The sequence below is a fragment of the Erigeron canadensis genome, chromosome 1 (assembly GCF_010389155.1).
Source record: "Erigeron canadensis isolate Cc75 chromosome 1, C_canadensis_v1, whole genome shotgun sequence".
Taxonomy (NCBI): Eukaryota; Viridiplantae; Streptophyta; class Magnoliopsida; order Asterales; family Asteraceae; genus Erigeron; species Erigeron canadensis.
Window position 1 is genome coordinate 48,576,446 of NC_057761.1, and position 69,500 is coordinate 48,645,945.

A 69,500-nucleotide genomic window follows, 5' to 3' on the forward strand; every position below is an offset into this window, starting at 1 on the left:
AACAAACACAATTTTCACATTATAATGGTCCATTCCATTTCGACATCCATTACTGCATACCCAAACACGACATTGGTATTGAGCATCACATTTCTGGACCAGGTATATAGATTCAGATCAGATCAGATCACACCCTCAATTCCTCAACAACTATGAACTATTTAGCCATATCTTTTTGCATCTGTTTAGGTAAGTACCATATACAGTTCAAGCTTCAAAAACTCAAAGAACAAGGTAAAGTACCAAATAATTGATGCGAAAAGGAAGATAAATTATTCTCTTACTTCTTCTTTTCGTAGATTCTTGCGTTTGGGCAACATCGTTGTTCCAATTTCATAGAAAAATCAGTTTTACAAAGTCGCAAACCATGTGTTCGACAAAATGCCTCAATGAAAACCACTTTGTTTTCAAGGCTGAATTTAAGCAAAGATTCCAGGCTTCCAGCAGTTTGATATAAAACTGTTATTAGATCATTCTTGGTATGATGATTTTATGATTGGATGATTGTGTTAGATATAGTATTAGGCTAGGATATATCCTAGTCTAATATATAGATATTAGATAGAGAACGTACGGATCCTTGTAGGGTTGTAATGGGGAAGAATGAGTGTGTTGATTATACCCTCACGTGGTATGCACGTGAGGTGTTTAACAACTTAAACTAACAGAAGTTAGTGTCAGAGATTCCTGACAATGAAAATGGAAAATTCAAGGACCAATTGCAACTAAAAAAAGCACAATCGTCAAAATGCGAATATGACAAATCACATAGACGATCTGTGACATTTTCTCTATTTTTAAATAAGTTTAAAAATAACCTTTTGTTTTCAATCTATTATATCGTCACATATCATCTAATCAATCATGTGACATTTTGATGCAGGGCAGATCCAGAGGTCGACGTACTCTTTCATGGATCATTGAAAAAGAGAGCAATTATTATAAGATGAAATTAACAATTTCAATGAAGATAACTTCCTGCCCTATAATGAGTTACAATACCTTTTCTATTACGAGTAATATATAAATAAAAAGCTACAAAGACATGAGTGATGTGGAATTGTGGAAAAACCTCTGAAGACAATTGAGATGACTAAATAATCTAATTTCAAATGTGTTGGTAGGTAGTTGTATTTAATTGTGTGCTGTTTTGCTTGTTATTGCAAACAGACTTTATGCAAAATTGGAAAAAGGAAAGGAAAAATGTGTGTTTTGGTATCATAGAATTGTATAAGACTAAATCCGCAGTGGTCTAAAAGAATCAATTACATAAATAGAACATTTTTGAACTTGAGAAGTACACGTATGAACCAACTCGTTAAATCTTTGGGCTTGTAATATTGTAGTAGGCATTCCTCAAAAAAAATTTCAACTCGGGTCAGCCTTGCTTCACTTATCTGGACTCTAGACCTATGCCGTATATTGTTTGATTATTAATCCTCCTTTTAATTTAAAGTTTCGATATCTATATATAATCCAAAGATGTATCATCAATTCTTCATAGAACATGTACTATTATCATTTGGATTAGATTATATTTATACGAGTATATAAAAAGAAAAAAAGACACAAAACTGGCCCGTCCATGCTAACTTATTTATTTCCTAGGACTAGGATCTCTATCCAGTGATGTGCTAATTGCTTTACAATGCACTAATCTACATTCTACACGTAGGATGTACATCGGTAGATAACTTCAAAATTTCGATCAAGACACCAACTAGAGGTTGTGGCAGGCTGGCAGCCAGCTTCGTTGACCGCCACATCACGATTATGGTCGACGATTTTGGTGTAATAGACTGTCTACGTTGATGGTCCTTTTTAAATAAACACGAGAGAAAGTACCCGTGTGTTGCGGTGGTTAGATGTTGGGGGTAATAGGTCATATAGTGTGATAGGTCATAAGAGATGATAGGTCATAGAGTGTGATAGCCAAAATCCTTAGTCGTATGGGCTCCGTCCTCAGATTTAAAAGTTCGTCGAAAGTATATCGAATGACATCTCTAATGAAAGAGCATGAAATTTTAAGAACACTCATATAATTTTTATAATTTATCGATGTACGGTTTTTGAGATAAAAGATTTTAAATGAATTAGAAAAATAAAATGATTTATGGAGGAGATAGAAAAAATGAGTGGTTGAGATTTGAGGAGGGAGATAAAAATGAAAGTTGAAAGTTGTGGGGCATTGATGTATGACACATCATGCATTATCATGTGTATATTATTGAAATTGAAATTTGAAACCTTATTTGCTTTATAATATAACATAGATATAGATATAGGCAAAACATTAGACCACTCCCAATTAGGAATGACAATGGGTCAAGTTCGGAGCAGGTAGTACTAAATCCGAACCCAAACCCGATAAGGACTAATGCGACCCGAACCCGACCCGATACCCATCGGGTACCTTATCGGGGTCTCCATCGGGGATAAAATCATGCCCAAAACCAAAAACCCAAAACCCGACCCGATAAGGATAGTTATTTTTCAATAATTATTATCAAAACTTGTATGATTTGAGAAATGATACTACTTATCGAAATGAATGTGCAAGTTATTGAACATAAATACAAGTTTGTTAATATTAGTGTAGAATATAAATTCAAAACTAATTTTTTTTTATAAGTATATAAATATAGGTATTGATATGTGGTTGGGTCGGGTCGGGATAGACATGTCCCAGTCCCTGCCCCGAACGGGTTTAGGTATTGGGTTTTCTCATCGAGTATCGAGTTTCCTCGTCGGGTCAGGTTTTTTTTGCGATCGCTACTCCCAATAATATATCTTCTTTACCACAACACCACCACCATATTAGCAATTATAAATTGACGCACCTCTAACAACTTCACATCTTACTGCTCCTTTGACTTTATGTTAAGACTTTCCACCAATTTATATTTAAATTTTATAACAATTAAAAATCTCAAATATTTTATGAAAAAGTGTAGATAACCAACATGAATTGGGCTCGGTAACTAGTTTTCAGGCCCATCCGATGAACGGGTAGATTCAAAAAGTATTTTTGAGGTTTCGTTTTAGGGAAATTAGCTTTGCTTGAAATAATGTGTATTATAGATTTCGTATCAATGAGTTATAATTGATATGCTAACATGTACATTTTTACAATAAATAAATAAATAAAGAACATTCAATAAAATAACAAAGAACAACCATTTGCATCCACTGTAAACATGAGCCCCAAAAGATTTAAGCAAGATCTCCATATCACCCTCTCTTGTAAAGTCTTTTGCCACATTCTATGTATAAACAATATTTCATGTAAGTACTTAAGTATAATAATTGGAATGAATATATGTAGATAGTGGTATCTGAGCAATAAATGTAAACCTGTGACAACAATTGACATCACCAGATGAGACATTGATTAAGTAATATGGGAAGGGACTAAGAGTCTTCAAGTAACAGTTTTTATAAACAGAAATGATTCAAACAATATTACAACTCACTTTTTGAAATATAAGCAACTCATCTAACCATGTAACATATGTTACAGCAAAATCACTTTGGCAAAACATTTTTAGGATCATAGTTTGTCACCATATATGACTTGGAGTGAAAACGAACTGTAGAATATGAGTTCTAATTAATAGCTCTCCATTATGCGGCAGTTCGAATGTCTTGAAAGCAAGTGTGAAGCGAACAACCTTCGACAAAAAAAACACCATCAATTAATAATCCGAATTGAAGTTCCAATAATCAAATTTTGAAAGCTTGATATAATCTCATATTCAAATTGACAATTTTTAGCGAGTTTTACTTGAGTTAAATCCATACTCTTTGCCGTACATTTTCTAGTAGGTGGAGTGCTAACGGCTAATAGGATAAAAGTTGAGAAATGAAGTAATCGGAATAATTCAGTTAACAATGATAGCATAGGTTTATATCTTATATCCAAATACAGGGATGTCAAAAATGCATACTATTATTGGGAGGCTGAGTACGTTGTGAATCATTTGCCATCAAAAAATAAACTGCAGTTAGATCGAAATCATTGTGGTTGTGAACTTTTACCGTGATGCTTAAAGGAACGCCAAACAATGCTTAGTTACAGCACAAGTCCATCCTAGAAATTCAACTCCTTCGTGACCTTTTACAAAGAGCAACGAAAGTATTGTATCAACTACCAAGTCCCCTGACATTGAATAAATAGAGTTCGTTTGATGTAACTTCCAGTAAAACATCCTCTAATCCAATAGAAAACAACACGAAAAAGCGTTAAAACAACCACGAAAACTTTGCACATTGAATCTCCAAACACAAGAGCCAATACTGATTTGCTAAAAGGTTGTAGCCTTCAATCAAAATAAATTGTAAGAACAGATTCTTAAAGTATGACCATACCCATACCCAAACACAATAGCATACACTTGCTATACATAAAACCTTACCCAAACACAACAACATACGATCAAATCAATGGATATTTCGATAATACACTTGGATAAAGATCATGAACGTATTTAAATTAAATGTTTTTCGGATACAATTAGTATCTAACGACAACAACAACAATAATACCCTAAATGAAAGATTACATAACCGTTAAAGCATGGAACCGTATACATATAGATAGATAAATACAAACCTGGAGATGAACTGCAGAGGAATTAGATGGCGGGGTAGAAGCAATTTTCGAGCTTTTGGAAATAAATCCCGACCTGAATTAGAGGGTTTTTTTTTTATGGATGAGAGTTCATTGTATTCAAATTAGTAATCAATTGTATACAAAATTGAATGGGGAGCAAAAAATAATCTGTGTCAGAATGATCTGGAGAAATTTCTAAAGGAGGATTAGGTTGAATTGTGGGAAGGTGTTTGGGAAGAAGCTTGATTGAAGGGTTTATTTTATTTTTTCAATCTTTTATTAAATAAAAAAGGGAAAAAATAAAAGGGCGAGAGATAGGCGGGAATGTAGTCTCAAGAGGGGTTTATGGTGGCTCCAAATGCTTCTCCAGCCTCCTGTTTTAGTATAGCTATAGATTTTATAACAATTAAAAATCTCAAATATTTTATGAAAAAGTGTAGATAACCAACATGAATTGGGCTCGGTGGGTATTGGGCCCAAATTAAGTGGCCGAACCTTGCGTCTATTGGCTTAAAAACTTAGGTTTTACTAGAAACATTTTCAAATTCTTGTTTATTAAGACTAAATATCTTTTTTTGCCACTAGTGAGTTGCAGAGCTTCCAAATTTCCAATATTGTTAAAAATGTCGAAATCTATATAAGAACTAAAAATGGTAAACACCCATGCCTCTGAAGACAGAGGTTATGGGTTCGATCCTCATCCCATGCAAAAGTTGGAGGGCTTTTTCTACCATTTAAGTAGAAACTGAAAGCATCCTCTCTACTTAGGTAGAGGTAAGGTCTGCCTACATCTTAACCTTCCCTATACATTGTCGAGGTATTGGGGCTCAAAACCCGCGGAAGGCGGCACTGAGCAGTTACTTACTTACTTTTTATATAAGAACTAAAAATAAACATTGGCTTGCACAATGGGTAGCTTTGTCAAAAGCCTTTTTTTGTACCTATTTTGTTTAATACTCCGTAGATTGCAAAACAAAAATAAGCCCTGGACTCATTTTTAATCAATTAGTGAATATTACATTACATCTGAACAATATACATACACCATTGTAACATCAGCAGTTACAACACTACAGAATATAATAGTATACTACTAAATTAAACCATGATTTGCAAATCCAAAAAACATGATGGGATCAGCTGCAAATTGGACAATGAACTAGTCCATTCTCATTACAATCACCACACCTTACAACTGCCCTTTTCTGCCCTTCTCGGCCGCCCTCTTGCTTCCAATCCACCACCATTTTACAACTTCCATTACACCGAAAACATGGCAAGAACCTAACCCCACCACAACCTTCACACACATACCCGCCTTTCGATTTTGGCAAACCTTCAAGTAATTTACCCAAACTTCCTTCCTCCATTTTCTTAAGCACCTCCTCAGCTCCACCAAGGTATCTACCCTTGACAAACACTCGTGGTGGCACCAATTCGACTCGATCTTTCCCTTTTAAAAGTTCTCTCAATTCTTCCTTGAAACCTTGATCCATTGATATATCTCTTTCACAAACAAACACCCCGTATCCTTCCAATACCGCCCTCACGGCATTACAAGCCTCAAACGTCTTGCGTACCCCTCTTAACGTTGTCGTATACAATACTACCTTGTTTTCCCCTTTTGGTGGGCAAAGATTTTCAAATTCATCAAGTGAAAATGTCTTGGGTGATATGGGTTTTAAAAAAATTGGATTCTTTTCATCAAGATTTGACTTTTCTGGATAGATTAGATTCTTATGATCAAGATTTGAATTTTCTTGAAAAATTGGATTTTTATGATCAAGATTTGATTTTTCTTGAGTTTTCAGATTCTTATGATCAAGATGTGAATTTTGTTGAAATATCAGATTCTTATTTGGGTAAAGGCGGAAGCTTTCTGGTGTGGGATCAAGACCCGCCATGAGTTCCCACGAATTAATGACTTCAGGTGGTGGTTCTGATATGGGCTCGGATTCCGATTTAGGAAAGATTGAGATGACGGAAGAAGAGACATTGGTTTTGGAGGACAATGGGTCGAGGGTCAAGAGACCGTAAGTGGTGGAAGTGAGAGAGACGATATGGTGGCCCAAGGCCGAGCTACCGATTTTGGTAAAATCTTCATCATGGTTTAGCAGATGTGATGATGCACAACCCATTTGGGAAATGCTAGTTATGGTTTGGTGCAAGACAAAAATGAAGGCTTAAAAAGATGGAATAAAAGTGTTTGATGGTACAAAGGGAGTAATTTCAATTTTCAAGTTCAAATATGGGCGCCCAAATGTAAGTTTGAATTAAATGATTAAAGTGGACCCATGCTTTCGGTTTTGAGTTGAATTTCTTTATACAAAACTTGACAAAAGCCTTAAAGATGATCTAGCTGGCATCCAAGACCAGATTATTAACGAATTGCACCAATCATGCCAAGACCAGATTATTAACGAATTGCACCAATATATACGGAGTATCTGAAGTTTACCCGTACAAGTGGAAATTAAGGGTATGTTTGGCACAAAAGCTTGAAGCTGAAACTGTAGTTAAGGGCTTGGGGCTGGAGTTTGACGTTGGGGCTAGGGGCTGGGGCTTTTTTTTCAACTCTCTTCCTACGAGCTTTTATTTTAAAGACCTTTTGGGGCTTTTAGGATTTTTTCGGGGCTGAGGCTTTTGATTTTTTATGTATTACCAAACAGGGCTATAATTTTCAAATGAGTTTATTTTTAAAAGCTAGAGGCTTTTAAGCCCTTAAAAGCCCCTAAAAACCCCTTGCCAAACAGTCCCTAAATTTATTTTTCAAAGAAGAAAATCCAAGACCAAATTATTAACGAATATGCTAAATTCTTTTCAATTTATACTATATTATAAAGCAAATAAAGTTTTAACTTTTAACTTTCAATTTTAACAATGTACACATGATAATACCTAATGTATCATACATCAAAGTCTGACAAAATTCAACTTTCATTTTCATCTCTCTTATCAAATCTCGATTACTCATTTTTTTTTTCTCTCTTACATAATTCATTTTAATTCTCTAATTCATTCAAAATCTTTTATCTCAAAAACCATACATCGATAAATCATAAAAATTATATGGGTGTTCTTAAAATTTCATGCTATTTCATTAGAGATGTCATTCGATATACTTTCGACGAATTTTTAAATCTGATGACGGAATCCATACGGCTAAAGCATTTGGCTATCAAACTCTATGACATATCGCCTGCTATGACTTATCACACTCTATGACCTATCACCCCCACCATCTCACCGTCGCTATCTCCATGGCCGCCGCAACGCGCGGGTACTGTTCTCGTTTAATATTTATAAGGTTAGAAGAAACAATAAATGTTTAACAACACATTGATGAATATGCATCCAAATATTCTATCTTTTCAACACAACAAAGTATGTTCTATCTAAACCAACAAATACATAAACAGAAAAAAGTAACTCGAGCAGCATTGGCCTTCACATGTACATGACTTGATTAAAATGATTTTGATAGTGTGAATTGTGAAACATCAAACATGCATTTGCATCGTATAATTAAGATGATCTGATGACGCACACTCGAATATGAATCCTATTGGCAAGTCTCATAGAGTCAATGCTACGCCTTACGTGTTCATCAGATTTCATATCGACCCAATATTCTTCCTCGTCTAAGTACATAAGTTCATAGCGTCCTCCGCTCAAATCAAAACCCTTGTCGATTTCCTTCTTCAAGGCTGCTAGTTGTAGTGTTGATGATGAGACAGCAGGGAGATGGAATGTGATCAGGTCTTCGAAGTACTTTGCTAACTGTTAATGCTGCTGGAGCTTGACTTTTCAGTTGACTCACTTTGACTATCCCTTGACTTTCTCTTCAAAATCCGGTTTTCTCCATGCACTTCTGTAATTAATGCCAATATATTGTCCTCGTATTAGACCATTCGTAACCGTTCACCTTTTCACTAACATTTTTGCATGCCACTTCACCTTCATCTTCACATCCTATTCACCTTCTATTTTCCTTTTAACCATTCACCTATAAACTTAATACCCCACTATACCCCATAATATTATGGAAAATGATAATGACAGCCCTAAGGGTTGTCATTAACAGCTTATTACATGCATAAAAAGTAGTACTTTATATATCAATAACTGCCTCCCTGAATTTTCGCAAGACAAAGTACAAATTTTAATGCATCAAATTAACTAATACTGACAGCCCTAAGGGTTGTCATTAACAAAACTCTAATATTATATTATATCAAATAAAAATAACACAACTAACAAAAGACAAAAATAGGACCACTTTATAGTCGGTGAAATGTTTCACCGATCTCACTTCACCTATGTCTTTCACTGATATACATTAACACTTCACTGGCCATTTTCTTTGTTTCACTAATTTGTTTAACCAACCCTTTATGAATGGTCTTATAGTAAATTTGACAACATTGAGAAAGAAAAGTTAACTTGAATAGTCTTTGATTATCAAAGTAATGTAGAAAAAGAGACATTTGTTAATGGTTACCGTTATTAAGGTTTGTTGCATAGTCGTTTAATTTTCGTTTGATGCCGTTTAGAGCAGATAAGTGGATTGAGGTGCATTCTTCCTTGTCGGCCTCCGGTCCCTTTATTTCTACCAATGTTGTTTTTGATAACTGCTTGTTTCCATGGAAAAATTGAAAACATTTGCTTATTATGCTTCCAGTAGAGTTGTCAACATCATCAACAACACATAATTTATCACCAAAAGAAAAGGTGAAACTCGGCAAACACTGCTCTAGTGTCATCAGCAGTGATTCCAACAAGATAAGAGAGGGGCCATAAAAATTCAAACGCGTAATCAACAAGATCTCCCGTGTGGGTGCTCCTCAAGCATATATTAAGGCAGCTGAATCCATTTAATTTTTTATAGGCAGGCGGGAATAACCCCCCGAGATCAATGATGATGATCAGTTTTCGGTACAAGAGTAGTACGTGGTTTGTGAATTTGAAGGGAAAGTCCTTCCTGTCCAATTTTCAAAGATGGAACCGTGTCATCATGATAATCCATAATGGAAGAGAAAAAAAGATCATCATCATCCGAATAACAACCACTAGTCATCAATTTAAGTGCAAACGTTGGATGAGTAGTAGTGTCCACATGCTTCTGGTTCTAACTTGAGCAAAACTTAGATGATGCGATTCGCAAACCATCTCCAATGCAGCTTCAATTTCATTAAATTGCATGATTAAGGCCGCCGCCACCGCATATACTACTCTGTTTCATGACCGTGTGCAAACTCCCTTGGGTTTTTGGATGTCTTTGTCAACCCAATCTCATATATAGATATAGAAAGTGGGGGGGATTAATTTCCAAATCCTAGTTGGTTTCCAAATGAAACTCTAACCGACCTACTACTTTCCATGTATGATCACAATTACTTGCCTACGTACAAAGCAAGACGACCCCCATATATACAGTAGTTGTCCATCTTTGGACCTCCCAAACAGTAAGACCGGCCAGATTTTTCTTACCAAACAAACAGATACTCGTACTAAATTCGGGTGAGACTTCCCGACTAAAACCTTGTATCAAATCTCGTCAAAATTTCATCAGGTTCTTCAACCTTGTATCAATCATCAAATTCTGACCACTTTCCCCTTTTTATGTTTCTGGGTGGGTGGTGATTTACTTACAAGCCGATTAGTATATAAATGTTGTGTGTGAAATTTCTTCTTGTTATTACTCCAGTATTCATTACAAATTCTATTGCATAATGGATAGCGCTACACAGAAACGAAGCCACCATCAATTTGATTTAAATTTAACTCCAAGTGTACAATGCCATCAAATCAATTCATATTCCGGTGAGAATTGCTTCAATTGACACTCTTTTACTCATATATATATATATATATATATGGGGATGGTAATATAAAGCTGTCGGGTATCTAAGCTTAGGTGTGGAACACTCACATATTATTTTTTTAATCCATAAAAATCATAGGGGCCCATGCATTTATTCATTAAACAATAAATAGTAAAATATAAGTATGTGAGGAGTTCCACACCTAAGCTTAGGTGTCAGACAACCTTATATTCCCTTTCCTCTATATATATATATATGGGTAACAAATATGTTGTTAGCACAACATACTTCTACCATTTTCAGGAGTGAGGGAGATTTATATTCACACATGTGAAAAACAGGGGGGAGTTTTGTGAGGAGAAAATTTAGAAGCAGCATGCTTCTAGATGCATTCTTGTTTTTCCTATATATATATATATAGGGGTTGGGTATTGTAAAACAAGTATTAAAGTAAAACAAATAAGACAATATCTTGATCCTTAGATCATGGTTAAATTGATGCACGAAGATTCACGAAGCAGTTGATGCACGATAATATTCATGATGCACGGTGATCGTTAGTGAGGAAAAACCTATTGTTTTATTTGTTTTACTTTAATACTTGTTTTATTTTACTTAAAACCTATATATATATATATATATATGGGTGGTAATATAAGGCTGTTAAGTACCCAAGAACACTAACATATTAGTTTTTTAATCTATAAAATTCATGGGGGTCAAGCATTTATTCATTAAACAAAAAAATTTTAAAAATTAGTATGTGGGGGGTTCCACACCTATGCTTAGGTGTCGGACAACCTCATATTCACCTTTCCCTATATATATATGTGTGTGTTTTAGGTAAAATAAAACAACTATTAAAGTAATTAAAACAAATAAAACAATAAGTTTTTCAATAGTGATAATCACCGTGCATCAAGAAAATCATTATCAGTTGCTTCGTGAATCTTTGTGCATCAAATTAACCATGATCTAAGAGTCGAGATCTTATCTTATTTGTTTTACTTTAATTCTTGTTTTATATATATAGAAAAAAGTTCATGTGAGAATCGTTCACATATGAACATATATAACATGATATGTTCATATATGAACGAATATATTTAAATTAATGGTTTTTTACATGAACATTTTCCTATATATATTATATATATATGGGGATGGTAATATAAGGCTGTTAGGTACCTAAGCTTGGGTGTGGAACACTCATATATGGTTTTTTTAATCCATAAAATTCATAGGGGCCTAAGTATTTATTCATTAATAAAAAAATATTAAAATTTTTATATGTGAGGATTCCACACCTAAGCTTAGGTGTCAGACAATTTTATATTCACTTTTTTCTCTCTCTCTCTCTATATATATATATATATATATAGACGAATTCTTACATATTGGTTGGGTGTACAGATGATAATGATGTAATGGTGGCAGTTAGTGAGAAGATACAATCTGCATTTTCTAAAATGGATTTAGGTTGGTTATTCAGTTATGGGCACCCATACAACAACAGGGGAGACGAATGCTCACAACTTGCAATCAACCTTTTATGTGTAACCATTGTGATGATGATATATATGTCCCAAAATATAAAAAGTATAGGTCACTTTGTGAGTCGTATCGATATAATCTTGAAGATGATCAACAAGTTATGAATGACGACGTTGTCCAGATAAAGATGATAAATGGTCCACCTGCCACCGCATTCCTTAACCATTTGCCAGAGTTAGTTGGGGATATGACTAGTCTTAAAGGGTCGTCTCCATTGATGGATGCTGCTTTAGATTGTGAATTGAAATGTTATTTTATGCTCCCTCTTTTTGATCCCTCTACCTCTCCGTATTGTGTTGGTGTTATTGAGTGTTCTGTGGAGGATTTTGAATTGTTTACAATTTTCAAAGAGATGACACATGCACTGAAGGTATATATATACACACATGTATATATATGTTTCTGCTACTTAGTACAACCTTATTACTATTTTCATATCTAAATGAATACTGACATTTGATCTACTAACTTTGCCTCTTTACTCATGTCTTATTTGCAGAGTGTTGGTCTGAGTATGTTTCGTGTACAACAATGTTTGCCAGACAAGGTAAGTAAACCATAATTCTCTGTCTTTACATACAATGGTTGATATTATATATAGCTAGAGCAAACAGCCATTCAAATCTTGAATGAAATACTTCTGTTTTTGTATGTAAGCAGAGTATACCCCGTGTCAAACACGCACACGTGAAATTAAAGAAGCATTAGAGATTGTTTGTGAATCGCCTGACTTGGCTGCTGCTCAAGTTTGGATCCCTTATAAGAATCCAAGTTCTTTGGAGGGGATTCAAACCAATAAACAAATGTTTGCGGTCAAATATACTGGCTATTGTAGTGCTGATTTGGATGATGATCATCTTTTGTCTGCCGTTAAGGATTATTATGACACCTGCGATACACTTCCTTTGAAAATCAAGCATGGAGTTGTTGGGAGGATACTTGAAACTTATAAGCCACACTTTTGTATCGATATTTATGAACCTTGTGCTAATAAAGAAATGCGGAATAAGAAGCTATTGGGGTTACTCCCTGCCACTAATAATAAAGAAATTGGGAATAAGAAACTATCAGAGTTACTCCCTGCCACTGTTGAATGCAGTTGTCTTGGGATATGCTTAAGGAGCATTGACACAGGAGATCTTGATTATGCCTTTGAATTCTTATGGCCCCGAAAACGAAACTATATAATCTTACTTGAGGCACTGTTTTCAACACTAAAGAGGTGTTTGCCAAGTTTTAAGTTTGCTTCTGGCTCAAAACTTGGTGACAGGTTACGTGTTGTAGATGTTGAGAATTCTACAGGAAGTGGAATGGGGTTCTTTAATATTCTGGAAGGTAAGAGATTGTCACCAATACCTAAAGCATTGGAAGAAGCAAGGAGACAGGTGGCAGAGGATTGCATGGAGGTGAGAGGCAAGACAAATCCAATCCTATTGCCGCAAGAGAAGGACTTGAAACAACTACATGCTAGAAGATTTATGCAGAAAAGGAAGTTAAGTGACATGTACGATAGTCATAGTGAATCGATTGCAGATAACAATATGGAGGTGAGAGGCAAGATAAATTCAATCCCATTATTGTTGCAAGAGGAGGACTTGAAACAACAACATGCTGGAAGATTTATGCAGAAGAGGAAGTTAGGGACATGTACGACATTCATAGTGAATAACAGAGCAGATGAAGATTTCTTACTACCCTTTCAAGTAGAGTATGCGGATGAGGTGTTGGAGTTCCACCTCCCAACTTCATTAGCAATGGTTCTCGCTCTTAAGAATCAGATTAACGAGAGGTGGGAATTGAAACCTGGGACTTACAAGCTCAAGTATTTGGATGAAGATGGAGATTGGATCTTAATGAATTGTGATGAACACCTAAGACATGGCATTAGATGCTACAAAAATATAGACGGTACTCCTATTCGGCTGCTTGTGCCACCATTGGCACCATAGATAGACAAATATATGTGATACAGATTAACTATCTCATATCTTTTTCTTCATGAAGAATGTGTATGTATTACTGCTACTAATGATAAAGTGAAAATTGGTGACAAAGTGAAACACATCAACTACTGCATCAGAACCATTTGAAAATGGGTCTCTGTGAGTATCAGATTGGTTTTAATGGAAATGTGTTGTTAAAAATATAACCGGGGATGTTGTGCAGCTTGGATCTCAAATAGAGAGGAGTGCTGGTGTGGGTCAGATCAATTAGCGTTGAAGAATTAGATACAGTAGTTTAAAAACAAAAATTATAAAGCGTTTACTAAACCAAAAGCTAGACAGATTTAAAACTATCTCTTAGGGCAGTGCTTATAGGGTCTTCTTCGCGCGTCCCAATGCTCCCAAGACGCAGACTCCTTATTGAACGTGAGCTTCTTTCTTCTGCGTCTTGCCAAAACTTCTTCACGGAGAATACTCTTGGACGCTCCTTGTGGGCCAACTTCTTCACGTGTGATCCAATTAAAAAAAAATTTGAATTTAAACGGCTATGTTGGTCGTCTTCTTCATTTGTAGCACACTCCACTGTCAAAAAAAAAAGCATACCTCTTCCTTCTTCACATTTTACAACCGAAAATCTAACACCTAAAATCCTCAACCAAACCATGCCTAAGAAAAACACCCAAAATCAAAACAAAAACAAGAACATTGGCGATGACATGCTTCAAAATCTTCTTGACTTTCCTACACCCAAAATTAAGTATGGTGTGGTTTAATAATAAAATGTGTTTTTTCAATTAACTAAGTGTGTTTTAATGTTAAATATATATAAAGTTATAAAAAATGTTAAAAGAATTGATAATGTGGTGAAGAAGTTCTGAAGAAGCTGTCCTTATAGGCAGTGAGTGTCCTGAAGAGAGTCCTGAGAAATGTGATGCTAACGTGGCAGGCAAAAAGTACTGAGGACGGCCTGCCTATAAGCACAGGCCTTATAAGTTTGATTTCAGTCGAGAACCACTTCGGTCCCAAACCGTACCAAGAAACATGTAAATAGAAGACTTTTTTCTTTCAAAAAGCATATACATATATATTCACATATTTGATTTGGTCAGACTATAACTCACAAGTGATGCATTACTCGTACTATATATATATATATATATATATAGGTATTAAGACTAGTAATATAATGTGTAATTTGTTTATGGTTTCCCACACTTACTGTTAAGTCAGAGACCGGCCCTTCGATAAAATATCTTATACACGCTGGACAATATGATAGGTTACTATCTAGCCATTTTAAAAAAGTGTTAGTACTGTCGCATGACAAAAGTTGTCTGGGTATCAGCATGACCTACACGACTATGTACATGGACGTACATGTAACTTGAAACGACATGTTCATATGTATGTGAATCAAAAAACATTCTTGTCAAACGAACTAATTAAATGCTAATAGGAAGAAGCTAGGAAAAAGAAAAAAAAAAGCCGAACAAAATACTAATCATGAAGCCCATGATGACTAACATCATGAGAAGAGGTCACATTAGGAGGTTGGTTCAATGAACTCGCAACCCCTAGGCACAAAGCCTCACCCAAAGGTCCACCCAACCACGAACCCTGGTGCGCCCATTGGTTATGTGTAGTGTTGGAATCGTCTGCATTCAACATCCCAATTCCCAATTGAAACAAATCATCTTGATCATCACTACTATTATTATCGTTTCCACCAGGTTGCATCAAGCTAAGAAAGCAATTATCACCAACCAAATCATGGTCATGACTACTTCTTCCACCAAGATCTTGAAAAAAGTGGTCTCCTTTTGATCCTACTACACTTGGCTTCTGAATCTTTTGGTTTGATGAAGACAAAGGGATAGTGCCATTCTTCATCAACAAACTTCAGAAAAAACCACCCCCACAACATTAAATGACATGCATGAAAACAAATAAGACAGTAGTGAGTAGTTGACCCACTTGCATACATGTGTAAATAATAACAAGAAAACCAAATAAATATGTGAACATAAACAATTTGAGGGTGCAAAGATTCACAGAGAACATTAAATTTTACCAAATATATATGATGACACATGACAGTGAATTTAATTCTGTTTATACCAAGAATACCCACCTGGATTGTTGACAGGAAGGTGACATAGTTGGAGAATGAGGAAGGGTAGTGTTGTAATTGTCTTTAGTACTACTACTGAGATGTTTTGATGAATTGTGTGTAATTTGCGTTTGAGATTGATGAGTTTCCACATGCTTTCTTGAACGAGGTCGATTCTTGTGAGCATGTCGCTCACAATACTTTTGATCGGGCATTACATCCCTTGAACACCTCCATTTCTTCCCATCTGTTCTTCTACACCTCCATGGCTCTGAGTCGGACCCTAACATTATTAGTCAATTATTTAGTAAAAAACAATGTAAAGGTTCAACATCGAGTGTAGTTATAGTTAGTTTATTAAGTCCTCTTGAAGATATATACCCGAGTCATAAAATAAATATGTGGTGTGAAATAATGAAAATCAGATAATCAAATGTAACAAAACGGTTTGCAGGATATAATTAATGTTTGCATGTACTTCTATCATTTTGAAGTTATTGTAATAGTCTTGGATAAATTCTGGTCATCAAATTAGAATTCACATTTATTCATGACCAGTAAACAATCAAATTCAGTTTTGTTTCAGCTACCTGGCCTACAACTCAATATATACACTAATGCAAATTAATATTGATAATTTGACCACTATGTAATCAAACACTTAGTGTACCTAATTTTTACAACTCAATATCTACATTTTGGAAAACGCAATAATCAGATAATCTATTCCAAATCACACGGGAAGAATATAAGTTCACTACTAAATATACTAATGCCATTCTAATTGAAAATTTTTTGGGGGAAAAGAACACTTTTTGAAGACAAATTACTGTTTGATTGGGAGGAGAAAGGAAACAGCAGTTGAGGTGGAACAGGGATGGAAGACATAATGTGCTTGTAAATCATTGTCTGGTTCTCAAGCTCTTGCAATTGAGATGCTGTAAATATTACACCACCTGCATATATATATATACATTCTTATTTATTAATTAATTCCAACTTAGCAAGAAAAGTTTCGTAATAAGTTATACAAAACATGTGTTAAGCATAATTAAGACCTGTGGTGTAGTTTGGTGAAGTTGCAAATGCAATATGATTGCTAGATGGTTCAAAAACCTGCCTGCCACCACCACCGAATTCAATAGAAGTTTGATGATATTTGGGATGATTATGATATGGAGAAGGATGAGGCATGAGATTTATTTTTTTACTTGGGTGAGTATGTTGCATGTTTAAAGCTAGACCGACGTCACACTCAGCCTGCGACGAAGGTGGTTTTCCGGAGATTTCATTTCCGCTACCATCGTCTACTGTTTTGTGATTATTATCAGAACTCATTTTGGAAGAAGATATGAAGGCTTAAAAGGGTTTAATTGATGAGGTTGTATATTGTGAATTGAATTTTGCTAGCTTTGAACATTTTAGCTGGCTTACCTCTATATATATATATTTGTATCTATATCTATTTGTCTCTCTCTTGACAGCATGGGATATTTGTGTCGTGATTGCCAAATTCATAAATAACCAAAACTATAAGTTAGCAAGATCCTTCAATTAAATTTGATTTTAAGTGAACAATGAAGGATCATCGCCCCGTCGGTGACAATTTATAAATGAAAAATTCAAAACTTGATTATTTGATTTGATGACATCCGTACAATCAACTCTATGGATAATTACAAAGTCTTTCATGAAGAAGACAAACACAATAATTTTACCATACTACCATCTACAACAAATACAAACTAGTTGCAACACAATACACAAAACATTGATTAACTATTTACTAACACGTTACCCGGGCAATGCGGCGTTGGTCGTGGCGGCAACGATGTGGTCGTGGGGGCGATTGTTGGTGGTAGATGAGCCGTCGAGTGGTGTAGATAATTGATGTAAAAGGTTGATGGAGAAATTTCAAAAGATAAGGGATTGATAGTGTAATTTAATCATTAATATTAAAGACGTAGTTTAGATAAAAACATTTTAAGGGTGTTAAGTTATTTTCATCAATTCAAAAAATAAAATGCTATTATTTTTTATAATACTAGCGAAGTTACATAGGTTCAACCCGGACGTTTTCATTAAAATTATAAAACTAAATAATATGCATGTAATTTTTTTATTAATATATTTTAAATCAATTTGGAGATAGTGAATTAAATAACACAATAATTTGTAAATTAAAGTAATCATTGCATTAACAAAACATAAAAGGATATTATACAATATAAAATAAATTTGTTTGTTTGCAATAAAAGATTAAGAATTTTAAATAAGCATTAAGTGAGCTATTTTTAATTATAATGTTGTAAATTATTTATGACATCATAATTAAAATAAAGTATTTTTATGTAAATTTGTAGACTTGTCACATTATATTTTTTCTAAAAATACTTTTGAAAGACAATTGTCTTTTATTTATTATAGAGATAGTATAGATTACTTATCTGAATACATCAAAACATTGTCTTTAACATAAATTATCTATCAATTGTATAAAAAAAAGTAAGTAAGTAACTGCTTAGTGCCGCCTTCCGCGGGTTTTGAGCCCCAATACTTTGACGGTGTATGGGGGAGGTTAAGATGTAGGCAGACCTTACCTCTACCTAAGTAGAGAGGCTGCTTCTAGTTTCTACCTAAATGGTAGAAAAGGCCCTCCAACCTTTGCATGGAATGAGGATCGAACCCATGACCTTTGTCTCCAGAGGCAAGGGTGTTTACCACTGATCCAACCATAATCTTAGCGATTAACATAATCTTAAATTATTTAATTAATTTCTTATAATATTATTATTATTTGATAATAATATGATAACCACAAATTAATATAAACCGTAAATTAAAGTTGGTACTTATTACTCAAATTACATAACATGTTCGACCAAAAGAAGTTTATATTATGTTCTACATATCTTATGAAGTTATGGGTATTTAAAGTTTCAAACTGTATGGTTCATTGGTTCCATTTGTGAGTTGTTTGGTTGGAAAATTGGACTATTACTCACAATTTAAAGTAATACTAAGCCCAGATGATAATGGGCCGAACCCATTTCTAAACCTAGTATTGGTCCAAGTGACTATCGTTTTAATTATTTATGGAAATCTCACTAAACCATTGGAAGATTGGATCGTAACTTAATTAAGCAATTAGGACCCTACTTCGTGTTTGGGTTCCGGTATGTTGCAACTTACTACATAACAGTAAAGTGGGACTAAATTGTGTGATATACTGACATGAATGGTGCAATACAACTTATAAGTTGATATGGACTAAACATATAAACTGTGATATTAATTAATTGCTTAAGAATAGGATTAGGAATTGGTCACATATTTATCGTTTAATACCCTCTCAACTGAGAAGTATAATTTTTTTTATCTTTTGTTTTAAAAATATTTTCCTTTTGAAATAGCCAAATTAATATTGTTAAACGGATTAAATATTATGAAATAAACCTATGCCTACAATGAGGTTTGAATTTTGAGCTCATTGAATAGGATCATTCATATATTGATATAACCTTCTAAATCTCAGGGTGACGGAGCGCCTTGGGGAGGAGAATGGTATCCATCCGGTACCGGATTGAACACCGTGCCGACCCCCAGTACCGATAGGGTGGGGAGCAAATTGGTGACCATGGTGTTGGTTGTGGTGCCTATTGATTCAACCGTTACTCATTATTGCTTTCCTTTTTTTCTTTTTTCTTATTTAATAAAATATTCATTTCCATCTATATATATATATATATATAGGGGGATGGCAATATAAGGCTGTCGGGTATCTAAGCTTAGGTGTGAAACACTCACATATTATTTTTTTAATCCATAAAAATCATGGGGGCCCATGCATTTATTCATTAAACAAGAAATAATAAAATATTAGCATGTGAGGGGTTCCACACCTAAGCTTAAGTGCCGCACAGCCTTATATTCCCTTTTCCCATATATATATATATATATATATAGTTTTGGAGAAGACAAGCCGCAGCAGCCAAAGTCAAATATATGAAATTTCATTTTACACTTTACCCCATAGACTTTTAACTTTTTATTAAAATGGGTTAAAATGTTTTTTATATAATTTATTATTTTTTATTTCTTCTAACATACTTTAATATTGTTTTAATTTTATAGTGTTTAAAAATTTTGTATTTTTAAATTTTTTTTTTATAAACTGTTTAATTTTGTAGTGTTTATGTATTTTAGTAAAAGGTTTAGTTATTATTTGATTAAAAATAAAAAATTAAATTAAATAGAAAAGGGTGGGGATGAGAGGGGAGGGGTGGTGAGGCATTACTAGCATTAGGCAACGAGTGGGGAGGAGGGAAAAAATCAGGGAAGAGAGGAGTTGCGAGGCACTCCCACACCCTAATAGATTCATTGTTAATCACTTCAGACTCTTTTGTTACATATTCAAAATTTCAATCGCATATTAATTGCAAGTATAACTTCAAGCTAGATGAACTAGTATCTTTAAGATGAGATAAGACTCGATAACACCATAAGGTCTTTGATTTGAATCTTACAAGTGCATTTCTCAAAATTATCAGGTTTCTCTTGAATTGATGACTTAATTGGTGTTGTAACATGATATGATAATATCAGCACGGTGATGCTTCAGTGATGGTCAGTTAACGATTTAAAATTTTGCCATTTAATAAAAGGTATAACTTCAAACAATTTGAATTTAGAGACCCACAAAAAAGTCTGAAAAATTAGTTTATGTTTTCCTCATAATTAGGAGATATGCATGGACAATACTCGTTATTCCGATTGAGAATATAGATACGAATATGTCTTCTCCATGTTGGAATGAAAAGAGTAAAACTTGCCCATGAATTATCTGTCAAAACCACTTGCCTTTTTCGTTTAACTTACGTTTCTCTTTTTCCTCATGTATGTTCCCATCCCTCTTTTGTCTATTTTATGCTTTTATCCGATCAATTGATTATTTTAAATTCTATATGGAGTAGATACAATGTTTTTGAGTACCCGACAGTGTTACATCAAATTGTCTCTAAACTTTGTAGATTATACGGATGCAGTTATTAATTATATATTGGTGAATTGTCAAAATTAGAAAGCTATATATATTTTTTTAATCTCAATTGGAAAAACCTCCTTTTTTTTTCATTTAATTAGAATTAATTTTAAAAAATGCAACTACAAATCTTAAATTTCATATCTATTATGTTTTACCAATTTCTCTTATATATACTTTTTCTAGTCGTGACTTAAATAAGACATGTTATATGCATCTACATGTTGTTCAGGATCCTAGAAACAATCATACAAAATGATATGACGAGAAATAAAAAGAGCTTGATATATATAGCAAAAGAAAATGCTTAGATAATAATAAGAGAGGTCCACCATTTTATTACTATATATTTATTTGAGGTAAAGGTAAACCATGTGCCAATGGTCCTTGAATCATTACCACCATTTCAAAAGAATAATCTAAAGTTACATACAACATTTCATCAATATTACAAGCACTATGAGATCTTAAAAAAAAAAAAAAACACATCAATAAAAACACACAATTTTACTAGAATTTCTGAATTATTACTTAATCACCAAGAACCAACATCAACTTAGTTATTTATAATGAAAAAATTAATACTAGTATAGTAGTAATAATTATAAGTGTAATTGATCATGATCAAATTAAACGTACTCAACTCGTGATTAGATTGTTCGACTGGATTTGTGTCTTCTGTTTCAATAGTATCATGAGTTGAGCCTTTTGACACTCTAATTTGGTACCCAGGTTCCTACCTCTCGACCCGATTGCTTTAACAACCCGTGGAAACTCGACAAACCCACGGATTCCACGTTTAATGTGTGGGTTTTCAGGCTCTAATGACACCTGCTTTCTACCTTGTAACTTAAGTGGATTTCCGGCTGATATAACAATAGTGTGATCATTTTCAGACTCTTCTTGATCATAATTATTATGCTTGTGATGGGTTATTTTCGTAATTTCCAATTCCGAAATCTTTTCTTCCAGCAAATGTTTGGCATCACTAAGCTTCATTTGAACTCTTTCTTCTCTTAAAACTTCAGCCACACGTAACATCTTTCTTTCTTCTTCCATGTCCATCTTCAGCCTATTGATTTCCGACTTACTAGACGTTAACTGAACCGCAAGCTCTTCACATACTTTCTCCAATGCTTCTCTTTCTTTCCTCTCTCCGGACACTTGTTTTGTCAACTTCTTGGTTAAGGACTCAGCCTTCTTGCGCGCTTTACGTTCATATTCAAGTTGTGCTTTAAGCTCCGTTATCTGGCTTTGAGCAGTCTCGAGGTCCGAATCCATAAATGGCTTGATAAAGGTAAGATCAAAGAAGGATGCTGCAATCTTTCGAGTAGAAACGGGCAAATGGAGTAGATGAAGTTGCTTGTTTTCTTCTTGTTCTTGTTCTTGGCCTTGCTGCCTTATGTTTTCTTGGTTATGATTATAGTTTTGAGGACAACTATAGAAAGGATTTTCGTATAGTTTCCAGGTTGGGGATGGGGTAAGGTTTAGAGTAAGGTTGGAGAAATTAGAGTGATCTTCTTTTTCCTGGAATGTGGTGGTTTTTGTATTTATCATCATCATCGTTATAGTCATCTTCTATTGCATCAACTTCTTTTCTTATGGAAGATTTAATACCCATTTTCTAATATAAATTTATAAAATAAAATATATATTGTAGCTTTAGTGTTGGCTAGCAAAGCTTTTTTAAAGGGAGGGACCTAGGGTGATATGGATTAATGGATGGAGATTGTGAAAAGGAAGAGGAGACATCACATGCGCTTCTTTATTCTATTGACATGCTCACTCATCATCACTCTCTTGGTAGCAAAGTCATTAAAAATTATGACATCATATATTAATAAAAACTTAAACATTTTTCTTAACTAGCTTAGTATATTTATAGTGAGCTAGGCAATTGTGTTCATCAGTCTTTTCCTAGTTAATTGCTCTACCGATTGCGCTCATCAATCGACACTAATAGTATGTATAGCAGCTGTCAAAAAAAAAAAGGCCAAATGAGGTTGTGATGGATTATACATGTATACAATTATAGGAAGCCGGATATAGATGGTGTTTAAGTTTATATGGGTAGAAAGGAAAGGCATATAATTTGTAGGCCATGCGATCTCCCACCACATTTTGAAACCACATGGATTGTTCTATCTAGTGCATTTTGTCTCTATCATCTCTTACTTCTTGCCTGTCCATCATACCCACATGACATCTATCTCAAAGTCTCAAACTGTATACAAAAAGGATTTAAGATATACAGTAAAATCATAAATAGCACTGAACTCTGTTGTAAGTTTGTAACTAGAATTCTTGGATGGATTTCCCAACAAAGTTAGCCTCCCCAAATTTTGTTTGTTTGTTTGTTCTTTTAATCAAACATTGTTTACTTCCTATACTTAGGAGGCGAGAGTTAACCATATTCCTCAATGCTTACTTCAGTACTAAAAGAAGACGTCAAATTTACACTTGAATTATTGAATCTTTGTCATTCTAAGTGGGCCGACGCAAGTTCTAGTAACATAGGTCGACCTTCCAAGAGGCCATAACCCCGACATTTTGAATTCCGGGGACCATGTATAACATCCACTCAAGTTCGGCCCCTACCAAGTTTTATTGTACAACCTACATAAGATGCAACTATACAGAACACCTAGCAAGACGAAGACCTGAACAAGCTCTTCGAGATACAATAGACATGTAAAGTTACAAGTAAAATCTACATATATAACGAATGTTATTACGATAAAACAAGACTATGAACAAAACAAGTTCCACAAGCTACTATAGAGATGTGGACATACAGATGTGCTACTTTTAACCTATTTAATTATTTGTGGGTCATGTTTATCCCATCAAATAAAGAAACATAGCTAAGAAAATGAACGAATCAAGTAAGTTAAAATAACATAGAGTTCATCTTTAATACATACAACCTATAGAAATCGAATCATCCTTTTCAAAGTTTATACAAATAATATATTTTCGGGTTCATTTTACCTCCATTTCAGAAAAATCTAAATAGGTACCAGTTAGCAGTAAACCATGAATTTATTACAACTATAATCAACCTATCAATAATTCAAATATTATATATTATAATAATAATAAAAAAAAATAGGACGTAAGATATATATCTAGCAAACCAGGCCCATTTCAAACAAGTGATTAAAATCCCCTGGATTTATGATAAATGTAATCCATTTATTCTCCATAATATCTCATTTTCATTAATCTAAGATTAGATAGTATATCGCAGTTGCAGGTCGTCTACTCCATAAAGTATAACTTAAAAACCTGACATTCTGCAGCTAGTGTTAAATAGATAGGACTAGCCAGAGTCCCAATGGTTGATCCAAGTCCAGGAAGACTTCTGTCCACGTGAGTAAAATGGAATCAAAATGCCAGCCCATAAGGAAGCAATACATGAAAATGACCTTGAGTTATCATCACTCCAGGTATTATTAATGACCATAATGCTCTAACCTACCAAAAAAAGTCACAACTTCCCCGACAGACAATTTAAATGATACTCCGTATAAGTTTATATTATGCATCATCACATCCATAAAAGGAAGTGCGGGGAAAACAAAAATGATTATCAAGTCAAACCAAATCTTTGATCAGATTGATAGTGGCAAAATAAGCATTAGGATACCTTCCAATTCATTGGACAGCTTCCACTAACATGCAGTTCTCAATATGCTTCTGTTATTAAGTAAAAACAAAAATGGCTTGTGAACATCACCATCATTAAACCCGCAAACAAAGAAAGGTAACTAAAATGTAGCATGACATACAACATTCAGTAACATTTAAGTCAAAGATAATGTGCTTTGAACTACCAAAGATTTTGGGAATTCTTCATTCTACAACTTCATCTGGCTTAATTGCCTCAACTTCTTTTAAATTTTCCAATGAAGAGATTCGTCCATCCAGAGATTTATAGAGGTCGTTCATCTGCACCACGGATAGATGACAATTTATCAAAACTTAAGAACCAGTCACTAATTAAATAGCAAAATAAAAGTCTATGAATCAAAAGGGCCAACACAATAAAAGCCATCAATGTTTGGACGGTCCGGATTCAGAATTTGTGTGCAGGGAAATGTTGACTAACACATGAAATATTTTGTATGGACCACATAATAAGATTTTCAATGACGTATGGCTCATGGTAAGTGCCCAACATTTAACACTGTGCATAGAGGATCCCATCAACAAATATGCATACACGTATTCATACATATATCGTTTTTCAGTGTCATAGTTATCTGTTTTATTACATAAAAGAAGAGTCTAAGCATTTTAGTCCAGTGAGACAGCATAATCACGGCATATACCACAAGTTATCACATCGATTAAATTTATTTGCTCACTATGTCAAAAATACTATGAGCAGTTGCTGCAGTTCAACATTAGTACCAGAATCAATCGTAATGACTGATTCTTAATCTAAGCTTAGCTAAGGCCGGTAACTATTCCTAAACAAAAAATAATAAGTAACATAGTTCAAGATAACCCTGAATTGTAACAATTTAGAAAGTGATCATCATCAATATATATGTTATGTAGGTATACAATCTCACGACATTGTCAACAATCAACTCAAACATTATTAGCCTTGACATAATCTTACATAATTATCTCATACATACTTTTGTCAATCTATATGGATGTGTTTTCAAGACAATCACCAAAAAGGAAAAGCCAACAAATTAAAAATCCTATAACCGAAGGCAGGTGTGCCTCAGGGTTAAACTACCATAGTTTTTCCCATATGTAATTTATGATTCAAAATTAGAAATGTTTATTTTTAAGCCTCATCAAGTTTATGTGGGTATCCCTGATTATGTTGGAAAACATTTCCTAGGAACACTTCCAGTAAAAAATTGGCAAATGTGAAGTTGTGAACAATGCATACATCGATACATGCATATGCACATTCACGCATACAAATATATAAACTTCCATTGACATAATGGTATTGCTACTTAAGACAACAACACACACCTCTATACCATCAAAAATGTGACAAAGGTATCCATTAATAAAGAATATAAAGTTATTACTCATTAGGCAAATTTGTAATATTAGTTCACGTGGGTAATTTGCAAAAAGCAACCTTAGGTTCTATACTTACGCTTAATCTCTTGACTTTGAAATATGGGCCTTTTGGTCCGAAAGATCCAAATTTCTATGTATTCAGGCCCTTCAAGATGGAATGCTTTAACATAGTATGTGAACAATGGCATGTGTATTTCACTTGAAAAGAAAATGATAACAAAATTTTGAATTATCCAAATAAAAGTAAAGATCAAAAACTAGAAAACAAGGTATGAAATTGAAAAAACTAAACACTTTGCTTCCCAACCCTATCATAGCCTTTCCCAGTCCCCTCGAACTCTAGAAGTCTCACAATCCCCTTTACCTTCCATCACCCAATTATCTACCACTTCTCCAAAATGATATTAAATAGGATATAGTCCCAAGTCCCAACAACAATACACAACAAATCATGTTTTCCTTATTCATCTTCTTTATATTTACTTCTAGATCAATTTTTAATATCAAATTCTTTTAATAATGTCTAACTAGTACTGTTTGTTTTCCGACAACATAATGAAATCAATCTTAATTACGCTTCCCTTATTGTGAGTTTTTCTAAAGTATATTACTGAAAACAATTGGCTGATATGCACTTGTAATCCTACTGGTAAGTTTTTTGGACGATGCCAAACAATGCAGAGTTCGAGAATAATGAGATTTGGGTTTTGTTTGTTCATCAACACTTTACACTTGTTTAATGTCATGCGCGAATCCAAAACCTACAAGGTTTCATCATGAAAGGCCAAATTTGTTAGTTAAGTTGGATTCCTGAGTTCCAATGTGCACAAACTCATGTTTATACATACCCCAGAAAATTTTTATTGATAGTCACTAGTATTTTAATTTAGTAGAACTCAGCAGGATAACTTATCTAAAAGTCCTAAGATTTTACAATGTCACAAATGGCAAAATTATATCCACCTAAGTTGCAGTGGTATCAAGCCACATAGGTCATGATGACTTATGCTAACTCAGACCAATCAAGTAATCAACTAAAGAGTAAAGACACAAATCACCAATTGATTTCGAAAGTTCCAATCACATATCACATACTAGAAGAAACTTAATGGTCCAATAGAGTTTTTATTATACACGTGGCTACCTTATGTGATATGGTAAATTTTCAAACACTCAGGAAAACAAAATCCTCATGCTTTGCACGCCGACTATTTCAATATTGAGGTTTACAAGCTTATATTGTTACTATGTGTCCTATCTTACAGCATCTGTACTTACAAATCACTTTATAGAAAACTAAAGCCGGGGAACAATTGAACAAAACAATAAAACCACTCATCCTTCACTACAGTCTACAGTCGGCCCTAAATCCCTAATATCTTTACATCCAACATCCAAGTATGCTATTGTGTAACAGATGCAGCTCAACGCACAAACTTTTACATCAATCCATCGGGAAACAAGGACCCGATATATACAGTTTTGGTATCTATAATAATATCTTAAAACATTCATTTTCACCTAATGACAATGTTGGTGAGGTTCACGAGATCACTATCCAAAAAGTCAAAACAAAAATATTCGTAACAAATCATAAGGATTACGGTAACAACACTTTTCTGATGTACTATTTTCCCCCAAACCGATGCCCCTGTATTTTCAGAGCACGGAAATCCTCCCGACATTTCTCTCCATACAAACAAGCTTCTCAAGATATATAATCTAACTCGCCGGTTTCCGTACAAAAAACTCCAAATCCTGACATTTTCCCCTAATATATATATATATTTATATATAAATACTTATATAATAATATAATAAAGTGTATGGTTAATCAACTACCTTAGGGGGTTTGATCTACTCCGATATATACAAAATCATCTACATTTATAAATTAATATTACATTACTAAAATCATACACCAAAAGTGAAGCAAAAATTACAATAGCTAAACATATATGGAATTAAATTGGAAAATGAAAATTAGAAAATAAAATAAAGTGGAAGATAATACCTGTTGAGAGATTGATTGATGAGCGATTTTGTAATCCTTGTGAATAAAATAGAAACCGCCGACTGATGCCACCGCGGCTCCGGCGAAGAACGACGCCAACCTAACCCTCAGTACGTATCCCATTCCTTTATTCTTCTATTTCTTTTTTTCCAATTCCGATTTGGGAGAGATTTTGCAAATTGGGGAAATACGTATGTATTGGGCCGATTTATTAAGTAAATGGGCTTTGGAAATAAAAAAACTTTGAACCAAGTGTTAGTGTCCTATGTGGGCCTTGTTTAGAGTTAATCCAACTTTACAGATAAAGTTGTAAAGTTGATTTATCTTTCACCTTGGATTAAAAACAATGATCAATGCCCTTCTTGACAAAAAACAGCAAAGCCTGTCCAGTTGTCCAGACCGGGCCTAACTATATGGCATCAAAAAGGACCGAATCAGTCCTACTTGGCACACCTCAACTGTTTCAAGTTGATTTCAAAGACCAGTACATAGTGCCACTTATCTCATTGTCAAATAATTCATGTTTGGTCTATAGCAGTATGGTTTTTTGATTTATTGATTTCTGTTTAAATTCGGTTTTCTAATTTAAAATGGATCAGCTTTGGTTTTTTTTCCTGATAAAACCGCACAAGAACAATAATATTGCTAAAACTTCAAAATAATGGACAATGTGTACTGTAATTTTATACACAACAAAACTAACCATATAAGTACGCTTTTTTTTTTTTTAATGTTCATTTTTTGTTAGAGTCTGTTCACCTCAGGGAAAACTTCCGGATAGATCGTCAAACGGCACGACATCTACGGCAGTGAATGTCATTTGGGGTAAAACCTGTGCCCCTTGGATTCGAACCTTGGTTGCCTAAGGAACAAGTCTTCATTGGAGGTCTGGGATGCTGTTGGGCTATCAACCCATTAGCATTTCACAACCAAAATATTTTTAGTTTATAGTAGACAATATAATTCTAAGTTTTTGTGAGAATAGCGTGTCATGTAATATATGGCATAAACATGTTTTTAGTCCTATCAGTTAGTTAAAAATAAAATAAAACTTGAAAGAATAAATAAATAAAAAGAACATTCAAGACCACATATGAAATTACACATTCTAAATTTAAACGGAGTTCCAATGATCTCATCTCCCTTAGCATGCAATTCTAATAATCTTCTTCACCTATATCGTCGTTTTCCCTTTTAATTGATATATACCAGGAGATGATGATTCTAATTTCTATATAACCAAACTCTCTATTGTCATATGTAGATACTAGGACAACTGGACAAGTTTGTTGGAGGCGTAACTTTCTTCATGATTTTATTATCTAGCTTGGTGAAAATGTGAGATTATTCATTAAAGTAGGTTGTTGGGAAACATTAATTTCGAATTTAGTAGTCAAGAGACTGAAATGGATAAATACATCTATCAACAACTTGCATAGATATTGTTCATGGTACCATCTTATTCACGATTTTGACCCTTCATTAATTATATTCCAACTTTTGGATTCAAGTATTTGATGCCCACGATTTGTTCTTTACTTCTACATCGTTTTATTTACCGACCTATGAACCACGTACATTCTGGTGTGTCAATTAATACAAGGTAGGATACCATATACCATTATTTTTAAAAGTTGGAGTGTAATGGATGTTATCTTTGCAAAGAAATTGTGGTTTGTTTCAGTCTTTTAAATCCAGTTTTTAGTTGAATTGGTTTGGTAGTTAAAAGACGATTAAACCGGTTGAAATGGTTTTAATCATGTATATCCATTAAAAACTAACAAAAATTAAAAGTACAAAACGATGTTATTATAGTTTGAGAAATACTATACATTAGTGATTTAGTCTTTACCATATAGCATAGACATTATGCTAGTAAGGTTAGCTGATATTGAAACCAAAATTAAAATCATGGAATGTGCAATTCATCAAGGTTCAGTGGTTATATGTTGGAAATATAACCAGCCATATATATATATATATATATATATATATTTAATAATATATGATCAAGCTAGCTCATATATGATAAATATATATATAGTATATGTATAGCTCCAATCAATTTTCCAACTAGCTGTAATACCCGACACTAGAACAGCCTAACACATGGTGCTTCATCATCGGTGGATCCATATCAGAGTTGGCACCAAGAAAAATTGCACATTATTTTCATCATCAGCAAGAACATTTGACTTCTTTTCATAAATATGGGGTTGACATTTTTCCAAACGGCTAATTTATGATGCTAAAGTATGCAAGAGTTTGACTTTCAGCATCCATGACGGGGCTTATGTGTCAAATTTATTGAGTCACTATAGCCACATCCACATACGCTCAATGACCGTTTATGACATGCATTACACATTTTTAACATATTTTCAAGTTCCAAACAGTCTTATGCACATTTATATTCATAAGAATTGGAGGAGCGATCACGGTTTTAAATTTTTTTTAACAATCCCACGCGAATTTTTTTAAAATTGTTCACGCTTTGATCTTGAATTTGCCATTTTTCTTCACGGATTGGTCACGATTTGTTCACATGCATTTTACCACCCGTTTAATGTTTATAAATTATAAGTAATTTATCGACTTGGGATTAAACATTTACAACATGTTTTTGTAGGTAAAAATTGCATATCTTTATCATTATCAAATCAAACATACAATATTTGTAACACGGCACTTATTATGGGTTTAATCAAAATAGTATTAGTACTATTAACCTATTTTTTTTTCCATATATATAGTAGTGCTAATATAATTTAGACTCCAAGGTTTTATAACTTTTTTCATAATTTAAAACATAAATAAAGTATTAACAAAGTTCGTTAAATTATCCTTAGAAAGACTAACTTATTAAGATTGTTTTATGTTACGAAGATCACTAATAGATAATATTTTCTAATATGACTATTAAATCAATTGCGACAATCGCCATAAAAAAATTTACGTATAGTTTTCATAAAGATAATTTTTGCTTCCATCACCTATTGCGGATGTTAGACTACTTGTATATAAGAAATTAAGAAGATCGTGTGTACAAAATGAAAAGTTTTGTTCAATAAACTTGTTTAACTAATCCTTCTCAGTCATCAAATTGCTAAAAGATAAAATTAATAAAATGCCGTGTTCGTAAATAAACAAGATATGTATTTCTTTTTTTTTGGGGGGCATTTAGACAATTAGACCAATTTGGAAGATTTCAGTCTCTTGTTGAGACCATTTACTTGGTTGCAGAGTTGTAGTTGCAACAACTTGTGGCATTTATAGGAACTACCTCTTTCGAATAAATCTTTCCTAACTGTCAATTTCATTTCCATTCTCTGATAATTATCACCACCACTACCTATTTAAATTTCCCATTTCTATTTATGTATCTTTTATCTTTATTTCCTTTAAAAACAAACTGGGTTGGATCAATGGTTGGAGCTCATGTCTCTGGAAACAGAGTTCATGGGTTTGATCCTCATGCCCAGCAAGGATGGAGGTCATTTTCTACCTATGATAGAACCTGGAAGCAGTCTCTCTACCTTTGGTAGGGGTAAGGCTGTCTACATATCAACCTCCCCCATACACCGTCGAAGACGGTTTTGAGACCCAAAATCCGTGGAAGACGGCATTGGGAGTTACTTACTTTTTTTTATCTTTATTTCCTTTCGCGTCGTCGTCACTTAAATGACCATTCTTCGTTGACATAATAATGTAAATTTATAGGACCATGAAAATGGATATAAATAAATTGACTTAAAAATCAGAACTAATTAAGCTCGTGCAATATACTCTGGCCCAATGGACCGATTGTCTTGGTCTGTCTTTTTTCTTTTCTTCCCAAACGTTGCTAATATTATGAACGCCAATGTTTTTATTTTGTAAAATGAAATTTGTACTCTGTAATGTATCCGTTTAATTTCCGACTATTTGATTTTTAGGGATAAACAACCACCCCAAGCTAATGTAGTGACAAGAAGTAACATTTTATCCTAAAGAGGTTCAAATCATGTCTATTGCAAATGTTTTGACGTGACCAGGGAAATGGCCAACCCGACTAGGCCGCTACATCCAAGTTGAAATGACGGATGTGTCATCCACGAATAACTTAAACAAGAAAAACATGATTCATGTACCTGTTGAATTTTAAGATAAATGTACAAATTATGATACTATCTCTCAATTAGTTGGGCCATTTTCTATTGATTCAAGCTTGAAGTTGCGATAACATTTATTTTAGTAGTCTTGAATTTCAATTCGCTGACAGTGTAGAGGGTATTCCCGATTCCGCACGGGTAAATACGTGAGAACGACAAAAGAGTACGTCTTACTCAAATTAACTAATTAAGTAAAGATGATATACAATGCGACACTTAACTATTTACACGTAATATTGGCAAAAAGTTGACTTTGACTCTTTGTGGAATTTGTATATAAGTATTCATTAGTTGTCCTTTTTTTATAATTTTATTTTAAGATAACGACAAAACTTTAACAGTACGCATTTAGGTGAAATCTGATCAAATTCGATGGATTAATTTTATGAGTGTGTACGTGTTCTGTTTAGGTGAAACGAAAGCTTGACTTAGAACGAAGAACTCGAGAAAGAAAATGGATTACACAAATGATTTGTCAATTAAACAAATTACTAGTACATAAAAAGAAGGATTTGTATACCAAAGACTAATTAATTAGAGCATAAAAAGACCATTCCTTCAAGTTTTAAATACTATTACTACACAAATCATACTCTAATATCACCATCGAGTTAGCAAACTCCTATTAGTAGTACTACTACATTAAACATCTCCCTAATTAGTCAAGCAAACCACAGATTAACTTACAAACACACTTAATGATCTAATAACAACCACATAAAACTACACACTACGATAATACAAATCTTAATTGATTGATTGATTAATTAGCCTAGCTAGCTTGTCTTTATGAATCTATCTTCGAAAATTCATTGAGGAAGCTTGTATTTATGAAGTTGGCGAACGTTCATAGGATAACATATGCTTTCATTGCCATTTAACATATGTTGAGCTATGATAAAATTTGCTGCTTGTCCCGGGTGATACGAGTCCCAAAATAGATGCTTTGATCGATCTTCGCAAATATTTGAGCTAATCTCACTTACATCTCCAACGCGGAAGCAAAAAAATGGAGGAAAGGATACTCCACAGCAAGGATCCATCACATTTTCAAATCCTACATGTACATTTATAACCAACTTTTAACAAATAAACATAACAAAACAAAAGCTTGATTATTATTAACTTATATATAAAGTTGAATATTAGGGTGATTAAGTACCATAGTCACGATAATTTTGTAGCATCCCATTTATGACATCATAGGAATTTGCATACACGAAAACAGAACGAGGGCCGATCTCTTGATTTAAGCGTTGTACGGCCAAACGTAGCTTTTGATTGTATCCGCGGATTAGCATGTTCATTTCTTCATGGCAGGTTCCCATTTGTAGAAGGTGTATAGCGCGAACAAAGGGTATGCAACCAAGGGGTCCTATGTCTACTACCACAATCTTTCGAGCCCCTAGTTCATGCAACCGCTTTTACACAAGTAAAGTATATATATCAATCCAAATTATTATAAATCAACAAATGAATCGACTTATTGTAAGTATATATGTGTCGCAATTGCCAAGTCTATTCGTACACAAAATATATAAGGGCATCATATGAAATAGCTAGGTAGGTATACCTTGAGATGTGAAGTCATATTAGAGACCATGAGGTCTTGTAAAGTCGTAGGGGAAACAGCGTAGTTGCCAACGAAGGGAAGATTTGGCAAGTAGTAGGTTATAATATCATTTGATCCCGTCGTGACCGAGAAGATTGCCTTCCTAAAAAGATGTTGTACGCCATGTTCCCCCATCTGTTTAACCATTTCAGCCCTGGTCTGCTTAAAACGGTCAATTTGTTTTCCTAATGGAATTCGCGCAACCTGCACAAGTTAACCGCAAGTACTTTTTTTTTTTATTCACGGAACAACTGTGTTATTTAATTAGTATCTCGTCATATTTTAAATATTCAAAGTCATTGTTTTTAAACTTAATTTGACTATAAATATATATAGTTTTTTGTCTTGTATAATACTTGATGCAGATTTTAACAGTGAAAATATATCAAAAATTTAATCAATTCATGTAACTCGATCTCATCAAGTATTAAATAACACGAACATAAATAATCAAGCTGATCAAATTTAGAAAATAAAGACTTAATTTGAAAATCCAAATTAAAACACTTCTAATTGGACGGATAATGGATGAAGTATTAATTAGAAGAAGATAAACAATTAATTAAGAATCTTAGCTGTTATCATATAGAGTAAATAAAATCACATACAAATAGGGTACCAGTTGCCTCCAGTATTCCAGAAGCTCCAGATGCATAATTTATTCCACCGTGCATCGCGTTAGATGTTGCGTTGTTGAATAGAGATGGTAACGGTAGTGCCTTGGCTCCTAACGCTTGTGCTGAGAAATATCATGATATTGAATTTATAGATCGAGTTTGTACGTTGCATTAAAAATAAAAAAATTTAGAAAGGGGCAAGACCGATCGAATTAATGGAAGTACTTCATACCAACTATGTCAACAATGGTGAACCCGTTTGTGTATCTTCCGGTGGGCTTTCCACCAGATGGCGTGAAGTCGATGCCATAAGGTGAGTAGTCGGCCTTGGAGAGGCTTGGCAAGTAATTATTGTTTCCAGCATCGACGATGGAGTCCCCGAATGCAAAGTTAGAGTAGAAAGAAAAACAACCTGATACATTAATTAAAAACGAAATAGCGAAAACAATGAAGTGTAGTGCGCTCATGTTGAATTGGCTGGTTTTCAATAATTAATTAAATTACTAGAAGATGAACTGAAGTTGTGAATTTATAAACAGTACATTACGTTACGCAATATATATATGTATACAATTTTGATGGTTGCATGACATTGAGTTAAGGAAGTTTAGTAAAACATACATGTTGCATGACGACCATATATAAAGGAATTTAAAAGGACGCACTACATATATATAATTGAACAAGTCTAAACTATATATGAAATGGTCTATATATATATGCACATCTCATTTGTATGGATCTACCGACCACCCAAGATGACGGGACCAACATATCCTAAAGGAAAGGACGAATCTTAATTTGCAGATGGCTGACGCATTATATATATATATATATATTAGAGGTAAAAAATGATATTGTCAAAAGGACGTGATGTTGATAACACATAACTTGATAAATTTAGCACAATTATGATTTACAACATGTTATAAATTTTGTTTTTGGTGATGAATTTATTAACTTAGTTGTGTGGTATCAATATATCACCTCCGACTGTACAAGGTTCCTACAGTACAATAAGTTTAATACGAATATTAATTAGATGACTTGTCATATTCTGTACTCCTATATATATAAAAGAGAAATTTTTTTGAAAATGCACATAATTTAGTGTATGTTTTGTCAAAATAGTTTTTGGTAATTTTGTTTGTTTTATCATATCAGCACCCCTATAGATTGGTCCCCCTTTTTTTAATTAAAATGTTGTCTTTTTATGTTTAGAGTGGTATTGCTTTTTACAACAACAACATCACGGTAACAGACTAACAGCAATGATACTGTCCATTATTAAAATAAATTAAAATTAAAAAAAAGCTTTTGTGTAACTTCTCTCTTCAATTTTATCGTCATTTTACATCAAATCGATCTGAAAAACATGAGGTTTTGTTCGTGGTAATATTCTGATCATTTTGCTGGTTTCAATGTTTCGATTAGCCAAGTTTTGACGGTAGTTACTGTTTCCGGCGAGATCTGGAGTTTTCCGGCGAACATAGATAGGACTTGATTTTAGTTAGGGTTTGTGCGGATTGAGAATCTGAGCATTTTGGTGTTGGTTTTGAGTCTTAACTCGATGAATCGAAGAAGAAATCTCGTTTCGAATTTTTCCGGCGAACATTCAAATTTTTCCGACAAGTTATTTTCTTCATCTGCTGCTGCTCCTCTGCGGCTTTCCTCCTCATCATCATCATCATCAAAAAGCAACTCAGATGGGTACAACTCATTTAGTAAAAATGATACATATATACAAGCACCATGTACAATCTTTTAAAGAGATGATGAAAGGAGGCAATCAGACAAGTTTTATTTCACAAAAAGAAGCCAAAAGAAGATGATGATGATAGCAATGGCTTAGTTCAGAGGTGGTCTGTGACACCCGTCACCAAAACATATAGTTTATAATAGTCTCTAACTTGGATTTCTAATTTTTTTTTGACTAGTCATTGTGCCTACATAGTATAACAAGCATAGAGACGTTGTGGTCATTCCAATATGTGACTTCTATTACTTGGATTAGTTTAGGATTTAGTCACTATATCTTCTTAAACTAACACGATTATAATTGTTCCCGTTGAAATCTACACATATAGTTATATGTCATATTCATTTCTGGATATTCATAAATTTCCATACACCATTTAGTGGTATGTCAAAGCATATAGTGCGGATGAGTTTTAGTCATAATATTTATAAGTATATATATAATAATAATTAACTATAATATATCATTATTTATAATTGAAGAAAAAGTAACATTTAAATTATAACAATGTACGGTCAACACCCAATTGTGATTTACGGTCAACAAGAATTATAACTTAATTAGAACTCTTGTCTTTAATAAATTATTGATCTTAATTTTAAACCAACTCAAATACTTCTCTCTACAAATATATATACACATTTTTAGTTACAAAAACCTAAACCAAATTTTCCCTTGTTGATGCTGTCGTCGATCTACATGCCACCCCAAGAATCAAAGTTTCATAATCTATTTTAACAAAAGTATTAATCCTAAAGATCTCTTGGATTTTCGTATCTAAGGAGTGATCATCAATATTGGGGTAAATATATATTATGGATATATATTATGGAAAATTTATAATAATGAATTAAAGGGTTTTTTAGGGTTAAATTAAAAGCTTGAAGTATAAATCATATTAATGTTAAAACTCTACGTATTTATTGTATCATAATAATTAATGTAATTAAAGAAATTCAATTATGAAGACATGAAAATCATAATAACAGATGTAAATAGGTGTTGGAAAGATTTAAAACAGTAAGTTTGAGTTATTTCAGAATCTGGACAGATTCGGTTTGTTAACTTTGAAAGGTCGTATCTTAGTCATGGAAGATGGTTAACTCACGTTTTTGGAGTCTAAAATTAATTTCAGGAAGTCTACTTTCTGGTGAAAGTGGTTTCGTGTCAAAATATGAAGTTTAAGGTTGTCAAACGAATTTTATAACAAAACTGCGCAAAGCTAAGTTTTCCGAACAGATTTAGGTCGACTTCAAATAGTCATATCTTAGTCGATTTTATGAACTGCAAAATTATTTTTTTTCCAGAAATATTTTTAAGATGTTAAAAGTGTACAATAAAAAATTTGGATTTTTTTGAAGCTTTGAAGGCCCTTAACTTTTATAAAACTTTTCTGCGCGCAAACAGTGAATTTTCTGACTATTCTGTAATTATCGAATTTTTAAAAAATGTTAAAGTACAAAATAAATTCTGTAAAAATTCATGTAAGTATCTAACACATAAAAGTTACAGTGTTAAAAGTTTAAGGTCTTGTTTAGGTCGGGTGATCCAGAATAAAAATTGATAAAGTTACCAAAAATTCCAGTGAATATGAGTTTGTAAAATTTAATCATAAATCATCAAAACAAATACTTTATATTAAGTTATATGATTTATAACTTAATAAAACATGACAAATCATTTTATTAAAACTCTTAGAGAATCCATATGTGTATTTCATCAAATACGGGTTACAATGGACGGTTATTGACCATGTCCATAATTGTAACTTGTTCATATATATGTATGTAGATTCTAGTGATCTCGTTGGACTTTGCACAACCACTTGCTTGTGAGGTGAACTTCGTGGCCCCTTTTTATTTTATTTATTTGGGGGAAAATGATGCTCAAAACACTTTTTATTTCTTTACTAGTTGTGCCAAAACTTGTTTGTTTTCTTGGACAAATACGTGTAATTATGAAATGTGTATGCTAGCTTGTTTGTGTTGATTCTATGATGCAATAGATGTCTGTTGATATCTATTGAAGACTATTTGAAATCTATCGACCAACTATATACTCCAGCTGGTAGTTGTTGGTATTACAGTGTGTGATTGAGATGTTGGCAAGTAGTGATGTGATTGTGTTGTTGGCAAGCAGTGATGAGTTTGTATTGTTGGAAAACTATGATGGCATTGATCGGTATTTGGTATGCATACATCCTACTACATGTTTATATTTACACTATTGTCCAAACCTCATATATCATGCACAACAAACTCATTTGTATTCCTTTAAACCTACGAACTCACCAACATTATGTTGACATTTTCGAGCATTCATTTTCAGGTAATAACAATGCTTAAGGAGATTGAGCATAAGGACTTTAGGAAGACTAATAAAGATGATCCTTCATGGACTCCTAGTTGCATTTAATCATTGAACTCTATTTGCTATTTGTTACATCTTTTGCTATTTGAGGCGTGTTTCCTAGACATATCCCGCTTGTGGTAATTACATTTGTTTGGATTTCATTTAGTATAACTCTATTACAAATTTCATGTGCTATACCATATATTTTTGTCATATCCTACGATTCCGCCTAAGGTGGGATGTGACATGGTCCAAGAGCTATGCTTTCGTTGAAGGGAGGGGTGCAAGTAATAGTGCCCTTTTTTTTATGAAACTAGTAAATCCGGTATTCGAAAAACCGGAGTCGTTAAAAGTGGTCAAATGCGGTTATTGCAAAATCGGACTCAAATTTTGAATTTTGATCAGTCCGGTATACCAAAACCCGGACTCACTGTGATGTGACAAGATGGCATACGACTTGACGGTTGAACAGTGGTCATTGGCTAGCTCGATACACGAGACTGGGGTTCCGAACCCGGACTCTATTTTCCTATATATACTAATTAACCAGGTTTATAGATTATATATAACCCATCGATTTGCAGTATACATACTTGGATATCATATTATGGCTTCTTCTTCATCATCCGACCCATCATCACCTCCTATGATAACATTTCATGCATTGAAAACGCAATGTAAAGAAGATATAGACAACGGGTATGAACTTTACTTCAAAATAAATGACTGTAAGCTTATAATGGAACAAAGGAATGTCAAAGATTAGAAGAAAATAAAAGAAATAAAGATAATTGGTAACAGAACAATCCCATGTGAAGAAATGCATAACGAATATCTTGAGTCTACATTACCAAGCATCGATGAAATAACTACTGAACTTGAGAAAACAAGAAGATTGACTATGCGACATTCTATAAATTACTAGCTAAAGACGGTTTCGTTAGATTAATAATATGTATATTTTGTGTTAAATTATTAATATGTCATTTTGATGTATGTATTATTTTGATGTATAATTTTTAGTTGTTATTAATAAAAATATATAATAAAAACATATTATTGACAACTGATATTTTTTTATTAAAAAAAATAAAACAGAATACATATATTGAATCTATCGAACCCCACCCGTATGTAATAAATATTTGAGAGAACGATTGAATTTTGCTCAATGTTTGAGAGAAAGATTAAATTTTGCTCAATGATGATGGATAATAAATATTTGAGAGTTTGATTGAATTTTGCTCAATGTTTGCGTATGTAACTTCTAAAAATTTGCATGTATATAAACTTTTGAAATGTTGAATGCGTGCATGCAATTTTGTCAGCTAGTGTGAGTCCGGTTTTTTGGTACACCGGTCTCGAGCAAAGCACCCATGTAGACTGTTTCTCTGAACAAAAGCCTACACCTCTTGTCACAAAACTTGCAACCCGCCCGACCACCTGCAAAATCTTCGAGTCCGGGTTTCGGATTACCGGACTCAAATTTGAAGTTATGAGTCTGGTTTTCCGAATGCCAGATTGGACTATAAGTCATGAGTCTAATTTTTCGAATACCGGGTTTACTAGTTTCGTAAAACTTTTTTATCAAAAACTATTTTGACAAACACACCTTAAAATATGTTTAATTTGGAAAAATTTTGGTATAAAAGAAGAACCCCCTCTCGAAACTTCATATTATAACTCCAAACTATATCAAAAATTGTAAAATACCCCTTCTTTATTCATTAATTTAAACATCTCCACATAGTTTTTTTTTTAAAAAAATAAAGACTAATTTCAAAAAGTTTTTTCACTAAAGACACAACTATATAAGGTAATCTCTTCTCACTCTCCAGAAATCAAAAAAGCTATATGGAATTGTAGTGGTGAGAAATCACCCGACGTGGATGGATTATTCACTTTCAACTTTCTTAAAACAAACTTTCCAAAATGAATGACCCTTTCAAATTTATCAAACTTTTGGAACAAAAATGGTTTCCTCCCCAAAGGTACGTTGCCATCAATTTCTAATTAATTTCAAAGTAAATTAATCTTATTCAACTGCTCAAGTGTGTATGAATTTTGAATTAAGATGAAGATTAGAGAGAAATACACACAGTTAACTTCTCAAAGATAATATCAATTTTGGTTAAACTTAGGTATCTGATTTAGGAACCCACTAATTATAAAATAAACAATATATATATATATATATGGTAAAGTTATTTTGAGAATTTTTTTTTTTTGCGAGAACCTTTGAGAACTTTTCAAATAAAGCCCAACCGATTATTATTCTTTACATGAAAATTTTTTTTTGATTGTTTTCCGAATAACTTATGTGTAATTTTGAAGTTTATAATTGTGTGGAGGCATGGATTATCATCCGTTATACAATTATGTGGAGATTTGGATTCTTGATCACATGTGCACGTGTTGAGTTATGGATTCGCTGAGAGACTCAGCAAGTCTCTTCTTCAGCGAGTCCTCAGCGAGTGGCTTTGTCAGCGATCTCTCAGCGATCAATATTATCTTCAAGTTAAAGATAAGTTCGATGACTCATTGCCTAGTTTTTGTAAGTCAGAAATTAGCGGGAAAATGAAGATAAGAATATTGGTCCCAAGACACATGTTGATCAAGAAGATTGAAGACATGTGATCATGTACCAAAACGGTACCTGGGTCTTTCTCTTTCATACCGGATTTGGAAACAAACAAGATGAAGACAGAGAGCCCTGCAGATCTGAGAGATCCGCCAATAGATGGTTGACAACCTTGAGGTGTCAACATCTATTGGGTTGTCATGTGATTCCCATTTCTGCCTATATAAAGAATCACTTGACCTAGCCGCAACTCTTGTTGGTGTAGTTCTGCAATTGTCACTTTGTGTGTTCCTTATTATTGTAGAACATTTAAGTTTTTGTGTGTCAAAAACTTAACAAGTATTTTCTTTTTCTTCTTTGTAAACCAACCATGTATTCACTGTTTAATTAATATATACATATAGTTAAACGTGTTTACTTTCTTATCTTATATATCTTGCTTAATTTGTTTTGATCGTTGCAAACTTGAGACTTTAAGCACGAATATTGCTATGATCACATGTGATCGACTTGTATACATATGATCATAGCAATATTCGTGCACATGTGATCAAGAATCCAAATCTCCACATAATTGTATAACAAATGATAATCCATGTCTCCACACAATTATAAACTTCAAAATTACACATAAGTTATTCAGAAAACAGTCAAAAAACAATTTTCATGTAAAGAAAAGTCATCGGTTGGGCTTGATTTGAAAAGTTTTCAAAGGTTCTTGCAAATAAAAGGGTTCTTAAAATAACTTTACTATCTATCTATCTATCTATATATATATATATATATATATTTAATCAATTTATATTCTAAATCTTTTCATTTTATGTAATGTGCCGGTGACAACCAATAGTAAAAGGGCTCCCATGCTAAAAAGTTGTAGCAGAACTACTTTCTCTATTTTTAGCAAAAACTTGTACGACAAACCTCTTCTTCATTCAAATTGTATTTAATTAACTCAGTAGTTGTAACTAAAATTTTCAAATATATTAATATTGGCATTATTTCAATGAGATTATTCTGTCCATATATAAACCGCTAAACTTTTTGTACACCAAACGAAACTTAGTTTAAAAATCCCAAGTTTAATCTTTCGTAAGTTTTTGTACGTTCTAAGAGTAGAAGTTTCCATAAAATCATTATTTCACGTATTAGTTGCAAGAGGAATTCAATTCATGTGCAATATTTAAACGAAAATCAAAGTCGAAAACCAATATCAAAAACTCTATTTAAGATCCACGACTTAATTCTTTAGGTACGTCAATGGTGACCCATTTACAAAGAGACACGAGTCAAATATGGGGCATTAAATTCACAACATCCCCTGTAGCCATTTGGTTTGAAAATGTTACCACTACATTGATTGTACCACCACCCATTTCATTCTACCCCTAAATTTTATTCTTCAAATTACCTCCATCAATATTCATGACCACACCGTCTTGTTTAATTATAGTTAAAAGATCGAGCAGTAAATAATCTTAAAAAAGCCACACGCAAAAGTAAGTTTTTCTCAAAAAAAAAATTTACAATAGTTGTCACATGTAAAAACTACATTATATGTTGATTTCATTAAGAATAAGTTAAGTTATAAATAATGAATAATCTAAGAGTATAAAATAAATTAACTATATATGTATAATTTAACCAAATTAAGTTGGAAGATTAAATAATTAACTAATTATAAAACTAAGAAAGTTTGTCAATGTACACTATACGTATAAGTTACAATGCTTGTCGTTTGTATTTTAACAGAGTAATATGATTTGTTAATATGTCAGTTTTATTAAGAATAAATTTAGGTATAGATAAATAATAAATATATTGTGTATTAAACATTTTGTAAAGACCATTTAATTTTTTAAAATTATTTTTATAACTGAAATGAAAAGCTTATAATTTAACATAAAGAAATTAAAAAATTAAACTAAACAATTATAAAAAAAATAAAAAATAAAGTTTGACAATACACTATGTATAAATAAAAGTAATGGTAACTCTACAACATTTTTTTTTTTTTATCTATTTGCAACTAATACAAATAAATTAATATATCATATACATATAATTGTTTTTAGTAATAGTTATTATGTAGATGAGTATAAAATGTTAGTGAATTGATATCACTATCACTGGCCTATTAATAAATACGCCTATAAAATCTTGTGGTGTCAAACCTACCAACCAGTCAGTCTTATGTATCATTGCATAGTGTAATTTACAATTTTACATTGAATCATCTTACCTGTTTGCTTGTTGACAATTGACTATTGAGGACTTGGAACTTGGAAATGCATACATAAATGGGTCAACTTCTTATAAGTTATAGCCATAACCATTATCTCAATGGACTGGACCTTAATTATGAGAAACTGCCAACCATCATATCATTTGTTTCGATATTTAAGCCCAAAATCCTATTTAGGTCCTCATAAACTGCCCCCCGGACTTTTTGAGCTATAGTTTGAACTTTGAAGTTTTTGAAGCGATTAGCATGAATTTAAACAATATTATTATTTTCACTTTAAACCTTGCTAATTTACACATTGTGTTGCTTTTGCATGTTTCATGTCGATGGAACAAATCAATCGATTTTGACTCGACGATATTGAGTACGATGGGACTTAACGGATTTACGTGTTCTAGTCATAGTGTGTATACTTGAAGACATGGGTTGGTTACTTGGTTAGCTTCTTTAGGTTCGACCAACACGTTTAATAATATTAATATGGTAATATATATATATATATATATATATATTGAAGTTACATTATTAGCCTTAGAGATGGTTTCTTGGGAGATGCTCAATTGGAGGTTCAACCACCACCAACCTTATGTTTAAAAATGTTACTAAAATCTTTATATTTTAATTTTCCTCCAGCAAACTGTTTTAATGAGAGTGCATTTATCTCTTACCTGTTAGTACCTGTCCACGCAAAACACCTTTAATACAAGTAGCTAGCAAACTCACACTCTTCCCCCTTCAAACACACAAGTGTATTCAACAAGGTGGTGCATGGGTTGGGTTATTATTGGCTCCATTTGAGTCACAAGTCGGGTCGGGTTGGATCATTATCAACCTTAGTTTAGACTAGCTTGTGAAACATTTTGTGTTTCAAACCTATCTAGATAATATTTGTTATTAGTTTCTAACTAGCATATATTGATGTGGGAAGAGAATTTTGTTTCTGGTGGCAAAATGGGCGTGTTGGGTATTTTAATGATAACTGGAAAGTTTATTAACGATGTTTTGAGCTTCATTGTTTTCTCCATTCTCGACGTACTTGATTTTATTCTTTGTTATGTCTACAAAGTAGCCGATTTTTTCATTGAAGCCGAATGGAAACCGTGTTATTGCTCTTCACCAAAAGAAGTCATTTCCGGAAGTGCTCAAATATTGGTGTCCGAAAAAGGGGAGTCCAAAAAAATCGTTTGCCTTACATCAACAAAGCTACAACTTGAAGAGATCTCGGACACCCTTTTCACTCGACCATCTTTGGTGGCCGAGGTGTCGAAAACCACAGTCAAAGAGCTTAAGCGTCGAAAAATCGACAACACTACTACAACAATGGTAACTTCCATTAACAAGTCAACGGTTCGGTCAACTTTCACGGTCAACAACACCATTGTGGAAATGCTCCAAGAGAAAATCGGTGCTCATAAATCTCACCCCATTCCCCGTTGGTCAGATTGCGATTGTGACACGTGTAACTCTTGGTCCAACTCGTGTAAAGATACTCTTTTCGTTCACTCCGAAGGCCCTAAAGGTCCGTTATCTATACGATTTTATTATTTATACAAGCATATTATACCCATTTGTGTTTTATTTGGTGTATATGTTCTGTTTTGGTTAATTAACAGATAATGTGGGAGGAGATGATGTGTTATTTATTCATGGATTTATATCATCATCTGCATTTTGGACGGAGACAGTGTTTCCAAATTTCACAAAATCAACAAAATCTGCATACCGATTATTTGCAATCGATCTATTGGGTTTTGGACAGAGTCCAAAACCACACGACTCGCTTTATACAATCAAAGAGCATTTAGACATGATTGAGAAATCGGTACTCGAATCACACAAGGTTAAATCTTTTCACATCGTGGCTCATTCTCTTGGTTGCATTTTGGCCCTTGCACTCGCCGTTAAACATCCTAACGCCGTCAAATCCCTCACTCTTCTTGCACCGGTATAGACTCAATCAACTCTGTATCAAAATAGTAACAACTTACTTTTCCGAACGCTTTAATCAAACTTTGTAAATGTGTTTAAACTTTACTGCAGTATTTTATCTAAAATGACAATATTACCCTTCAATATGTGACGCTAGTTCATTAGACGTGTATATTCTTTGTGAGACTATTTTGGTTGTTTGATGAAACATTTAATGTATTAAAAATGCAAACTGATATAGGTGAAATTAATACATATGTACTGGAAATGAAAAAGTAATAAGTTTAATGGAAGGTGATTTGATTTTAATTTGCAGCCATATTTTCCGACACCGAAAGGGGAGCAGGCAACGCAATATATGATGAGAAAGGTGGCGCCGCGGCGGGTGTGGCCATTGATAGCGTTTGGGTCTTCGTTAGCTTGTTGGTATGAACATGTTAGCCGAACCATTTGTTTGCTTATCTGCAAGAACCACCGCATTTGGGAATTTCTTACCAAACTCATCACCAGAAATAGGTAACAATAATTATATTTCTTTATTTCTTTCTTTCTTTCTTTCTTTAGATACTCTAAATTTGTTTAATTAATAATTAGAGTACAATTTAAAACGACTACGTACCTTAGTTTAAAAGATATTATGTTTTTTTTTTTAAAAAACGACTACTAATCCTAATTCTATTTCTAAACCACTTCAATAAATATTTCAAATAGACTAATGACAAGGATCGAATCCTAACATTCTCACCCGAAATACAATAACCACTACCAAAATAGTATACTTATTTTATGAATATCGAATATCAAACGTGTACTTTAAAAATTAGACTCTACAATTTTTGGTAAATGTAAAAAGGTTACCTAATACGGTAATTGATAATGATACTTTACATTCTTCTCAAAACAGATAAATATTTAAAAATAGAGGTTTAGCAAATATCTACGTATTTCTGAATAAATATAGTCAATGTCTAAGTTTTCAAAAAATATATAGTCAATGTCGTGACAGTTGAATTAACTCACCGATTGTCATCAAATATACGGAAAAAAATAAATAGGACTGATATACAATAATTATATGATGGGGAAACCTGATTTATATATATATATATATATATATAAATTTTGAAAAAAATAAAGGTTGTGCAAACCTGATTCCTGGCCGGACATAAATTTTGAAGGGGTATAAATTTTTAAAATATTATATATATATAATGTATAATATGTTAAAAGATGTGTTATAATATAAATATATATTTGATTTCATTTTAATTAATGTTTAATATACATTATTTTAAGTACTAAATATAAAAAATTTATTTATATATTTGAATTCGGTTAATTTAAGGGGCATAATTTTTTTTGCTCAGTCGGGGTGTTAAAATTCTCTGGGCCGCCACTGGTTGTCCCTCATCTAACCTTAGATGGGAAACCTCTCACATTTTGATTTTTTAATCATAAAATTCACGGGGGCCTAAGATTTATTTAAAATACAAAATAATATTAAAAGATTTCTGTGTGAGGGATTTCCCGTCTAAGCTTAGATGAGAACAAAAATTAACATTTTTATATGAATTTCATATTTGTGGATATTTGAATACGTACATAAAAAGTGTATAATTTTATAAGTTAGCATTTTTATAACTTCTAATCTTTTTTACTATAAAAAAACTATTTGCATGTTACTTTCCCTATGTTAAAAAATTTAGATAAATATATTACCCTTTCTAAAATTATCTTTTAAAAATAGGTCGAGGCAGAAAATAAATGAACAATTTTGATTAGAGTTTGCAAACTTTTTTGATACAAAATTCATACATTAAATTTTTGAAGAATAAAAAATTAAACATTACAGTGAAAATGAGTCTGTAACTCTGTATTATATATACCATTTTATCTTCAAATCAGTTTTCCCAAAAAATGCCCTCGTATATTTTCCTACATAAATTTTGAACACTAGTGGAAATGGTAATTGCCACATCACAATCCACTCATTACCCCACAACCACATTCTGTAACTTAAAAATATAATATAGCGGTTTCAAGTTTGTAATGTGTTTATTAAATTTTCATGTATGTATAGTTAAAAGATGTCCAAAAGTAAACATGGACCATATATATTGTTTGGAAAGCATGGTGTCACAATCAGGCCATTGAGTTGGTTAAATCGTACGTCTTTATGATATTAATATATAGAACCTAGTTGTAAACATGTCACATTCACTATATGAGGCCATTCAATGAAATGTTAGTTACGTGTCCCTGGCCTTTGTATATATATACATATATATATAGATTCATAATACTCCATCATTTCTTCATCCATAATAATAATCGATCATCACCAGGGACACATTGGTCATTTTCATACCAATGAAACCCACCTACATATATATATATATATATATATGTAGATCAAATGTTGTTAAGACTAATATGCTTCCTTCTAGAGATCAAACGACTTATTGTTAATTAAATATGATTAATATAACACGTTTGTCTAATAATTGCAGGATTAAGACTTATTTGATAAAAGGTTTTTGTTGCCACACACATAATGCCGCATGGCATACCCTTCACAATATTATATGTGGGACTGCCGGAAAGATGGAAGAATATTTGGAAACAGTTCAAAACAAGTTAACGTGTAGCGTTAACATTTTTCATGGTATAGATGACGAGCTCATCCCGGTCGAATGTAGCAACCACGTGAAGACGAAAGTCCCTCGGGCCAACATTAAGGTTGTAGAAAAGAAAGATCATATTACAATTGTCGTGGGACGCCAAGAAGCTTTTGCTAGAGAACTTGAAGAGATTTGGAAGAATTCAAAGTTGTTAAATGGGTAAATAAAAAATCTATGTAGTCCATTGATAATCAAGATGGATGAATACTAGCTATTAATTAGTAGCTAGCCTTAGTATATATACATATATATATGCAATGTATGATCCGGCCAAGAAATTGCTTGTTTGATCTCTTTCTTGTTTTTTTGTTATTTTATGGTACGTAAATGCAATTTCATCTCATCACTTGTTTCACTAAGCAAAGGCGAAGTGCGATAGCTTGCGGTCATTACTTGAATTCATGTCTATAATTTACGGAATGTATGGAATATATATGTTTGTGAGTTAATATACTTAACAGTACTTGTTTGAGTTTAACGAGCATGGTATCCACGCAATGAGGTGACAGTAGTGGGGAAGACGGTCTGTTAAAGATTTTGGGTAGTTACATAAAGAAAAATAACAAAAAATTTCAAGGGCAAATCTGGTAATTTAAAGACAGAATTATCTAATATAGAATATGTCATTTCTTTTATAAGGTATTATAGATATTTTATTTTAAACCTAGCTCGATCTTCAAGCATTGGATTAAAATTTAGGTGCACATATGTACCAAATATCAATAGATGGGCTGTTATTTGAGAAACTTGAGACTTTGAGGTTTGAAGTAAAAAATGAGTGTGAACAAATCTTTCCGGACTGAAAATCGAATAGCCAATTAGTTTTTTTAAGAATTATCTTTATAATTATTAAAACAGTAGTAATCCTAGCTTTCTAAAACCATCTATAAATCTTAAACTATGTTAATATATTGACACGTAGGATTTTATCATATGTGGCATGTTTATATTTGTTTTTACAATATTTATCTTATATTTATGGGTGGGGAGTCCCTCAAGTTATCCCAACTTGAGAGGTAAAATTTGGAAGATCTTGACCCTTAAATTAAAATCAAGGGTTAAGATTCTACCCTATATTTATATATTCAAAGAAAGAAAAAATATTTCAAATCCCATAAATATAATATATTCCATTAAATCCCGTACAAGATATAGATAAAAAGAGAAACTATATGTATTTCATTAATTAGATTCAATTTTATAAAGTAAACATAACTCCTCTACTATATTGAAAAAAGATTTGACATACACGTTATTTTTTTCCATCGATTGAGTAGCTACAATAAAAATTGGTGTGATCACTAATGCAAATTTTTTTTTAATGAAACACTCAACCATAACTCAAAAATATGATAAAAAATAATACCTCTGATCAATATTCAAATTGATTTTTCCAATATACTCTGATCAAAGTTTTACGGTACGATAGATATTGTTCATGGATACTATTAAGATAGATTTTATTATTAGATTTTATATATGTTCAATTACTTTTATATATTTTTTTTTGGTATATAAATGATGTTTATTTTAAGTTTTGTTGATTATCAATGTCAACATTAAAAGCTTTAAAATTAAAATCACTTTAAAAACCGCACATCGTACGGGTAAAAAACCTATATATATTAAAACAGTAAGAATCCGAACGATTCTAGAGCATCTTCAATTTGAAGTTAGCTTATAACATTGCCACATATGATAAATCCTATGTGGCATCTTCATATTTTTTTACGATATTTATTTATTAATGAAATAAAAAATATTAAATATATTGACACATAATAATATAAAATTTTGGAATATATATATCTTATATTTTATTACAGAGAGAAGTTATTATATTACCTATCGAATATATATAGCAAATTATTTTCTTACTTAAATATAAAATCATATTGTAGCTTCTCAAATCTTCAATTTGAGAAAAACATATCAACTCATTAGGTGCTTTGTTACAAGAAATCAAAGTTTGAAGATAGATATATTTGGAACACTTTTCACCAACTTGAAACGATGGTACAATCATGTCTATTAATATAATATGTTTATAATTTATGAAAGAAAGTCCTAAGTATAGGACTATTTTTATAATGTAATTAATTACATGTTTACATAACTCGTGTTAAAAGTTTTGTTTGGATGCCGGCCAACTCATTTTAGGTTTTCATTTTAAAGAAAAATGAAACGCCACTTAGAAGTGATGTTTCATGAGTTTTTAGTTTTGATGATTTGTTTAATAATTAAAAACTATATATATACCTCTTAAAGTTGCAGCTAAAATTATAGTATCAAAGAACTCTAAAAAATAAAAGTTCTAACTAACAGCTTTGCCTAAAAGATACAACTTAAAACTAAAATATAAACTACAACTATTTTTGTCAAACATACCTTATATTATATTATTTTTATTCATGTATCAACAAATAAACAATATACTAGCATTATGCTTCTAAATTAAAGATAAACAAGATAAATAATACATTAGCATATACTACTAAACCGAAAAAACAAATTATTAATCATTATTGACTTCTACATTGTAAACTTTACCAACATCTAATTCAGTTATATTTTTAAATAGCCACACATCATGCGGGTAAAAGACATAGTATATATTATATATATATAACAATCTGAAAGTGGATTCTACGGTACCGGCTTAGTTGGCGGCTTAGTTAGCATAGGGTACAACGTCTATTGCATGGATAACAACTTGTGAAGCGTATGGATGGCTATGTGACGTGCAAAATCGAGCTTTAAATTTATAAAACTAGAATTACCTACAAACTCACTACCACACACTATCGGACAGTGGACCCGACCGTTTGTAATATAGCTAAGAAGTAAGACCGTGTTCGTTCTCAGGGTTTGGATCAACTAGTTGTTTGATGAAATGGTTTGTAAAACGGGTGTTACTTCGAAAATCCTTTTGACAATAAAATTTAAAATGATTTTGAAAAACAAATTGCATGAAAGTAAGAAGAACTTCAGACAATATTGATAAAAGTCATCCACCTTGAATTCATTTGACTTCAAATGTGATTGCATTTAATTAAGACCAAATTCGTTTGAGTTTAAAGATAATCGTGACAAGATTAAGGTGCTCACGTGATACCACCAACCGTGAACAAATTACCGAATCACCTAAGTTGCTAGTTAAATTACCCAAGCCGGTACCACCAAAGCTAAGACAACTTTTTCAACAATTAGTTTTATTGACTATCAAATTATCAATTGCACCTATGTGACAATAACATGGTACCACCAACCGCTATGAATCACGTTGACAAAATTACTCTTTTCTTAAAATGATATTCACTATCAAACCATGAACTAGTGATAATTACTCATAGACAAGTAACCGTTTTAAAATCACACATACATTCAACTGGTACCACCAACGAAGAATTTATATGCAACCAATATCATATTAATTAATAAAAAGAATTAAATCATCAAGATCACGGAACAACGATAATTTAATAAACTCTTTTGAATTAAAAATATAGCAATCACATCATTCGTCTAGTTTCATCAAGGTGAATAATTAAACGTTTAGCCACTCATGATCAATTCAAAATAATAATTAAAATAGAAGAGAAACATGATGTACCAATCGTTTAAGAAATTGAAATTGCAAGACAATAAAAGTAGATACGATCTAGATGGGTGCTCGTGAATCTTCAATGAATCCGCCTAAGAAAAACTTGCTTGGAGATTGAAGAACCCTTGTAGAACATCTCCTAGCAAGATTTTTGATAAGTTGGAAATTAGGTCATGGTTTTCTATTACGATGCAAAACTCGTCCAAAACCCTTCAGATCCCGTGCACTCACTGCGGCACAGTGAGCCATGACTTCCCCTCACTGCGGCGCAGTGAGGGCCTTTGACTTTGACTTTTAGCTCACTGCGGCGCAGTGGCTAAGCCAACCACCACTGCGGCGCAGTATGATTCCTCGTCTTGAATTATTGATCTCTTGACTGCGGCGCAGTCTTTAATGTGCAACCCCCACTGCAGCGCAGTGGGGTTAGATCAAAACTTTTACGTGGATAATGGTTGCGGCGCAATGGGCAAGGTATATCTCCACTGCGGCGCAGTCATAGCAGGTTGTGCAAAGATCTCCTTTTCGAACTTGATTCTTGCTAAATTCTTCCGTCTTTTCCACTTGAAACAACTCTCGATATCATAACTCATTGTCTTGACCACAAATCATCCAAAAATGTGTCAGATGAACGCGTAACCTGTTTAGCGCCTGAAAATACTAACAAACACCATAAACGCGCCAAATGCACATAAAATCGACTTTAAGTACTTAATAAAATGGCCAATAACGATGTGGGCGATAGGTATAAATTGGTCACATCCCTATGGTATTACTTTTTCAAGCAGATTCAACGTACAAATGTATAAACATAATGTACAACTCTATTTTCCAACTCATCCTTAAAAACAACAAAACCAAAAAAATACTAAAAATCAACTAAGATCTTCAAAAATCAACATCTTCATTAACATTCAGTAGTGGTTGAACACTTAAACCGGATAAATGATGTTTCTGTCGGAAAAAAGTTTTAGAAAACGTCGGCTGAGGTGGGAGTTGTGGTGGAGGAGGACTAAACGGATAATTTCCACGATTTTGCTGAAACAAACTTAAAAAAAAAGAAATGTAAATCAATGATTCTCTTTTAACCAAAATAACAAAATCTGATACAAAGCAACAAAATAAAACCCAACAACATCATATCTGTTGTGCAAAAAATCTCGACCACCGATCAACGATAAGCAATCACCCAACACCATCATCAATTTTCAACCCACCCTTAACTGACTGTCATGATAGGAGAAAGCTAATGTAACCTCAGTCGCTCACACAAAAAATGACCGATATTTCATCCAACTGGATATGATTTCTGGAATCCAAACATTATCGCAGTAACAACAGCGCCTGGTAACAAATGACCGTAACAAAAGCCATCAAATAACGATGGCAATAACTGTCGGCCAGGAACAAACCCCGGTTGGTTTCGTTTACCTTATATACATGATTAATAAACTAAAATGAACGAAAAAAGGTTTAGTCGACATTATACAATTTTTTGTATTAAGAAGAGTGAGATTCTTTGGAAAAGAGATAAAGAAAGAGAGGTGCAAATGAGTTGGGATGCACTGGTGCAGAGAAAAGTCAAAAAGTTAGTGACTTACTTGAATTAACTTGGCCCATCGTTTTGTATATCGGTGAACGGTGATTGACAAAAATGTTACTAAATCAATGAATTTGTTGAATGGATGCCACGTTCCTAGCTCACTGTGCCCCGTGTTTTCCACTTCAATTACTAGATGTATTTGTTTTTGGGGTAAATTACACTTTTTTCCCTGAAGTTGGCAGCTTTTGCACTTTTTGTCTCTAACGTTTAAAAATTACAATTTGACATTAAAGTTGGCAAAAACTTGCAATTGAAGTCCTTTTGCCAAACGGTGTTAAGTTTCAGCCGTTAACTTCCGCACGTGCAAAACACGTGAGGGCATTAATGTATTTTCCCATTTAAACTTGAGGGACTGAAAGTGAAAAATGCGACATGTTCATGGACGAAAAATGAAAATTACTTTATTTATTATTATTATCATATATATATATATATGGACAACCAAATAAGAACATTTTTAAAAGAACGGTGAGAACACCTTAAAATTATCATTTTGATGCATTAAAAGTCCATAAAACTGACATAGTGCATAACTAATTATCATTATTTAAGTGTTTAACAACACATTGATTCATCAAAATCAAAAAAATCACGTTTTTTGTTGGATGCATCATTTTGATGAATATGCATCCAAGATGGATGCATAAAACAAAAAACATGATTATTTCGATTTTGACGAATGAATGTGTTGTTAAACACTTAAATAATGATAATTAGTTATGCACTATGTTAGTTTTATGGATCTTTAATGCATCAAAATGATGTTTTTAAGGTGTTCTCACCGTTCTTATTTTAAAAGTGTTCTCACCAGCAGCAGCCACCACCCAAATCATCATCACTTTCTTCCAAAATCCACATTCATCATTCAACGACTCCAACACCTCCTTCATCATTAAATCATCAATGTTGAATATCTTCAAGTGATGGTGGCGCAGAGGTGGTTAAAGGTGGCTGTACGGCGGCGGTTGTATTATGAATTAGGGTTTCAGCCACCCCCACCATAGAATCGGGCAATTGAACCTGAGTAGGGCCATCCCTACTTTCTGACCGGGGTAAGCAGCCCCCTGATCGATCAAATAATCATTCTTTTTTAAAGCAGCAGCAACCCCACTCCCAATCGATCCCCCATCATCAATTTTCTGACCGGAATTCTGCCTAGAACCAACCGGAACAGTAGCGGCGGCTGGACTCAAATAAGGGTTTTCTATTACAGCCCCCAGATCGATCGGTTGAGCTTTCTTTTTTCAAAATTGAACCATCCCCATCAACAATCAAAGAATCCCCAACCAACAATTGATCAATTGCAGCCAGATTAGAGAGTGGCGGCATAGTGGTTTGTGGCGGCGACTGTTTCTTTTTGAATCAAAATCACGGCTGATTGATCCGAATCAATGGATTTCGAGTTTAAAGAAGAAGAAGATCTAAGATTATAAATCGCGACAGCTGTTTCTTTCTGAATCAAAATCGCAGATTAGCCGATGATGATGATGATGATATAGAGAATAATAGTAAGGTGTATACTACTAAAAGTGTATGAAAAAACTTAAATAGTGAAGACATGGAATATATAGATATAGATAGATATAGAGATTGGAGTTAACCGGAAGGGAAAGACGGAGAAATATTCTCCGGTTGAAAATGGGAAGTCTTTCGAAAGACTCGAAAATCATATATATGTATATATATAGTGAAGATTTATAATAAATAAAGTAATTTTCATTTTTCGACCCTAAACATGTCGCATTTTTAACTTTCAGTCTCTCAAGTTTAAATGGGAAAAGACATTAATGCCCTAACGTGTTTTGCACGTGCGGACGTTAACGACTGAAACTTAACACCGTTTGGCAAAAGTACTTCAATTGCAAATTTTTGTCAACTTTAAGGTCAAAGTTGTAATTTTTAAACGTTAAGGACGAAAAGTGCAAAAGCTGCCAACTTCACGGACGAAAAGTGTAATTTACCCTTGTTTTTATTTACTTTGTAGCTTTTTAATCTATGTCTTGAGAGATCAAGATTCTCTCAAGTTATAATAACTTTACCTATAAAGTTGAGAGCATCTCAACCATTGGATTGAAATCAAGGGTTAAGATTCAAAAATCAAGTTTGAATTTTGACCCTTGATTTCAATCCAATGGTTGAGATACTCTTAACTTTATAGGTAAAGTTATTGTAACTTTAGAAAATCCTAATCCTATCTTGAGTACGTTTTATTTCAAAACTATTATGGGTTATGTTATTAGCCCAACAAAAGCCTTTCATTTTGTTATTTATTCGATTATGAGATTTCTATCCGCCATCACAATTTTAATTCCAAATTTTTCTACTTATATATATAGTTTACTAAAAAGGTATATTATATGGAACTGAATAAGGTTGTTAGTTTTTGTCTTTGTTTTTGATATATTCTATGCATCACATAAATAGAAAATTGTATTAGTTACTAAATAAATTTTTTAAATGATTTTATGAGTTTCAATTATCAAGTAATGTTAATGGATTTTAGAGCAACCATATCACAACAACGTTTGGAGATATAATAATATTTGTATTCGTGAGAGAATAACTTTAAGTTAAACAGTTGCAGTGAGGCTCATGATAATCACGTTAGTATAAAAGATCCGTATTAGACTAATACATTGCGGGGCCCGAAAGCCACTAGTTAGAGATGAAAACTATAAAAATACAATGTTACTGAACATATATGAAAATTATTTTTTCCACATGTGTAATTCTAGATTCCATGTAAAATTAATAGTCCCACACTCCCACCCATAAGTTACTCGACGTACGCTCTCTTAAATTTCATTGAATTTTCTTGTTTAGTGCCCTTTTTGAGCCATTATATCATATGTTAGAGAAATTGCATTTAGTACTTATTTCCTATTTTATTTTTAGAAATAATAAATGATAGACAAAACCAATATCATTAAGCTAGTGGAGATATGACAGTAACAACCTAAGCATTAACAGCCGGTGGCTAGAACAAATCTCATTAATTCGAATTACAACTATTTCCCCAATTTTGGTAGCAGCATTTAATTTTCAAATTTCATAATTATTTCGTTTTGATGATTTTATTATGTTGTACTCTTATAGGATTCCTTTGTCACAGTTTTGCGTATAACTTCAGAGACATACTTTCAACCCCACTCCGAGCTAGCATTAACCTTTTTCAAGGTAGATAAGTCGTTTACGTATTAACATTTTCACAAAAGGTCCTATCTTTGATTTTCTTACATAAATTCTTTGGGGTCACCAATTCATTTGGATGCCTCGCATATTTTAAATAGCCTAGATTAAAAAACCTTGTCCGGTTAATATTACATTTTACTCTGAGCTAGCATACATTCAAATGAAATTTATTATCAACACTCCATATTTGATTAACCAATTTGACTTGTGTAAGTTGGCAACTAAGTACATTTTATGCTAGAACAAATCCGTGATCTTAAATCACGAGGTTATCATTTGGTTATAATCCCTAATTACCATTGTCTTGAGCTGGTTTTTTTTTATCATTTTTTTTTTCGTTATTGTTTTCAATTTAATGGACAAGTGTATAAGTGTATAACGACTATTTTGCCGTTAAAAAAAAAAAAAAAAGAAAAAGTGTATAATACGAGTTAACGACTATGTGAAAAAAACGATGCAATATATTTTGTTTGGTTTAAATTTTAATTGAATGGGCCCTTCTTAGTCCATGTTCGCCAGAAGCCCAGAACAGAGGAAATTATGAAGAAATAAAAATGTACTAAATAAATTTGACTTGTCTAAGTTTACAATAAACAATAATAAGATTATAAGATTTCATAACACCAAAATAAGAGCAAGGTTCTTTTTAGCTTAGATCTGGCAAACTTGAGTATAAATTAAAATGCATTAAATATTTTTGATACGTAAACAGATGCAACTCATATATTACCCCGTACAAATTTAAATGTCATGTACGGTTGCACCATGTTACAATCATCCTACATCATGCACTGGTAATTAACTAGTACAAGCATATGCTCACAATATGTATATATAAATCATTTTGTTCTTGTATGTCATATCATAATCATATCATAATATGAAATAAAGTAATCTAATTAAATCATGTAACACATGGTTTATCCATGAAAGCAATATCGTCTGACTAGTATTTAATTATATACATCTATCAGAGGAATGAATTGATGAATTGGCGCAGCGGTCTATTAACTTGTTTATTTTGTTTTTAAACCGTATATATTTAATATGTCAAATTTTTTAACAAACTTATCATATTGTTTTTATTTAAAGGATTTTTAAATTTCGTCTATATTTATTTTTGATTTGACTCATCCATATATTTTTTTTATAATTGTTTTATTTGCTTTGTATTTTAATTCTGTTAAAAGATAAATTTATATATTTAGTATGACAAAATTTTAAACAGAGTTATTTTATTTTTTTACTTTACATTTTTTATGTTTCACACTGTATTACCTTTCGGAATTTACCAAGTTGTAACCTTTTTTTATTTTCTTGCGTAGCCGCCTGCAGTATGCTTTTAATAAAAGATATGTGTTTAATATGCAAACTTTTTAACGGATTTATCATATTTACTTATACTTTATATAACAAATGTAGACATATACATTTATATTCTTTTTTATGTTTTTAGTCGTCTGTCAGCCTGTTTGGTCTTTATATTTATATCGCAATCATTTGAACGTAATTTTGCACGTAAACACTATAGTTGAAGCCCAATGTGCGGGCTTATAAACCCGCTAGTTAAAAACTAGTAATGAGAATTTTGGGTTTTGATAATATGATCTGTACATTGAGAGAGTATATATAGTAGTTGGTTTGAGAAAAATTATCATCTTCTCTATGATGTCAAAATGGTCCAAATCTATACTGATTAGTCAATTCCAAGTATATGTTTGTTACCTATACAATATTTACATTAGATAGGCACAAAATATATGTTTTAAGTAGTGATCAATAATGTTCACAGGAACGTCATCGACAGTTCTTTTGGGCAGTGACGAAACCAAGATTTTTATTCAGGGGTTTTCGAACGGTTTCATAATACTAACAAGTGTAAAATTAGATTACAAAATTCAATTACACTACGTTGAGATCACTAATTACTTTAAAACTAAATAAATTTTTAAGAATAATAATAGAAATATATTATTTTATAAACAATATGGAGCTTCCATGATCATCTTTAACCACCATATAGCTCTTCCTATTTCCACTACCTTTGGGAGCCATTTCCGTAAAAGCTATACGTGGGTTATATGAAGTAATTGTATATAAGTGCCTCTTTAACTAAAAGAGCTCACATCAAAGGTTGAAATGACAAACATATAAGTGTTATACCTTTCGTGTATGATTAACGATTGTGCGGGCCAGCTACGTTAATTAATAAAGAATAAGCATAAACATAGTGTCACGAATGTAACAATTAATGTTTATTTTCACTCATAATCTCATCTTTTTATTTTAACAAGTATCGTAGTCTAGTTAGGATAATTTTGATGAGTATTTTATAGAATGATTTATGATCCATAATTTATAATTTTTTATAAAACATATTGACCTTTCATATTTTAGAAAATTCTAACACTTTTTATACTATACTCAAAATACATTTATTTCTTAATTCTAATTCGATCCCGTATACAACTAATTTATACTTTTATACTATTTAATAAATAAACAACTCTTTCTTTAAAAACTATGGATAAATTATCTAAAATACCATTGATGATTAAATTACAATATCGGTCATTTATCCAAAATATCTCTATTAATATTTTGCATCAATTACCTTTACATCAATTATCTACACCACTCGACGCCGCCTCCACCACACCAACAGTCACCCCCACCACCACACCGTTGCCGCCACAAACACCATCGCATTGCGCTGGTACCGTATATGAGAATCTAGATTCCAGAGTTGAGTTGTACTAGATAGCCATCAACATACATAATGTTCATAGTTATAAAGAGTACGTATATGAGAATCTAGATTCTAGAGTACTCTGTTAATTAAATCAAATAAAAGAGTTAAACATAAATCAAAACATTAATTGCTGAAATGAAAGATGTATAATCCAAGGTGTAACTATGATGAAGACGACAATGTGCTTATACGATAAACACCACCCGGTATTAAAGCAATAGATCGAGATCTTTTTATGATAAATTGAGAAGTCATAATTTGTAAGAGAAAGAAACATATATATTTTAATAAAATTAAGAACGGACTCATTTTTTTCTCTCTCACAAAACAATCGCTATAATCATACTATAATTTATCATTTTGAAACTCAACTTAATTAGATCTTAATCCATATAATGTTTAGACTTTGCTCAATTTAATGTTTAGACTTCTGCTCTAGTACTATTTCACGACAGTGTTACGTACATATGGTGTATTGGTGTACACACATCCACCAATTCAGCATGAACACCCACTATACACGGGATGCTCTTATACGGAAAGTACACTCGCTTTAACCAGAAAGGTCAAAGTACAATACGGGTAGTACGTATTGATACTTATCGTATAAAAACATGCTCACCGTATAGTCGGTGATTACGCCGAATTAGTGTTCCTATCTCACGAGTCAAGGACCTTTTTTTTTTAAATTCAGAATGGCCGGGCTACTACAGTGAAACAGTCAAACGTAAGGTATTTCACTATTTTGTGTAAAAGTTTGATTCATATAAAGCACACTTGGACTTTAAAACCAAACAGGTCATTAAAGTGGGCCTCGATTATACAAGGAACTATGGGCTAGCCCAGGTTCCAACCCCACCATCTTAAAACCCCACCACCTGTTTGCCCCCCCCCCCCCCCCCCCCCCCCCCTTTTTTTTTAATTAACTATTTCTCACTATTTCACTGCACCCGATCCCTTATCCCTATATCCATACAATAACAAAATAAATAAATATATAAAACATGATAAGTAAAGAACAACTAATAATGAACAAAATTGAACACGGCAATATAAAACTGTAAATTCGGGTATTAGGTGTAATAGTGAAATGTAAATATTCTTGCCTACAATGGTAAGCAAAACACACGTAAAATGAACTATTTATTTGAGTTTTAATGTCTGCATCTATAACGAAATGTATATGGTTTTCCAAGGTATGAAGTGCAAGTAGGTATATAATCCCATATATATTTGTCATAGGGTCACAAGGACACTAAAAGTAACTATTAAAAGGTATTGGCTTTTAACCTTTTCTGAGTATATATTTTCATTCTTCACTTGATAATGAACCAGTTTGGCAGCAGCAATCCAGGCTATACGTTTTCTCTTAAGGGGTGTTTGGTTGGGTGGAACTAATTGGAATTCATTGGAATTTGAATTTCATTCCTAACCATGTTTGGTTCATAAAAATGATGGAATTGAAATCTAAACTTTCCCTCAAATTCCTTAATTTACTGAATCTGAAATTCCATCAATATATCAATAGAATGTTTTAGATTCCAATAGAATTCAAACTATTTGACAAAAAAAACCCTTATCTAAAATTAAACCTTACATTAGTTATTGATTTTATTAGCCTACCTCTAATCTTTTCTTCTTCATATCTGCATCATTTGCCTCCTATCTCCTACCTTTTGTAATCTGACTTGGTGTCCCACCAACAACCACCACCTAAGTGAAACACTCCCGCCGGAGTAACAGTCAATTGGAGTAAAGGCCACCCTAGATGGCGATTGGGAAAAGCATAGTCTGTTGTGTGTTATATGTGTATTAGATTTTGATGGGGGTGCTCAGATGGTTTTTTAAAAAAGATGCAAGAACGATGATGGGTGGTGGGTTATATCTCTGTGGATATAGGGGGCTGTATGTATACATGTATATATATCTATGTTTATGTTTATTTATTACTTTATGGAAACTGAACTAGAGCAAGGGTTATTTAAGAACCCACAAATAAAAAAGAACTCAAGAATTATTCTGGACCACACATTCTTTCTCTCTCTTCAATTAAATAATAAAATTCACCCGAATCATTCAAAATGCTTATCTCGCAAACCGTAAATCGTTAGACGAAACAAAAAACATGGGTAGTCTTAAAATTTCGTCCTCTTTTATTAGAGATCCAATTCAATATACTTTTGACGACTTTTTAATTTTTGTTTTTTTCCCTCTTGTATTTGTGTATCTACACATGTATAGGATCATTGTTTCACATGTAAATTAGTAAATGAACATATGTACACAACAATAAAGGTTAAGGGAAGAGCCCCGTCAATCCATGGCGGAGCCATGGTGGCCAAGGGTGGAGCCCATCAGTCCATGGCGGAGCCATAGTGGCTAAGGGGGAACCCGTTATGTAGATCATTTATCACCGGTCACCCCCTATGACCTATCACCCTCAATGACCTATTACCCCCACCAGCTTTGGTTTATGAATATCTTTAAGGACGAAGCCCGCTCCGAATCATATTTTTTGTTCAACCTACACATGTGTAAGTTATGTGTAAGTACAAAAAAGAAAATGAAAATTAAAAAGTCTTCAAAAGTATAGCGAATTGGATCTCTAATGAAAGAGGACAAAAATTTAAGACTACCCATGCTTTTTGTTTCGGCTAACGATTTACGGTTTGTAAGATAAAACATTTTGAAGGATTTGGGTGATTTTTATTATTTAATTGAAGAGAGAGAAAGAAATAAAGAATGTGTGGTTCAGAATGGTTCTTGAGTTTTTTTTTATTTGTGAGTTTTCAAAATAACTCACCCCAACTGAACTATGTGCATCGAAGCCATTGATTGAATTATCTATCATTAGTTATTTTTTTTATTTTATTATTATTATATTATTTATTTATACTATGTTATTAAAATGAAAAAAAAACTTGTAAATCTATAATAAAGGGTAATTTGGTCATTTGTTATATTAATATTCTAATTTATTTAACTGAATTCTATTGAATTCTGTCAACCAAACACACAACATATTTTAAAACTTTCAGATTCCAATTCCTTCAAATTCTAATTCCTTTGACAGATTCCAATTCCTTTAAAAACAATATGCGAACCAAACGCTCATTTAATTTTCATTTGTTTTTTCATTTTAGTATTATCTCTTTTTGTTAACAAAAAAATTATTTAACACTTACTTTAATTAAACATAAAAAAGCAACAATAAATATTTGTATATAAAATCTTGCTTTTTATGAACAAAGGGAATGATCCAACAAATTAGAAGGGTTCTTTTTCCTAAATACAAAACCAATATTGTTTTTTTTTAAACCATTTTTGGGGTCTTATAACTTTATGTTTGTACACCGAACCTTGGTCCTAGAATGGGGAGGATGAGGGGTTTATGGTTGTATGTTGGCGATTCCCTTTCGGTAAGGTGTGAGAACCTTTTGTACGCCAACTATGTGTTGTATGTGTGTTGAGAGTGCAGAGAATATTCTGATTTGTGTATATTGTGTCCCTATTTATAGGGTGAAAGTGTCTTGTCCTCCAAGTAGGGTTTTCCCCTATTGGAGTAGATTTGTTTCCTTCTTTTGAGGAGATTCGTAGCTATCCAGCTTCTTATGAGATAAGTACAGATCTTCATATTGGGAGAATGTATATCCTTTCCATAATAGTCGGACCCAAGGTAGTCTGTGTAGGCTCCGTAGTGAGGTTGGGTGGGTAACACCATCACTTTATAAGTGGGAACTATTTCTATCTTTTTTTATTTATATATATCTCACATTTTTGTTTTGCAATAAATTGTTACTTTTAAAAGATGTGTGTATTCTAGTAGAAATAAAAGTCTCCATTTCTTCATTATTATTTTTTTGAAATAAAATAGTAGCATAATAAATATATATGATACAGAGAGTTGATAACATTTATAAAATGAGTAAAAAAATAGAAAAAATACAGGTATAGCGAAACATGATTGTTCAATCAATTAAAGACGAGTGACCGCCCAAGTTTATAAACGGAATCCATAGCCCTTAAATTAGATGCCACAGATGTTGACTACACTCTGCGCAAGAGAGTCAATGCAAGCTAAAAGCTAGCATTACTTGTATCTTATGCATGAAATCTTGTACCTCTTTTTGTAAAATTAAATTAAATGCTAGTATAGTATAGTAGTAGTACTGCTGAATGATATAAAAATGATGACAGTCGCCTCACATCTTCAAGAATTCATGACACATTGACACTACAAAGCTCCTGTACAACACTGACTCACAGATGTAAAGATTTTGACAGCTCTCTTTCTCTTTCTTGTTTTCCAAAAACAAAAAACAAGAAGGCAATTCTTCCCTTTCTTGTTTTCTAAAAACAAAAAAAAGAAAGGGAAGAGAGCGGTCAAAAATCTATCTATATATATATTTTGTTGTTCAATTACATTATTAATTGTTACACATTCATCAATATATATGATCTTACATATCTTAATAGAAGATCTATCAAACTGGAAAACATTCCAAAAGTTAAAGTCACAAATTATACTATTATTATTTCTTTTTTGAACAACGAATTAATTAGTAAATACTAGTTAGCATTCAAGACGCCATAATGATATCTAATTGGGCAGTATCTCAAACCACCATGCTTGAAGCCATGAACATGCATAGGTTTTCAATTCATGACAATTGATCAAGCTAGGATACGTAACCACCATTGATGGATTAAGGTTCAAAAGGAATGAAGAAGCAAATTAAGTTTGTGAAGAAACTGTTGATGAATAGAGTGAATATAGGTGAGGACAAATTAAACCAAGCCTGTGGGCATAGTCACCACGCACCCCAATCAAATCAATCAAAGGACTAGACTGTCTGTGGTGATGCCAAATTCTAGCTAGCAGGGTTAATAATATAAGTGAAACATGTCAATGAAATCTAGGAAAAAGGAGGTTTAATTTGCATCAATTTCACATCTACTATTAACTAGGGCTACTACTACTAGTAAATGACAACTCTTTTTTGTTCACTAGCTTGCTTCAACATATATACAGCTATAAACATGTCTTGTGTACATGTGTTTCCATTTACACATGCCCCAATTTTTTATTTATTAATTTAGTCGATCCCTGGTGCAAGCAGTAACTACTTAACAGTTGAGTTGACTGGAAAAATACAAATTTAACAATTTACTAGTCGATCATATATATGATATCTATAGGAAAAATTTACTACAAAGAAATATGGTTTAAGCAAATTTTGTGAGACTAATAAGCAAACCCCATGTTAGTTATTTTACATAAGATTGGGGTCCAAATATTTATAGATAGAGTGGGGGCATGGGGAGTGGGTGTATATATATGTTTCTTAAATCCATAGGCCATACAAATAATGGACATATATGTATATGCTAGCTATCAAGCATTGAATTTATAAAAATATTTTTAAAAAGTTAATTAAAAATAAATATGGCCATTTCCCTTTATATATCCTATATAAGTTAAAATTTCATGCTTACTAAATTACCTGTAAATATATATACCATGAAATAAAAGAAGAAAGGAGAAAATAAGTAAAAAAAGATGAAGTTTCAAAGCATGCAAACCCTAAATCTGAAGAAAAAAAAGCCATCATGATAGCAATCATAAGGTAATGATGATGGGGGTTGAATGTAAAAAAAAAAAAAAAGTCAAATATATATTTGCATCGTGTAAAAAGGAGATATATATAAGGGGTAAAAAGAACATCAGAAACAGCCACAAACACACAGATCAGAATCTTGAATTTGAAGTCATCTCACAAACACAAACACTTTAGAATCTAACAAAGTAATGATGAATTAAGAACTTTTTCATAATATCTTTCTTTCTTTCTTTCTTTCTGGGTATTTGCAGAGTTAGAAAGTAGTATATATGCCCATAGGAAAATTCATCATTACACAAATATATATTGTCCTTTATATGTGTATTTAGAGTAAAGACTAACCCAATATCAATAGTAGATTTTTATGCAAGAAAGATTGTCTTTTTTAAGTACACTAAAAATTTACAAACGGATACTAAAACAAGTGTTTGCAACCAATTAAGATCGAATAAGTATTAAACCACTTTAATGATCCATACACTAAAACAAAGCTCAAAATCAATACTAAAGATTATGCCACCTCAAAGATCAAGTCGGTCTTTATGCAAGAAAGATGGTAATTTACACTAACTTAAAAAAAAAAAAAAAAAAAAAAAAAAAGAATCTAAATGGAAGATTAAAGTAAAGAAGAAAGATTGACCCACCTCTAAGATTGAGTCTTTATGCAAGAAAGATTGTTATTTACACTAAGAACTCAAAATAAGGAGCTATACAAACAAATACAACAATAATGATAATCCTGTGTATGGAGAGAAAAAGAATTAAGCTATATGAAGTATTATTGTTATATATGAATAAAGATTAACCCGGCCACTTCAAAGATCAAGTCTTTATGCAAGAAAGATTTTGTTATTTAAAGTAGTAACAACTAATAAGACAAATAATTAACAAAAGAAAGGATGGAATTAAGAATAAAGATTCTGAGTCTGTCTTGATGCAAGAAAGATTGATTGTGCTTCAATCCACACTGACATCTCTTAAAAAGAAGGTTAAACAAAGACGATGAAAATTACCAACTTCATAGATTATATATCCACTTTAAAGATCGAAGCTTTATGCAAGAAAAAGTGCTATATATAATTAATTTACACTATCAGATAATATATGATAAATATAGGCTAAACAAAAGGTTAAAATTAAGAGTAGAGATTAACCCACCTCAAGAAAGATCGAATCTTTATATATGCAAGAAAGCTTGTGAGAAGAAAAGAAGCAACAATTGGGGGGAATGAAGCCTGGTCCGAGTACACCAGATCCAGTGATCAAGTTTCTCGATCTCTTTTAAAATAATGATCAATCTAGAACCTCATTATTAACCAACAAAGACCATTGATAATTGATCCGTTGACTAATTTAGTTAATTATAACAACATCATATTATAATAATTTGTATAACTATACATAGAGAGAAAGATCTGTAGTTTCTAATGATCTCGAGCCAAACAACATTCCCCTCAAAAGAAATAGCTTCTTTTTCCCTTCTTCATATATATATATATATATATATATATTTTGTATGAGAAAAATGGTGAAGATGAGCTAGGGATGGAGAGAGGAGGGAGGTAGATGATAAATAAATAAATAAAAGGGGTGAGAAGAGAATTGAAGATAAATAATAAAGGGCCGGGTAGTTGGTTTGGAAAAGGACAATGATCGAGAGACTCATTAACCCAAAACAACAAACACCCGCCTATCTCTCTCTCTCTCTTTCTGTGAATATATGTGACATACATATACTGGAATCTGGACCACCATGTATTCATATGAGACATATGTTTACATTAAATAACATTTTGATAAAGGCTTATTTCTATTTTTTCTTTAAAAAAATTTTAAATCAAAAACAGTGGATAAGTGATTAACATCTTTGTCTCTAACGACAGAGGTCAATGGTTTCCATCCTCATGTCTTACAAGGCTAAAGTTTTTTTCTATCTTTGATAAAAACCTGAAAATAAACCGTCGTGATAGGAGTATGTAAGGTTGTCTACATCTTGACTTCCTCCATACACTGTCAAAGTATGGAGACCCAAACCCTTAAAAGACAGCATTAGATGTTTACTGAGTATTTGTTTGTAGATTGTAAACTCGATATTTTTTTTTGCTCATCTACTTAACGACAACCAAAATGGCCTACTTGTTAGATTGTCTCATGTTTGAAAGCGTCTTTAAGTAAATATCTTGGGGGTAAGAAACTAAAGAGGATATATAAGTAAAAAAAGTTCACAGAAATACCTGTCCAGGTTGCATCGCAAGAAAACCGCATGAACAGAAAAAACTTATCTATTAACATGTTTATTTTGGCTCTTAAACTTTTTGGGAAGAATTTTTATTTGCTGTTTCCTATCAATCATTTTGTTAGACTAAGACGGGATTGCTAGAGTTAATGTTCATCTTTATCAATGTTAAATGCAACCTTTAGGGTTTGCATTTAACGTGCATGAAACATTTGTTCATTTCATATTAAAAGTTCACCACATGAATTTTATGATAAGAGTACAAGTGTAGAACTATTTAATACACTTTAAATATAGGTTTAAGGTTGCGTTTAATAAAATCCAATACAATTTTTAGAAAAAAATTGTTCTTTTGTTTATACCTTGTTTTCCCTTAACTCAAAAAGTATCAAAACATTTTTTGTGAGTCTTTGAGATCGAAATCAAGTTTATTGTTTGATTTTTTTTTATAGTATTAAGATTAATTAAATATCTCATAGATCATTGATCCTATGCATGACAAAATTTTCAAAAGGCGAAAAAGAGGAAAGATTCTTTAATTGTAATTTACTTTTCATTCTCAAATGCTTTTCGACACTAACATTCAAACTATATATAATTTCAATCAATAATATAATATTTTAATTAGTAGCCCATGCATAAAAAGTAACAGTTTCTCCAAGTAATTAAACTAATCAATCCCCGGATTAATAAATCGGCTAACCATCTCCAAATTTTCAAGTGACCACATTAATTATTGTTTCGTCTTGCAATCGATCAAATTGTCACCCATGATATGTCCCAGGATACATATTTAAGTTCCGGGCGTCCTGTAGTTTTGAAAGACCATCTGCATGCATCAACTATAAAATAGGCCCCCTATGAACACTTTTGTATATATCAATGACAATCTTAGTTAAACTACTTTTTTTTTTGACACAAAAAGTTAATAAATAATAATGAAGAACCCGCCACTTGTTACAAATAATGGATCGGGCTTTATTCGGTTAGAACTATTATATACCGATACATATACGCATACGCATTTTGTTTAAAATCATGTCACGTACTTTTTTTTAACGTCAAATTTGGGCCCAGCGATCATATACATAACTCTAATTTTAGAGGAAAATATATTATGGGAAAACTCCTATCTCCATTACTGAGAGTATTTTGCCCATACCAGGATTTGAATTTAAGATCTCTCAGTCTCAGGATCTATCATATACCAATCCATTTATTAATGATTGGTCATGTTACGTACTTATAAATATTAAACCCATCTTAATAGCTCATGTTGCGGCCGGATGCTCAAAGCCACTCATATATGTTTAAGCCTTAAAAAAGATACTACAACGTGAATAAGTTTCCGGGTAAGTGAACACACACATTAATGAGGCAACGGAATGAAATTATGAAAAAACTTATAAATAAACAAATTAAATCCGAGCAATTCTAATAATCAAATAATTAATCTTGGTCGATATATACATCCATAAAGTGCATGTTTCAAGGAAGGACACCACCCCATTTTAAGTAATTGATCAGATAAACAAATTAAAAGAAAACTAGGACAATTTTTTTAACAGCTAGCAAAAAGAAAAATACGACTAGATCATATATAAACGGAAGTTGCAAGGGACAAATAATGAAGGTTAGAAAACATAAGAAAGTGGGAAAAGTGAGCAGTTGGAAAGTGGAAAAAGCTGACTTAGCTTTTTACCAAATCCAAAATAAATAATTTCATTATTGGAAACTCCATATTACTGTACTTAATTAAGCTATATATACATACATATTGATACATGATTTAATAAAGTTATTTTATTCTCTGAACACAAGATTAAACAAAGCAAAAAGCGAAAGGAGATCCATATGTGCAACACCAAATTAAAACCATTAATTTACAAGACATTTAGACAACAACAACGAAGATCAGAAAATTAAACACAGTTTGGGTAGACTAGCTTGTGTTGAATTAATGCTGTTGATTATAGAATATAGATTAATTAATTAAACCAACTATATGGATATGTGCTTTTGGTAGAAAACATATTCACAACCGATATATCAATTGTTTAATGTTTAACATATTATATGTAACGAATTATCCAAAAGTAACTGATAGAACTCAAACGCAATTTTTAAAATGTTCAAATACGTACTATAAGCTTGACTAATTATTACTAACTAGATTAATACCCGGTCGGTAACCGGGTAACCAGGTATGTTTAAAAGTTTTTAATCAAAAATAAAGTTTGCTATGAAATCCATTTTAATGTTAAAATAAAATCTTAATCCGTACACTTTTTTTTGTCGGGGTCCAGTTGGCCTTTTGGGTTAATAAGGCAACCTGTCAGCCCAAAAATATTTAAATTTATGTAATATTTTTTAATAGGTTGACTTACCAACTCATTTAATCCGAAGACCCA

At 32.5% G+C, this 69,500-nt stretch overlaps 7 protein-coding genes and 2 long non-coding RNA genes across 10 annotated transcripts; 2 read left to right on the plus strand and 7 right to left on the minus strand.

Annotated features, from left to right (window-relative positions):
* Positions 1-5,602: 5,602 nt before the first annotated feature.
* On the minus strand, positions 5,603-6,808 carry LOC122585524 (uncharacterized protein At3g28850-like). The gene has a single exon (XM_043757649.1). It carries the CDS (start codon positions 6,748-6,750, stop codon positions 5,749-5,751), a length of 1,002 nt encoding a protein of 333 aa, XP_043613584.1. The 5' UTR covers positions 6,751-6,808; the 3' UTR covers positions 5,603-5,748.
* A 5,310-nt stretch (positions 6,809-12,118) lies between these two features.
* On the plus strand, positions 12,119-13,940 carry LOC122593965 (protein NLP6-like). Its single transcript, XM_043766444.1, has 3 exons — positions 12,119-12,361; positions 12,491-12,503; positions 12,652-13,940. The coding sequence occupies exons 1-3, from the start codon at positions 12,119-12,121 to the stop codon at positions 13,938-13,940; spliced, it is 1,545 nt and encodes a 514-aa protein (XP_043622379.1).
* A 1,374-nt stretch (positions 13,941-15,314) lies between these two features.
* LOC122585296 (growth-regulating factor 8-like) lies at positions 15,315-17,440 on the minus strand. The gene is made up of 4 exons (XM_043757422.1): positions 17,103-17,440; positions 16,875-17,000; positions 16,066-16,327; positions 15,315-15,831 (listed from the first exon to the last, which is right to left on the minus strand). Exons 1-4 carry the CDS (start codon positions 17,380-17,382, stop codon positions 15,432-15,434), a joined length of 1,068 nt encoding a protein of 355 aa, XP_043613357.1. The 5' UTR covers positions 17,383-17,440; the 3' UTR covers positions 15,315-15,431.
* A 3,952-nt stretch (positions 17,441-21,392) lies between these two features.
* LOC122610131 (protein BRANCHLESS TRICHOME-like) lies at positions 21,393-22,814 on the minus strand. Its single transcript, XM_043783126.1, has one exon. It carries the CDS (start codon positions 22,658-22,660, stop codon positions 21,725-21,727), a length of 936 nt encoding a protein of 311 aa, XP_043639061.1. The 5' UTR covers positions 22,661-22,814; the 3' UTR covers positions 21,393-21,724.
* A 1,860-nt stretch (positions 22,815-24,674) lies between these two features.
* Positions 24,675-28,346, minus strand: LOC122585136. Its single transcript, XM_043757241.1, has 2 exons — positions 28,158-28,346; positions 24,675-25,036 (listed from the first exon to the last, which is right to left on the minus strand). Exons 1-2 carry the CDS (start codon positions 28,278-28,280, stop codon positions 24,941-24,943), a joined length of 219 nt encoding a protein of 72 aa, XP_043613176.1. The 5' UTR covers positions 28,281-28,346; the 3' UTR covers positions 24,675-24,940.
* Positions 28,347-32,842: 4,496 nt separating this feature from the next.
* LOC122593976 (GDSL esterase/lipase At5g41890) lies at positions 32,843-35,004 on the minus strand. Its single transcript, XM_043766453.1, has 5 exons — positions 34,770-35,004; positions 34,529-34,659; positions 33,882-34,124; positions 33,471-33,729; positions 32,843-33,365 (listed from the first exon to the last, which is right to left on the minus strand). The coding sequence occupies exons 1-5, from the start codon at positions 35,002-35,004 to the stop codon at positions 33,118-33,120; spliced, it is 1,116 nt and encodes a 371-aa protein (XP_043622388.1). The 3' UTR covers positions 32,843-33,117.
* A 9,150-nt stretch (positions 35,005-44,154) lies between these two features.
* LOC122610704 (probable lysophospholipase BODYGUARD 1) lies at positions 44,155-48,427 on the plus strand. The gene is made up of 4 exons (XM_043783674.1): positions 44,155-44,993; positions 45,088-45,419; positions 45,720-45,919; positions 47,914-48,427. Exons 1-4 carry the CDS (start codon positions 44,393-44,395, stop codon positions 48,245-48,247), a joined length of 1,467 nt encoding a protein of 488 aa, XP_043639609.1. The 5' UTR covers positions 44,155-44,392; the 3' UTR covers positions 48,248-48,427.
* Positions 48,428-52,568: 4,141 nt separating this feature from the next.
* LOC122585287 lies at positions 52,569-53,375 on the minus strand. Its single transcript, XR_006321683.1, has 2 exons — positions 53,287-53,375; positions 52,569-53,029 (listed from the first exon to the last, which is right to left on the minus strand). It is a non-coding gene; the product is annotated as an uncharacterized LOC122585287 (long non-coding RNA).
* A 12,292-nt stretch (positions 53,376-65,667) lies between these two features.
* Positions 65,668-66,566, minus strand: LOC122585874. Of its 2 annotated transcripts, none has more exons than XR_006321810.1 (2): positions 66,012-66,566; positions 65,668-65,904 (listed from the first exon to the last, which is right to left on the minus strand). It is a non-coding gene; the product is annotated as an uncharacterized LOC122585874 (long non-coding RNA). The 2 variants fall into 2 exon arrangements; XR_006321811.1 differs by having other exon boundaries at positions 65,668-65,923.
* Positions 66,567-69,500: the final 2,934 nt, after the last annotated feature.

What these genes read in the sequence shown, in the direction of transcription:
- LOC122585524 (XM_043757649.1), bottom strand. Translation starts at nt 6,750, where the DNA reads ATGGGTTGTGCATCATCACATCTGCTAAACCATGATGAAGATTTTACC.
- LOC122593965 (XM_043766444.1), top strand. Translation starts at nt 12,119, where the DNA reads ATGATAAATGGTCCACCTGCCACCGCATTCCTTAACCATTTGCCAGAG.
- LOC122585296 (XM_043757422.1), bottom strand. Translation starts at nt 17,382, where the DNA reads ATGAGTTCTGATAATAATCACAAAACAGTAGACGATGGTAGCGGAAAT. An exon ending in TTCACCAAACTACACCACAG is followed by an intron (nt 17,001 to 17,102) that starts GTCTTAATTATG and finishes ATATATATGCAG; the next exon opens with GTGGTGTAATATTTACAGCA. An exon ending in CCTTCCTGTCAACAATCCAG is followed by an intron (nt 15,832 to 16,065) that starts GTGGGTATTCTT and finishes TTTTTTCTGAAG; the next exon opens with TTTGTTGATGAAGAATGGCA.
- LOC122610131 (XM_043783126.1), bottom strand. Translation starts at nt 22,660, where the DNA reads ATGACTATAACGATGATGATGATAAATACAAAAACCACCACATTCCAG.
- LOC122585136 (XM_043757241.1), bottom strand. Translation starts at nt 28,280, where the DNA reads ATGGGATACGTACTGAGGGTTAGGTTGGCGTCGTTCTTCGCCGGAGCC. An exon ending in ATCAATCAATCTCTCAACAG is followed by an intron (nt 25,037 to 28,157) that starts GTATTATCTTCC and finishes TCCGTGGTGCAG; the next exon opens with ATGAACGACCTCTATAAATC.
- LOC122593976 (XM_043766453.1), bottom strand. Translation starts at nt 35,004, where the DNA reads ATGAGCGCACTACACTTCATTGTTTTCGCTATTTCGTTTTTAATTAAT. An exon ending in CACCATTGTTGACATAGTTG is followed by an intron (nt 34,660 to 34,769) that starts GTATGAAGTACT and finishes GATATTTCTCAG; the next exon opens with CACAAGCGTTAGGAGCCAAG. An exon ending in ACAAAATTATCGTGACTATG is followed by an intron (nt 33,366 to 33,470) that starts GTACTTAATCAC and finishes ATGTACATGTAG; the next exon opens with GATTTGAAAATGTGATGGAT.
- LOC122610704 (XM_043783674.1), top strand. Translation starts at nt 44,393, where the DNA reads ATGTGGGAAGAGAATTTTGTTTCTGGTGGCAAAATGGGCGTGTTGGGT. An exon ending in CCCTCACTCTTCTTGCACCG is followed by an intron (nt 45,420 to 45,719) that starts GTATAGACTCAA and finishes TTTAATTTGCAG; the next exon opens with CCATATTTTCCGACACCGAA. An exon ending in AAACTCATCACCAGAAATAG is followed by an intron (nt 45,920 to 47,913) that starts GTAACAATAATT and finishes TAATAATTGCAG; the next exon opens with GATTAAGACTTATTTGATAA.